The sequence below is a fragment of the Molossus molossus genome, unplaced genomic scaffold (genome assembly GCF_014108415.1).
Source record: "Molossus molossus isolate mMolMol1 unplaced genomic scaffold, mMolMol1.p scaffold_m16_p_3, whole genome shotgun sequence".
NCBI classification, from domain to species: Eukaryota; Metazoa; Chordata; class Mammalia; order Chiroptera; family Molossidae; genus Molossus; species Molossus molossus.
Genome location: NW_023425366.1, coordinates 74,924,292 through 74,996,380, shown reverse-complemented (window position 1 = coordinate 74,996,380; position 72,089 = coordinate 74,924,292).

The window sequence follows — 72,089 nt, the reverse complement described above, 5'->3', positions numbered from 1 at the left end:
TTAGAAACTTCTGTGATCATAGACTATTTATTATATTTATAAAATAATAAATTATACAATCAAATTCAAAGATTGATGCTATAAATCACAAACCACCCATAATCTCTTATGTGATATTAAGTATTTTGGTCAGGGCAGATATAACATTAACAGTTGGAATGACTTATAGAACCTCTGAAACAGACCTGAATTTACCTGCTGAAGAAGGCATCTGTCTCTTCTAGAGGATAAGCAGTAATCTTACAATAAAGCACTGATATATCTCTCACTGATATTTAAAATAAGGCAAAATACATAATTAAAGGAGAAAGAAATTAAAGATGCTCATCAAAGAGAGCAGAAACAAATATTTTGGTCTAGTTGATTTGTATCTGTTTGTGTGTGTGTGTGTGTGTGTTTGTGTGTTTCTTAATAATTTCTGCATTCTGCTTGCAAGCTCAGAGAGTCAGATACTGCTTTAGTAGTTTGCTGGGTTGGCCAGTACAAAAGTAATTTACAGTGGGCCAGTTTAATAAAAACAAATTGGTATAAGGCATTTGCACAATGCAAAGTGTGAAAATCAATGAGTTTGGGGAAAAAAATTCTGATTTTAATCTATTAGATATTATCTGCCCATTCATACCATTTACTGTATAGCCTCTGAAATAGCCCAGAAGAAATTCTTTTTAACTTGGCCATAAAACAAAACAAAACAAAATAAAACCAGTGTGATAAAGGACATATGTTTTAAAGTAAATATAACAAGCACAGTTTAAATATACAGTTTATAAACTATCACAACATAAATGCTGGTAAAGTCTCAACCTAGGTCAATTATGTTTAATACTGCCAACATACGAGATGCTGGCTATCTTGTATACCAATCAGATTTCCCCACCAGTCTCTATTTAAAGGAAATTGCTGTCTTGCTGGTCTTGTTGTGGTAATCATTTCCTTGATATTCTTTCCACTTTTCCTACCTAAGTACATATACCTCAATACTATGGAATAATTTGTGAACTCTGAAAAAGTGGAATCACACAGCATGTATAATTTTGGTTTAGCACCTTTCATTCAAATTTACCTTTTTGACATGTATCTATTTTTAACATATAGCTTCACAATTTCCTTTGGTATATGGCATTTCATTATAAGAATATAGACAATATTAATGCTGACTATTTGTTTTTCCATTGCTTTGGTAATATAAATCATGCCACTATAATAGTAGTTTACTACTTATTCTACTCCTTGCCAACACTGGGTATTGTCAAACTTTTCAAGCCTTCTTAATAGATATGAAGGTATATTTTATTTTTATATTAATTATTATTTCCCCACTAAGAAATATATTTATTTGTACATTTGTACATTATACTGTAATGTTATCTGACTTTGTTATGGCATCATGAGTACTTCAAACATTAAAGATAACATTTTGTCAGATCTCTTTGTTGTAAATATCTTCTCTCATTTGGCAAGTTGAATTTTCAGTCAATTTTTCAAATTTGGTGGTTAATAGAATTTCTTAATTGGAATGTTTTCAAATTTCTCCTCCTTTTTCAACGGACTTGTGCTTTTTATAGACTGTTTAATAGCTCTTTTATTCCAAGTTCATGAACATAATCTATCTATTAAACTCTAGAAGTTTGATAGCTTTATATTTTAAATTTAGTTATATATTTTACTTGGGATTGGATTTTTGTGTATGACCTAGAGTAGTGTTTGAGACACATTTTTTTTCTCACATGGATAGATTCACTACCATTTATTTAAAAAACAATCTAGAACTCCACATTCACCTTAAATCAAGGACCAATACATGCAGAGGCATACTTTGTGATCTCTAATCCATTGCATCGCTCTATCTCTGGGTCAATGTCACACCCCCTTAATTATTGTAAATATAATAACCTACACTGTTTGGTTAAAAAGAGGCTCTTTTTCCTTGCTTCTATTTTTCAAGCATATTATTTGTTCTTTTTTAGTTTATATACTTCAAGTATTATTAGTTCTTTGATAGTTTACATAATTTTTAAGGATCAGGTTGTCAATTTGCACACATACATATACAGAGAGATGAGCTGGGGTTTAATTATATTTTAATGAATCTATGTTAAATTTATAATGATAACCATCTCTATATTCCTGACTCTTCTAATACATGCAAATGTTATCCATGTTTACTTAATTGGTTCTTTTTTATTTTTCTGCAATAATAGTTTAGATGATGTTTAAAGCAATATTCAGTTTTTGATATATTTATACCTAAGTGATTGATATTTTTCCATTTGTAAACTGTAATTTTTAACAATTTTATTTTCAAAAATTTTCACTGCTGAAAACAGAATGAAATATTTTATAGTTTTTTTGTAATTTATGTTAATTAAAGAGCACATATTTAAAGTGTAAAACTTGAGCCCAGCCAGTGTGGCTCAGTAGAATAAGCATCATTCCATGGACTGAGAGGTCCCAGTTCGATTCCCAGTCAGGGCACAAGTCCAGGTTATGGGCTCGATCCCCATTAGGGGGCGTGCAGGAGGCAGCTGATTCCACATTGATGTTTCTATCTCTCTCGCCCTTTCTCTCTCTCTAAAAAAAAAAAATTAATAAAAACATATTTAAAAAAATAAAATAAAGTGTATAACTTGATAGTTTTGTAGACTAAATATATTTGTCTAAAATTTATATGGAAACTTAAAAGCCATATATCTAAATGATGTATTACACACATTCAGTTTTCTCATTAAAGAGCATAGTATATTTTTATATTCTTTAGAATTATCTGCATAGGAAATAATATTTTCTGACAAGAAAGAGATTATTACCACTTTTCTAACTTGTACTTATTTTTTTTGCTTTAGTGCACTAAAGCCTCTGGAAAAATGCTGAATAAAAGATATGAGAGTTGACACTTTGGCCTTATTCTTGGTCTTTGGGTAAAAGCAGTATTTTATTATCAAGTTTGATATCAGGTGTAGATTTTTTCATAAATGCCTTCTGTCAGGATGAGGAAGTTGTCTTTATTTCTATTTTTTCCTAGTGCTTTTTTATCATTATTAGATGTTGAATTTTACTAAACCCTGTCTCTGTTGTTATTGATATAACCACAATTTTATTTTATTTTTTTTAGTTTGTTGATATTATGAATAAAATTTATTTTAAAATATCATATAAAATCCACATATACAGTATAAAATCTGCTTGGTCATTATATAATGCTTTTTTATCTATTTAAAATTTGACTTACTAATATATTTTTAGGAATTTTATATATGCTCATGGAGGATATTGGTCCATAGTTTACTTATAACTTGAATATAGTACCATAATATTATTTATAGTATTTCTTTATTATACTTTAAATACCTTTGGGCTCTCTGTTGATCTTTTTCTCTATCATTGATACTATTATTTTGTTATTTTTCATTTTTTTATAATTTTGGCAAGAGATCAATATATTGATTTTTTTCAAACAATGAGCTTTTGGTTTTATTAATTCTATTATGGTTGTGTTTTCTATTTATTTGATTTTTATTTTAAAAATTATTTTCTTTTTTCTGCTAGCATAGGGCTTAGTCTGCAATCATTTCTTATTGTAGAAGGCTTATGTCATCATTTTGGAATTGCTCTTTTTTTTCTAGTGGAAAAGCTTTAGCTTCATCCCACTACTTTGAACATGTCACATTTAAAAAAAAAAGTTATTAAAAGCATTTTGTAATTTTCCTTTTAATTCCTTTTTAGACCTATAAATGATTCAAAAATGTTGTTTAATTTTCCAATATTTTGATATTTTCTTAGTAACTTTCTTTATTAATATCTAATTTACTCCTGTTATCAGTGGATGTGCTCTGTATTATTTTAATAATTGTAAATTCATTGTGATTTGTTTTACGGGAGCAAATGTGGTCTACCTTGGAAAGTGTTTCATGTGCACTTGAACAGAGCACTCTCAGAGTAAGGAGGTGTTCTATAATTACAGTTAACTAACTTACAGTGATTGATATTATTCAAATCTTCTATATTATTACTGATTTCTATCTTATCAATTATCAAAAGAACGGTATTGCAATCCTCAACAGTCATCATGAATGTGTCTATTTCTCCTTTCAGTTCTCTCCATTTTTATGTTACATTGCTTCACATTCATTTCAAACACATTGACACATTTAGTTTTGTTGGGTTTTCTTGATGAATTGATCTCTTTATTACTTGAAATTACCCGCTTTATCTCTGGTAACGTTTTAGCCTCTCAGATCTATTTTGTTTTATCTTAATATACTAGCTGAGATTTCACTTCTTTGGTGTTAGCATGGCATATCATTTTCCATTCTCTTTCATTTAACCTGTTTGTTATATTTAAAATAAGTCTTTTGTAGACCCACTTTTCTAGTATTTCTAGAAATCTAGGCTTCCCTAAGCCTCTTGTACAGGCCCTACTGAGTTCCCACTCACACTTTGGCCTGAAACTCTTTCCAAGTAAGTGCTGCGTGGACACGGAGCTTAGTGCATTTGTTTCCTTTGCTCCTGGATCACTGCCTCATGCTTCCTATTGACCAACTAAAAGCCATATATTTTGTTTTGTCTGGCCCTTTGGCAATTAAAAGCAGGAGGCTACATATGTTTTCTGTTACTTTATCATGGCATGAAGGAGATTATAATTTATTGTTATATTTTGTCCTAGATACATTCTGAAGGCCCAGATTTTTTATCAGACTCACAAACCCGGAGTTCTTCCGCTGTACCAAGCCGTACTACATGTTTCCAGGGTGTCTGCAGTTGTAACGTACAGGGGAAGAGGTGCAGGACCAGCAACACAACCCACCGCTCTATTTCGGGCCAGTGAGGGGTGTTCTTGCTCAGGTTGACATGTGAAGTCTCTAAGTAATATGTGCAACGGCGCACTTTTCATAAGAGTCATTGTGGACATGAAACATCTCCATTCTACCCTTATAGTGTACATCAGGGTTGATAAACTACGGTCCATTGGAAAATGTGGCCTGCTGAATGTGATTTTATGGCCGGTGAGCGAAGAATGGCTTTAATGTTTTTAAATTCTTGTTTAAGGAAAAGAAGAATACATAAGACCCTATGTGGCCCGCAAATCTTTATATGTTTACTCCTACAGAAAAAAACTTTGCTGAGTCCTGGTTTACGTGATAATCTAAGTAATACAGTCAGACAAGGTATATACAAGCATTCGCCACTAGAAAACGCTATTTGTATGCCTCATCTGTCAGTATTTTTACAGAGATTTGACTGAGTTACATTCTTTATTTCCTGGGAGCATAATCCATGTCCCAAAAGCAGAAGCAATGAATAGATTACAAACTTGCTGAGGAACTGCATTCTTTATGTAAACATGATTATATTAATTTATTAATTTGAATAATTGATCTATGGGTTATTTTAAATGATTTTACAAATGCATCATATAAGTCATGAATATTTATTTCTAAATTTTGCATTTTCTTTCAATTTATCACCTTATTATACTTGTTAGAACCCCCAGTAGAGTATGGAATAAAAGTAGTAAAAGGAAATAAAAACTTATTTCCTAATTCTTTTTTTCTTGAATTAATTTCCTGAGTTAATTAATTTTCCAATCTATTGAAAGAAACAAAATTTTGTTTTGTCTCATTAATAGAAATGTAAAAATTTACGTTGAAAATGTCCTTGTTAAAATTTATTGTTTAGCGCATTTAATTTACCAGCTTTTCTTCTTTTTTTTTTTTTTTTTTCTTTTTTCATTCTCACCTGAGGACATTTTTGCATTTATCTTCAGATAGAGCAGGAGGGAGAGAGGGAGGAAAAGATAGAGAGGAAAATTGGGGTCAGAAACAAACCACAACCGGCAACTGAATCCTGGTTTCTCTGGTCCGCGGGCTGACACTCTAACCACTGAGCCCCAGCCAGGACCTTCTTACTTTTCTTAAATATGTATACATTAAAGGATACAAATGATCTTTGAAGCATGACTGTTTGCATTCTTCAAATTCTTATATGTAGTACTATTATCGCTATTGAAGTCAACTAACTTCAATACACATAACTTTTTAAAAAACTCATTAGTATTTTATACATACAGGATGATGCTTTCTATAAATAAAAATTGTCTTACTTTAGTCATTACAATTACCTTTTGATCTCTTCCTTTACCTTTCTCTCTCTCCCAATTTTTTTATGCTTTACATTCCTTAGAATCTACAGAAATATATTGAATAGAAATGATGAGAGTTGAAAACTTCACTTTGTTCTCATTTCTACATTAAGATGTGCGCTTTAGTTCTTTATTATTAATATCAGTAATTTCTGCTACACATATTATTTCAATCTTACTTCTTAATAGCTTATTATTCTTAATTATCTTTTTAAAGGACCTGTTTTCTTTCCCCCCATTGAATTTTACCGTTCTTTGCCAATATTTTTTTCATAAGTTTTCTTTCCTCTTTTCCCCCCATTCTGCTAAATCTCACTCCTCATTAGGGTGGAATTTTAGACCTTTTATTTTAATTAAAACTTAGGCTTTTTGACATAAGTTTTATATTATGAATATGCTCTCAAAGCACTGCTTTGGCTTTGTTCCACACATTTTGGTATAATGCCATAACCAAATACCGCAGACTGGGTCACTTAAACAACAGAAATTTATTTTTACGGTTCTGGAGGCTAGAAGTCCAAGATCAAGTTGCTGACAGGGTTGGTTTCTAGTGAGGCCTTTCTCCTTAACTTGCAGATGGCCACCTTCTCCGTCTGTCCCCACATGGCCTTATTTCTGTGCATGCGCAATCTTGGTGTTCTTCCTTTTTCTTTTTTAATATTTTTTCTTTATTGATTTTAGAGAGAGAAGAAGGGAGAAGGAGAGATAGAAACATCGATGAGAGAACATCGATTGGTCGCCTCCTACATGCCCCCCACTGGGGATCGGGCCCACAACCTGGGCATTGCCCTGACTGGGAATCAAATTGGCAACTTCTTGGTGCATGGATTGATGCTCAACCACTGAGCCACACTGGAGGGGAAGTTCTTCTTCTTTTTATAAGGACACCATTCTTATTGGGTCAGGACCTCACTTGTTTGACTTTATTTAACTTAAATTATCTCTTTAAAAGGCCTATTTCCAAATACAGTTACATTGGGGGTTGGGGCTGAAACATGAATTTGGGGGGGGACAAAAGTCAGTTTATAACATAAACATATAAGAATATTCTAATTGTGTTTATGTAATTGAATAGTAGCTTAACCGACATAATCTTTATATCAGGTTTAAAAAAATATTTTTTTTAATCCTCACTTGAGGATATTTTTTCATTTATCTTCTGATAGAGTGGGAAAGAGAGAGCGAGAGAGACACCAATGTGAGAGAGACACATCGATTGGTTGCCTCCAGTATGACCCCAACCAGGGCCAGAGAGAACCGCAACCAAGGTACGTGCCCTTGACTGGAATCAAACCCAAGACTCTTTGGTCGGCGGGCTGATGCTCTTATCACTGGGCCAAAACTGGCCAGGGTGGTTCTTTAAAAATTCAGGAATGGTCTCATAGCTCAGAATATAGTGATTTTCTAAACTCTTCTGATTGTGTCAAAATAAAGTGTCAACAATAGAAATGAAGTAAAAACAGAAAGTTTATTCTGTAGCTTTTGTCTACTGATTTGCCACCTCCATAAGAGTCAGGAGAGGCTCAAGTCCCCAGATGATGAGACCAATATCCAAAATGTCTTTCTTCTCTCTGATCTTGGCATGGTAGTTCTTCACGACATTGCTAGTTTTCTGATTCCTTTAAATGTCACCCTCCAGCTCTCCTAATTGTGCTTAGTGGAACAATTAGTCTGAATTACCTGGCTATCTGTTACAAAAATATTAACCCTAACTCTACCCAGTTATTCCTTCTTAGTTGGAGATGCTGATGAAAGAAGTCAAACTGATGTTAACTCTTTAATCCAATACTATTTATGAGGGAGGTAGAAATGCATAATATATTCTCAGCTTTAGTCTAAAATATGTATATTTCATTACCTGGGTAACTCTAGATCAAAGAGGAGAAATGCTCAAAATATTGGCTTTAGTATCTAAAAGTAAAACTGATTTCTAAAAATGATAATAGTCATTGTAACCTGTCAGTCAGTGTGAAAACATGTGAGATAAGCAATTATGTAAAACTTGCCCTCGTTTACCCTTGGTTTTTCTAATGTAATACAGATTTTATCTCATGCTATTTTTCTTCATGCCTGCAATATTTCTGTTCTATTGTTACAAAACAAATTATGGAACTGCAAAACATTTTATTATATTATTGGATTTTGATTTTTTTTTTTTTTAGATCAGGCATTTGCCTACAGGATGTAGGGATAACTTTTCTCAGCTGTAAGTTTGGAGCGTCAACTAGATATAATAGCCAGCTTATTGTACTCATCATCTCAAGGTATTGAAAACCTACACTGAAAAAACCTGGGCTCCCACTTGTTTCAGACGAGTTGGAGCAAAGATATATTAAAAAGTCATAGCCAATTGAAGGCTATGAAGAGCCATGGCTTTTGTGATTAGACAATGATTTTCAGAAGGCTAATCTCATGATGCGTTTATCCAAATCATTGCCTGTAAATGATACCTTAATCTTATATTTCAAGTTTTTTATCATGGATCTATTGTCTTCCCCTTGAAAGAAGAGAGAAGCATTATCCTCTAAACTCTATTACATAGTGTTGTGAATAAAAAGTATCACTAATGGCCACTGGTTCTCACCATTGCCAGGAAGAAGTTGAGTCAACCATTCCTATAGCAATGTTAATACATGTAATGTAATCTTGAAGACTAAATACTAAAAATCTTTATCTAAAAACTCTTAAAGCAACTTGATTATGCATGGAAGTATTTTGTAATTACAGCATCTTTGATAGTTTACCAGGAGTTCATATTACTAAAGTTATCTTTTACTGAATCCATCATATGGTTTATTTATGAGATTTGTTTGTGATATGTATATGCATTAGTGAATCCAAAATTTTCTCCAGGAGAAAAATATTATAGTAACACCAATGACAAATACATGTTTGTCCATTCTGCATTTTGAAACAAACAATACTTTTCTATAAATATTTTGCTACTGTTCACGAGTACTTCATTAAATCTACACCTTGTACCAGCAAGTTCTTATTAGATTTCTAAACTTTCATGGGCAAATATAACTCCTTATTAAATAGTTCAAATTACTATTAAAATGTGAATATACCTATAATATATAGCTAAGTACTTTTTGGAGACTATAACTTCAAATTTTCAATATTATACCTGTCAAAATATCAAGATACTGAAGTCAAGAGAACCTTTAGAAATATCAAAAGAACAATATAACTTCCACTTGAAGATGGTTTGCTGTGCAGCTACTGAGAAAAAACCATAATCTTAATTAAACCTCTTCTGACTGTGACTAAGTAGATCTGTAGACATGATTACCTAAAATGAAAGAATTTCAGTTTGCATTTTTAAACATTCCATAGAAGTTCGTTTTTCAAAATTTCAGGCATTTTTTGATTTCTGGCATTGTATTTATCTTATAAACGTACATACATTGAATAATTTAGTTGGCTGTAATTTGAGATAGATAGCATACTAAAGTAATTATAGAGTAATTCTTTCAGTTGATATATTTAACCAATAAGCCCAAAGTTGCCTAACCAGGGCCAGCTTCCTTCGCTGTTTATCTCTCCTAATAGTTCCTTTTATGTAGCCAGAATGAAATGAGGTAGAAAAAATATTTGAATCTATGTATTAGATAAGAGGGAGAAAGGAGTGTGAATATCTTGCCATGGAGTTTAGCCTAATAAACTTAGCGGTGAAAATGGAGGCTTTACATATTTACTCGACCTCAGTAGAGATGTCAGCTGTTGGCTGTGAAGTCACAACATGTTTCCAAAATTTATATATGATGTATTATTCCTTGAGAGTATTTGTATTACTTAAGAACCTAGAGTCGGGATATCATTAGAGGCAAGAGTTAGGTATTCCTGGCTTCCTAAATATGTTAATTATCTAATACTTCAGTTATCATACCAGTGTCTAGATTAGTGTTATTTGTGTGTGTGTATGTGTGCACACATGTGTGTGTTTTACTTTCTAAGAGGTATAACAAAGTGAAGTGAACATGAAATAGATTCTCTCTGCTTCTGATTTTTTTTTTCACAGACTGTATGCACTTCAGTTTACATCGAGACTAATATTATTTTAAATCCAGGAGAGGGAAAAGACTCAGACACAAAGTATGAAAGGAAAGGTCAAAGACATGGAATTATACAACCTCCAAATCCAAAATTCCCTGACAGGTTGAATTAAAAAAGCTGTAAGGAAAAGACCCAAACTATTATTGTTACCTCTTACAAGCATACCGAATTAAAGGTTGGTGATAAAGGGTTGATGGCAGTATTTGGCTTTGATTTTCATCTGTGCTGTTTAAATACTTTCACACTAGAAATGTATTTATGTATTTCTTCTGAGTTTAAAAATATAAAATATGAAATATAACTGTCTAGGAAAATAATGGCAATCATAACTATGAAAGGGATAACAATGTGATTAAGGCATTTTTGTGTACTTCAATTTTATATATTTTTGTATTTAATTTCTTTTTATAGCTAGAATGTGTTCATTGATGTTTGTAGTACTTAATTTTTAATACTTTTCAACTTGACATGGGCAACTCAAGTTTCTTTTCTTTCCTCTCTTCCTGGCTTTTTCTGATTGAATTGCTCACCTCTGTGTCAGACAGCCCAGTCCTACTTTGTTATCTATCTGACACATTAATACTGTCAATTGATTTCAACATGTGAGCTATGGAGTATGGGAGAAAATACTGCAACAAGCTATTAATCTGTAAAGATGAGTTTGACACATCAGCCCTCTGGAAGGTATCCATGTCATTACTTAATTCATTCATGTATTGCCTCATATTTTTGCTTCCTCAAAATTGCCAGTGAAGAAGAGCTTTATTCATTAAACAGCTCTATATTCTAATGAGGAAATGTTAGTAGGTGTTAACACATTTTAGAATGTACAATATAAAAACAGTTTGTTTATAGACATTACACAGGCCTCAAAATTTTCACAACTTTTTCAAAGATCAGATGTTTCTAACATTCAGGACATGAGTTTAGCAGAAATAAACATAGCAGTTTAATGTGCATTTATACATTGTGAGATGACACATCAAAAATGTGTAATTTTCTACTTTTCTCAGGCCCAATTAAAAATGCTCACATTTAAAAATATATCTGAGGAATTAGTATAAAGGGATGAGGAGTTCATCTTTCTTAATAGCTAGTTAAAAACAATGTATTTTTGTATTTACCCTTTGGGAAAAAACATATGGAATTTATTGAGGTAACATTGGTGAATAAACTCTATAGATTTCAGGTGTACAATTCTGTAATACATCATCTGTATATTGAATTGTGTGTTCACCAGCCCCAGTCAAATCTCATTCCATCTCCATTTATCCCCCTTTACCTTCTCTACCATCCCCCACCCTCCTTTCCTGCTGCTAATCACCATACTGTTGTCTGTGTCTATGAGTTTTTTTGTTTTTATTTTTGTTGTTGTTGTTGTTGGTTTTCTTAATTCCTTCTCCTTTTCCACCCAGATTCCCAACCCTAATCAATTTTTTGTTTTCAAAAAATTTTACTTGCTACCCCTGCTTGAAAATACCTCTGTGCAAATGAGGTAGGTAGATAGACCATTTTCTTATTCAGATCTCAGCTAGATTGTCAACTCTTCAGAGACTTCTAGTAAAGAAAATATGTAAAACATGACTCTCCAACCCAAGACACTATCTATATTATCGTCTTCTAAGTCCTTAAAATCATTATCCCCTTTGCACCTTTGTGTACTTGAGTATTTTCTGTTTCCTAACATTTAAACACCATGGTAGAAAAAATCACTCTGTTTATTACTGTATCTCCATTATCTAAAATAATACCTAATATCAAGTAGCTACCCTGCAAATATTTTTGAGTGAATACAGTTTAATTATTGAATAAATATCAGCAAATGGATAGCAGGTCCAATATTATTCTCCTGGCCCTCACCTTATCTAGATTTTATTTGATGAGAAAGAAAAAAGTAGGCTTTTTTCCAGGACCAGCAGAAGTGATTTGTACCAGGACCATCACTGAGAGTTTAATCAGCTGTGTGTTTGGCAAATGCTAGCTTCTACTATTTTTCAAGTACTGATGGTCTATGTTTTTACTGAAATTCTGCTCACCCAGCTTCCTGCCTGGTTTAGTATAATCTTTTGGGGAGTAATTTCTCCTTCAACTTTCCACACGTTGAGGAAAGATGGAAACAAGTAAGAAAATTTCAATATCTCAAGTAGCCACCATCTATGTCAAACAACAAAATTTAAGCTTCTAAACCTTAGATTCTAAAACGATTTTTCATTCTAAATATTAGTCATGACATGTGTTTCCTACCCCCTGAATGCTGAGCCAGCAAATTTTCTAAATATTTATACTTATTGAGGTACTTCCCATCAAGATTACATAGTAAATGAATACCCTTATCTAAATAACTTCAGATAAGATCGATATATACACATAAGTACACATGTAAACATTGATGTAGAAACAGATAGATGTAGACAGAATACTAATTTTTAAGAAGCATAAAAAAAAAGATAGCAGGGCTCATAAGCAATACTCATGGAGAAAGGAATAGAAGTTCAAGCATAAACATTGGCGAAGCACAGGCTTGCTGCGCCGTATTTGTGGAAGTGACAGTGGCAGCTGGAAGTTGAGTTACATAAATAGACGGAACTAGGAGTGCTGCCCATGCGATGGGAAATTAAATCCAGTCTTCCTGCTTGAAACCTGTGTCCAATCAGAGTCTGTATCAATGAGTAAAAAATTACGATTGATTTTATCGCAATGAAATTTTTTTTAGATTTTAAGATAATAGATTCACATGCAGTTGTAAGAAATAACACAGAATACCATGCATTCTTTCCCCCAATGAAATCATCTTGTAAAACACTAGTATAATATTACAACCAGAATATTGGCATTAATACAGTTAGAATACAAAATATTTTTATCTTTCCAAGGAACTCTCATGTTGCTCTATGTAGCTACCTCTGGCAACCCCTAATCTGTTCTCCAGATGTAAAATTTTGTCACTTCAACAATGTTTACAAAACACATGCAAACACACGCGATCTAATCTTTTAGGATTGACTTTTTTCACACAGTTTAGATATCTGGAGATTCATCTAATTTGTTGTGCATATCAATAACCTATTCTTTCATTGCTGAAAAGCACAGGGGTGGGCAAAAGTAGGTTTACAGTTATAATACAAATAAATGATGCAATAATGAATAAATAATAGAAGAGTAAACTATGTTTCACGTACTCACAACTTTTGCCCACCCCTGTGTACAGTGGTATGAATGTGCTAGTTTGTTTAACCATTTATTCAGCCATTAAAAGCCACCTGCATTATTTCCAGTTTTTGGACATTATAAGTAAAGTTGCTAAAAACATTTGGGTATAGGTTTTAGTGCTAACGTAATTCTTTATTTCTTTGGCAGAAATGCCCAAGAGTGCAGTTGCTGGTTTTATGGTCATTGCATGTTTAGATTTAAGGCACAAACTCTGGTCTGGCCAGTGTGGCTCGGTGGTTGAGCACTGACACATGCACCAAGAGGTCACCAGTTCAATTCCTGGTCAGGGCACATGCCTAGGTTGGGGGCCAAACCCCCAGTGGGGGGCATGCAGGAGGCAGCCAATTAATGTTCTCTCTCGTCCACATTTCTCTCTCTCTCCTTGTCTCCCAAAAATCAATAAAGAAAAACAAACAAACTCTGTGTCATAGTAGATCTATCATATTACCTTCCCAACAGCTGCTTAGAGTGATCTGATTTCCCACACTCTTGACTGCACTTGGTATTGTCACAATTATTATTTTTTTTCATTAAAAAAAATTTAGCAATTCAGATATGTGTATGCTGATACCTCATTTTGATATTAGTTTGCATTTCTCTAATGACTATGGTGTTGCAGTTTTTTTCATGTGCTTATTTGTCATCTGTACATCTTTTTCTATGAAAAGTTTCTTCATATGTTTTGTTCATTTTTTATCTGGATTTTTGTTTATAATTGAATTTTCTCCATATATTATTGACATAGTCTAGATGCTCATTTTTGTCAAATACGTAGTTTGAAATGTGTTCTTCCACTTTTTAGCTAACCCCCATCTTGTAAACAGGATTTTTAACAGAATAAAAGTTAATTTTTGGAATCAAATTTATTAGTTTTCCTTTTATGTATTTCACTTTGGTGCCAAGTCTAAGAATTTTGACATTGTCCTAGATTTCAAATATTTTTTCCTATATTTTTCTGAAAACTTTATAATCTTTATTTATTTTTTAATTAATTTATTTTGTTACAGATATTTCTCCTTTTCCCCCTATTGACACCCTCCTTCCGATCCCGCATCCCCTCACAGAATTTTTGTCTATGTTCATTGGTTACACATATATACATATAAGTTCTTTGGTTTATCTTCCTCACCCCACCCCACCCCATCTTCTGAGGTTTGTCAGTCTGTACCCTACTTATACGTCACTGGGTCCATTTTGTTCATCAGCTTATTTTGTTCATTATATTCTACAAATAAGTGAAAACTTTATAGTCTTTACATTTTAGTTCACCATCAACTTTGAGTAATATTTGTAAGGTATAAGATTTAGGTGAAGGTTCATTTCTGTCTAACCTGTGGAGGTTTAATTCCTCCAGCATCATTTTTTTAAAAGGCTATATTTCCTCTCTTGAATTGCTTTTACATAGTTAGGCATATTTTTTTTTCAGTGTATTTCGAGGTTCTTTGTTCAGTTCCATTGATCTAAATGTCTGTGCTGTCCCGCAAGACCACACAACCTTGATTATTGTGGCCATATAATAAGTTTGAATTTACATAGACAGTATGAGCTATTCTAGTTCTGTTTCCTATTCCATGTAATTTTAGAACAGTATTGTCTATGTCTATAAAAATACTTGTGATTTGGAGAGCAATCATGTTAAACCTTTATATTAATTTGGAGAAAATCGACATCTTTAATATATTAAATTTCCCAGGTATGAAAATAGTGTGCCCATTCATTTATTTAGGTCTCTGGACTTTTTTTTTTTTTTTTTTTATCAGTACTGTGTTTTTTCAACATTTAAGTCCTGTACACATTTTGTTATAATTACACCAAAGTATTGCTTTTTTTTTTTTTTTTTTTTTGAGCAACTGCAAATGACATTATATATTTAATTTTTGTGTGCATATGGTCATTGCTGTTGTTTTGAAATAATTGTTTTAATTGTATGTCATGTATCCCATGACCTGAATAAACTTGCTAATGGGTTATTAATTAGAACTTCAAGCAGTATGTTGAATAAGAGTACTGACAGGTTACATCTTTCACTGTTACTACATTGGATTACACTAATTTTCAAATATTGTACCAGTCTTGGCATTTCTAGAATAATGATGTATAAATGTTTTTATAAATTGCTGAATTTAGTTTCATAATATCATGCTAAGGACTTTTGTGCCTATGTTTATTATGGATATTAACCTCTATTATTCCTTTTTTACTGTCTTTGTCTGCTTTGAAATCAGAAAAATAATAGGTTCTTAAAATAAACAGAAAAGGTTTCCTTTTTTTTATTTTCTAAAAGGTATTATGTAGAATTGGTGTTAATTCTTTTTTAAACATTTGGTAGAATTTAGTGACATTATGTGGGCCTGATCATTTATTTGGTGTAACTTTTATATTACAAATTTAAAATTCTTAGAATTATAGATTAATCACATTATATAATTTATATTAGATATGTTGTGGTAGTTTTATATTTTTCAAGGAAGTGGTTTATTTCATCTAAATTGTCAAATATCAGTGTATAGTTTTTCATAATATTCCTTATGATATTTTTTTTTTAATTTTTTATTTATTTTTTGGTTACCGATATTTCACCTTTTTTACCCCATTGGCACCCCCCTTCCCACCCCACCCCCGCCCCGTCCCCAGTTTAGTTGTCCATGTCCATTGGTCATGCATACATGCATATAAGTTCTGTGGTTTATCTCTTCCCACCTCCCCACCCCCTCTTCTGAGGGATGTCAGTCTGTGCCCTACTTCCATGTTTCTGGGTCTACCGTATTCCTCAGACTGTTATGTTTATTATATTCCGTATCTTATGATATTTTTTAATATTTATATAGTCTAATTATATTTCCCATCTCAGACTTATATTGGTAACTTCTGTCTTTGTCAGTCTCGCTACAAGCTTATCAATTTCATTATTCTATAAAAAAAAAAAAACACAAATTTTTATTTTATTGACTTTTGTAAATCCTTGTTTCTTTAAATGTCATTGATTTTTGTTGCTATCTTTATTGTATTTTTATTGCTTTGTGCTTATTTTGCTCTTCTGTTTCTATATTCTTGATGAGGAACCTGAGATTAATATTGTGAGGCATATCTTGTCTAATGTATATTCTTTTATAAATATGAAATTAAAGCATAAAAGGAACAAATTGATGTTAGAAAAATAGATTTACATTAGATAAAACTGTATTAGAAATGAAATGTAAGTGAACAAAACCATTATACAAATAAGAACCATGGTATTGATTACTATAGACTCATAGTCTGATATCAGGTAGTGTGATGCCTCAAATATTGTTCTTCTTTCTCAAGATTGTGTGGCTATTTGGGGTCTTTTGTGGTTCAATATAAATTTTGGAATTATTTTTTCTAGTTCTGTGAATAATGCCTTTGGTATTTAATAAGGATTGCATTAAATCTATAGATTGCTTTGGGTAGCATGGACATTTTAACAGTGTTAATTCTTTCTATCCATGAACACAGTACAGTTGTCCCTCGCCACTTCATGCTTCAACTTTTGCAGCTTCACTCTATTGTGGTTTTTACAAATATATTCATTAAAAAGTTGATTGAGACAGTGAAAATATATTAATAAAATATGCCATAAGATTTGTAAAATTTAACTTAGGATATGCTTATAGTCCAATTTACATTCTCAAAAGTGTGTATTGAAAAGAAATAACCCTGTGGTCAATGATCTAATCAGAAATTAAGCACATAGTAAATTTACAAAGGTAGAATGGAGGAAATAAAGAAAATAAGAACAGATAAGAAAATGGTGCAGTAGAGAATGAATGAAAAATACAGGAAAATTAGCAAGCTAAAAGTTAGTTTTAAGAAGGACTGATACATGAATGATGGAGAGAGAGAACAAATGACCAATATCAGTGATTTATAACAACATAGTTTCATTGATGGCAAATTAGCTTCAATAGCATACAGATAACCTGTTCTTACAGAACTCTGCCAACCTTATTACATAAAATGCAATCATACTTGGGTTTTTTTGTTTGTTTTTATCCTCACCCGAGGACATTTTTCCATTTTTTGTTCAGATAGAGTGGGAGGGAGAGAGAGGAACAGAGAGAGAGAGAGAAACATTGATGTGAAAGGAACACATCGAGTGGCTGCCACCCGCACGACCCACCAGGGCCGGGGACAAACTGAAACCGAGGTACATGTCCATAGCGGGAACCGAACCCGGGTCTCTCAGGACCGCAGGCCGACGCTCTAACCGCTGAGCCAAACCGGCCAGGGCAGTACTTGGTTTTTTATTTGCCTTTTTATTTCTTTACATTGTTTTGAGATTTTGTCTAGTGTCATTTCATTTTAACACAAAAGACTTCCATTAATATTTCTTGTAAGGAAAGTCTAATGTTAACAAACTCCCTCTAACTCCCTCTGCCTTTGTTTATCTGGCAATGTCTTAATTTATCTCTCATTTTGAAATACAGTTCTGCCACATATAGAAATCTGGGCTGACAGTTCCTTTGTTTTGTTTTGTTTTTTCACTTTCATTCTTTTTTTTCTAATTCATTTATTTTTGTTACAGATGTTTCTGTTTTTTTCTATTTATCTTCAGATAGAACAAGAGGGAGAGAAAGGAGGAGGGAGAGAAACATCGATATGAGAGAGACACATTGACTGACTGCCACCCACATGACACCAACCAGGGCCAGGGACAAACCACAACTGAGGCATGTATCCTCAGCAGGAACCAAACCTGGGACTCTCCTGCCCGCAGGACAATGCTCTAACCACTGAACAAAACCGACCAGGGCACATATGTTTCTCTTTGTTTCTCCCACTGACACCCTCCTTCCAACACCGCCTCTCCCCAGCATTATCGTCTATGTCCTTGTTGACACACACATGCATAAAAGTTCTGTGGTTTATTTCTTCCTTCCCCCCGCATCTACCTCTTCTGAGGCTTGTCAGTCTGTACCCCACTTCCATGCCTCTGCTTGTTTTGTTCATTATATTATTTTGTTCCTCAGCTTGTTTTGTTCATTATATTCCACAAATAAGTGAGATCATGTGATATTTGTCTTTCTCTGATTGCCTTGTTTCACTTAGGATAATACTCTCCAGGTCCTTCCATGTCGTCTCAAAGGATAAGAGATCTTTCTTATGGCTGCATAGAATTCCACTGTGTATATGTACCACAGCTTTTTTATTCACTCATCTACTGATGGACACTTAGGCTGTTTCCAGATCTTAGAGATTATGAATAGTGCTGCTATGAATATAGGGGTACATATATTCTTTATGATTGGTGTTTCAGGCTTCTTTGGGTATATTCCCAGAAGTGGAATCATTGGATCAAAGGGCAGTTCAATTCTAATTTTTTGAGGAAACACCATATTGTTTTCCATAGTGGCTGCACCAGTCTGCATTCCCACCAGCAGTGTACTAGAGTCCCCTTTCCTCCACACCCTCTCCAGCACTTGTTTGATAATTTGTTGTTGGCAGCCATTCTGGTAGGCTTAAATATAAGCAACGAATCCATAAATTCCTAAAAGAAAATGCAGGCAACAAAATCTCAGACATCACATGCAGCAGAATTTTCACTGATACAATGCCTAAGGCAGTAGAAACAAAGGGAAATGTAAACACATGGGACTACATCAAACGAAAAAGCTTCTGCACAGCAAAAGAAACAACCATCAAAATGGAAAGGGAACCAACTATATGGGAGAGCATAATTGCCAAAGATACATCAGATAAGGGGCTAGTTTCCAAAATGCATAGAGTACTCATACAACTCAACAAAAGACAAAGAACCCAATTAAAATATGGGCAGAGGACCTAAAGAGACACCTCTCCAAACAGGACACACAAATGGCCAAGAGACATGAAAAAACGCTTAATGTCACTAATCATCAGAGAGATGTAAATTAAAACAACTATGAGGTATCACCTCACACCTACCAGAATAGCTGCCCTTTCATTCTTCCTGCATTCAAGAGTCTCTCTTTTTCTTTGACTCTCTGTTTTATGCTATGTCTTGGTGTGGATCTCTTTGGGTTTTTATTCTTCTTAGAATTTTTGAGCTACCTGGATTTGTAGATTTATATCTATCACAAAACTTAATACTTTTTGGCCATTATTTTTACAAATATTCTTTATATTTCTTTATCTCTGTCTTCTCCTGGGACTCCTACTTTGTATGTTGTCTTGATTATGCTCATGGATTCCTTAGGCTCGACTCTCTGATTACTTTCTTTTCTCTTTTCTCTTTCTGTTCCTCAGACTAGATAATTTTAATTGCCTATATTCAAGTTTTATAGTTCTTTCTTATGCCTGTTCAAATTTATAATTAAAACCTTCAGTGAAATTTTCATTTCAATTATTATTTGTTTCAGTTCCAGAAAAATCTATGTTTTCTTTTTATTATTTTTCTCTCTTTTGATAATCTCATTTTGTGCATACATTATTTCTCTGGTTTTCTTTAGTTCTTTGTCCATGGTTTTCTTTAGCTCTTTGAGAATTCTTATGACAACTGACTTAATGTGTTTTGGTAGTAAGTCCAATGTCTAAGATTCCTCAGGAATAGTTTCTGTAAAATTTGTTCTGTTTTCTTAAGAGGCCATGCTGCCCTGACTCTATGAATTTTTCAGGATTTATTATGTTATTTAAGAACTGGACATTTAATAATATAATATGATGACACTTTAAACCAGATTTTCCCCGTTCTAATTCAATACATTAGGAATGTCACTGATCACAAGGTAAATATTGAGAAAATAATTGTAGTCCTTTACCAGAAATAAATAGCTAGAAAATCACATTTAACAAATAATGACATTTATAATAGCATCAGTACATTTAAATCTATTTATAGATATAACAAATGATATAAAAGATATCCATCTCAAATCACAAAACAATATTAAGAGAATTTTTTAAAATATAAATGAATAGATGACCATGCCATTTTTTTTTAGATTCAAGGCAATCCCAATCACAACCAAGTACTTTTTGTTTACTTGCTTAAACACACACATATACACCAAACTGACTCAAACAGAAAATGGCAATATGAAGTCATATATCTTATACATAAAATAACTACGTAATTCTCAACACCTTCACAAAAAATCTAGATTAAATATTTCTGGTTTTTTTTTTTTTTCATTTTAACCTTATTAAATCAATGTTAATTATAACATTTGTGTAAGTAAGAAAGTATGATATTGTCACCACAACATCAGTGGAACAGGACAGCGTCCATAACATACCCATGCACACATGGAAACTAACTTGAATTACAATCAAATTGACACCACAGTGTAATAGAGATAGGATGGATTAAAAAAAAAAAAAAAAGGCACTTGGTGAATTTTGTTACAATACAGAAAAATGTGAACCTTGACCTCTGCATTTATACCACATTTTCCATACTACCTTCTGAAAAGAGGAAGTTTTCATTCATATTTATGAAATTACAATGGCCATGTTCCATTTGCTTGTCTGAATAGCAGAAAAAAAAGGAAAACTATTATGCTTCATTTCTTAGTATTTTTCTGCAACTATTATCCAAATGGGACTAAAAATAGTCAAAGGAACAATAAGTAGATGAACAAATAGGTCAATATTCAATCTATAGTATTAGGTTAACCTTCTCTTTGCAAAACTGAGCCCTATGCACTGAGTGCCAAAAGAATGCACATGGAAATTACCTGTTAGCACTCCAGTGACATCTTATATATGAATTAGGTTTATCAATTTATTGAACTTTCAAGACTGTTAGAATAAACTTTGTAACGCTACTTTCACTGTGCCTGTAGAAACAATGAGCTTCAAAAAGCACCAGTCCTTCTCCGCACTTATTTTTGTGGTACATATTTAGAATTAGACAGTGAACACTAAAGGAAAGGGGCATCTTGTCTCTGTACTTTCTATTGCTCAGCTTTCACTGTAGGTTCCCTTTATGGTGTGTGTGTCCCACTGTCTTCCTCATGTGAGTCCACGTGACATAAGAAAGAAAATGTGTGAGACTTCTGGTCAAAATGGCTGCGTAGACAAACGTGGTATCGCCTCCTCCCACAATCACATCAAAATTACAACTAAACTACAACATAGCCATCATTCAGAACCACCCAATATCAAGCTGAATGGAAGTCCTACAACTACAAAATTAAAGCAGCAGCCACATCGAGACTGGTAGGAGGGGCAGAGGCACAGATGTGCTGGTCCCCACCCACCTGTGGTGGATAAAAATCAGGAGGGACATTTCAGCTGGGAAGGTCCTTTCTGAGGAATGAGGGGTACCCCTCCCACACTAGGCACACAGCTCAGAAAGAAAAGTCCCCATAACTTCTGGCTGTAAAGGCAGTAGAAACTGAGGCTGAGGGAGGCTGAGGCTTCTCTAGCCCCAAGCAGTTCCTCTTAAAGGGCCCATGTATAGACTTACTCAGACTTGCTCCCTCTGAGCTTGGAGGGGAGGCAGCTTAAGGGGCGCTAGAGACAGACAGGGAACAACTGAGCTATTAGATCTCAGGACAAGGGCTGGAGAGGCAGCTTTCTCCTGGACAGAGTTGCTGGCAGAGTCTGCTGTTTCTTTGGCGAGCCCTTCCCTGGGGCAGCAGATGGCTGCCATATCTGGGACTCCAGCAATCTGGCTCACACTGTTTACCCCACCCTGGTGATTCCCTGAGACCTTGCCCCATCCAACTTTTGGGCCCACCCAACCTTTTCCAAAGGCTTTACCATAAGATTGGCCTGTCTTGGATCCTGTTTCAGAGTTCCCTAAAATCTCTCAAACAAGCAGCATCTGGTCACAATGAGCCCCATACCTCTCATTAAGTGGCCCCAGGCCTGGCATTAGAAGCAGCCAGTCTTGGTTCACAGCTTGGCTTTGCCTGGGAACCTCCAAGCCCAGCACAAGAAGCAGCCATCAGCAGATCACTTTGTGGCTTATGCCAGGTGGCCCTTGAAAGAACACAGACAGTGGCTGACCATGCTCCAGAACCAGCACACCCAGTGGACAGCTTCAAATGACATAGAAACATAACCACCCAACCACCTCCACAAATGACACACTCAGTGAGCAGACTCAGTGGATACCAGAACCCTACTGAAGTAAATCTAGCTCTGTGTGGTGCGCCCCTACACAGCTGATCCTCCAAGGGAGACAGAGGCTAGTGGTCAGTGGGCACAGTTAGTCTTTGCAGCTGATCAGCCTGAGTAATCCCTCCCATTGACATGCCAACAACAATCAAGATTCAATTACAACAGAAGGCTGTACAGTCCACACTAGGGTGCACCTCGAGGGCCCAGCTGGAGAAATCAGGGAGGCTGTGCCACTGGATCCTACAGGACACCTGCAATAAGAGACCACCCTATGAAGCCTAGGAGACATAGTAATCTACCTAATACATAGAAACTATCATAGGGAAGCAGCCAAAATGAGAAGACAAAGAAATGTGTCCCAGATGAAAGAAAAGAACAAAACTCCAGGAAAAGAATTAAGCAAAATGAAGATAAGGAATTAATCAGATGCAGAGTTCAAAACACAGGTAATAAGGTTGTTCAAGAAAGTTGGTTAGACGTTCAAGGAACTTAGTGAGGCCTTCAATGAACTTAAGGAGACCTCCAAGGAACTTAGTGAGAACGTCAACAACATAAAGAAGGACCAGTCATAAATAAAGGAAGCACTAACAGAAATAAAGAATAATTTACCGGAATCAATACTAGAAGAGGGAAAGCCAAGAAGCAAACCATCTATTTGGAATATAAGGAAGCAAAAAACACCCAATCAGAACAACAAAAAGAAAACAAATAAAACAAAAAAACAAACAAACAAACAAACAAAATGAAGATAGTGTAAGGAACCTCTGGGACTACTTCAACATTTGCATCATAGGGGTGCCAGAAGGAGAAGAGAGCTAAGAAATTGAAAGAGAACAAGAAATTGAAAACCTATTTGAAACAGTAATGACAGAAAACGTTCCTAACTTGGTGAAGGAAACAGACATACAAGTTCAGGAAGCATAGAGAGTTTCAAACAAGATGAACCCAAAGAGAACCACACCAAGACACATCATCATCAAAATGCCAAAGGTTAAAGTCAAAGAGAGAATCTTTTTTTTTTTTTTTGATTTTCAATTTTTTCAATTTTTATTCTTTTAATATTTTCATATTTTAACATTTATAATAAACCCAGAAAAATGAAATGTGTCTTCTATATTCTGATTCAATTTCCAACTGAATTACTTTTGATATCTATTACCTTTAATACAGATTTTAATTTTGATATTTGAGTGTGAATTTTTTATTTTATTTTATTAATTAATTTTTGTTACAGATGTTTCTCCTTTTTCCCCCACTGATTCCCCCCTCCCCCTTCCTCCCTGCCCAGTCCCCAGCTTTGTTGTCCATGTCCATTGTTCATGCACACATGCATATAAGTTCTGTGGTTCATCTCTCCCCCACCACCCCCTCTTCTGGGGATTGTCAGTCTGTACCCCACATCCACATCTCTGGGACTACCCCATTCCTCAGACTGTTATGTTCATTATATTGCACAAATAAGTGAGATCATATGATACTTGTCTTTCTCTGTTTGGCTTGTTTCACTTAGGATGATACTTTCCAGGTCCCTCCATGTAGTCTCAAAGGATAAGAGATCTTTCTTTCTTACAGCTGCATAGTACTTCACTGTGTATATGTACCACTACTTTTTTATCCATTTATCTACTGATGGACACTTGGGCTGTTTCCAGATCTTAGCTATTGTAAATAGTGTTGCTACAAACATGGAGGTACATGTATTTTTTCTGATTGGTGTTTCAGGCTTCTTAGGGTATATTCCTAGAAGTGGGATCACTGGGTCAAATGGAAGTTCAATTTTTAATTTTCTCAGGTAACACCAGATTGTTTCCCATAGTGGCTGCACCAGTCTGCATTCCAACCAGCAGTGTACTAGAGTCCCCTTTTCTCCACACCCTCACCAACACTTGTTTGATGATTTGTTGATGGTGGCCATTCTGACAGGTGTGAGGTGATACCTCATTGTTGTTTTAATTTGCATCTCTCTGATGATTAGTGATGTTGAGCAAAAGCAGCAAGAGAAAAGCAGTTAGTTACCTACAAGGGAGCTCCTATAAAACTGTCAGCTGATTTCTCAAAAGAAACTTTGCAGGCTAGAAAGGAGTGGAAAGAGATATTCAAGATAATGAAAAGCAACAACCCACAACGAAGACTACTCTATCCGGCAAAGTTATCATTTAGAATCAATGGACATATAGAGAGTTTCCCAGAAAAGAAAAAGCTAAAGGAGTTCATCACCACCAAACCAGGATTATATGAAATGTTGAAGGGTTTCCTTGAAGGAGAACAAAAATATGAACAATAAAATGGCAATTAATACGTGTCTATCAACAATTGAATCTATAAACAAAAGTAGTCTGCTGAACAGAAAGAGACTCATAGATACAGAGAACTTTTTGTTGCTTGCCAGATGGGTGGGGGCTGGGGGGAAGGATGAAGAAGATGAAGGAATTAAGAAGTACAAATTGGTTGTTAGACTGATGAACCTCAAAGAGAAGGGGGGAGGGAGAGCAGGATGAGATAAACCAGAGAACTCCTGTGCATATATGCATAACCAATGGACACTGACAATAGTGTGGGGAAGGCTGGAAGGGGGTGAAGTTGGGGAAGAGAGGGTCAATGGGGATAAAAGGGGGGCACATCTGTAAAATATTCAATAATAAAGATGAGTTTAAAAAAAAAAAGAAAATGTAGCTTCAGAAATAATCTACATAAAGAATAATCCATGTTGCCTAATTGCTTTCTTTTTGATGTGGGTTTAAATAGTCCTTAGATTTCTCATTTAATCTGGCTTTGAATTGTGTGAAAACAAAAACGTTCTAGCAGACTATATTTCTATTTTTCTCATGACCTAGCTTGATTAGCAACTATCACTTCTGCAAATTAAAACATATAGAAAGTTTCTAATATCTTTTAATTAATTACAACACATTTTTCTTTTTTTTTTTTTTTTTTTTTTTTAATCCTCACCTGAGGACATTTTTCCATCTTTTGTACAGATAGAGTGGGAGGGAGAGAGAGGAAGAGAGAGAGAGAGAAACATCGACGTGAAAGGGACACATCGAGTGGCTGCCACCCGCACGACCAACCAGAGCCGGGGACAAACTGCAACCGAAGTACGTGCCCTTAGCGGGAACCGAACCCGGGTCTCTCCGGACCACAGGCCGACGCTCTAACCGCTGAGCCAAACTGGCCAGGGCTACAACACATTTTTCTTTCAGGAACAGAATTTTCTATCTGTACTAATAAAAATATATTAAATATCTAATTGATCTAGCAGAAATATCTTAAAGCTCGTTAGTTTCTCCTATTGAAGCATATTAAAAATATTTTTTTTTGGTCATTGGCAAGGGGATTATTTTGGTGGAAAAGGGAAGGGAGAATAAATTCTGTAAACTTGCACTCAATCAAATGAAAAAAAAAAAAAACACTAATGAATCACTGACATATATTTTTATTTATTTGTTTATTTTTACTATATTATTATTTTTTAATCTTTACCCAAGAACATTTTTCCGTTGATTTTCAAATAGAGTGGGAGGGAGGGAGAAAGAAAGAAATATCAATGTGAGAAAGACACACGGATTGGTTGACTCCCATACCACCCCAACTGGGGCCGGCGACTGAACTGCAATGGAGGTATATCCCTTTGACCCTTTGGTCCACTGGCTGATGCTCTAACCACTGAGAAAACAGGTCAGTACAATTGATGTATATTTTTAATTTAAACAGATAATAGATTTTAGTGTCATTATTTTACTTTTAATTATAATATTGATTACTCTTTTCTTTTTATTATGCCACAATGTACATTCAGTATATTTGCCAACAAAATCAGGAAATTTAAATTCTTGAAAAAGAAAGCTCAAATTAAAGTTTTGGTGAAAAAAATATTTTCCTGGACAAAACCTTTTAATTTGAAAATAATTTTGCATAAGATCATCAGTATCATAATTTCATACTTGTTTTCATTGTTAGAGATATTTGGAATTTCATATTTGCCTATTTTAGTTGTAGGAAATGATATTGCTCTAATTTAAAAATAATAACTTAAATAATTTGCAATTTTAATTTTGTCATAGTGTTCAGTAAAACAGAAGATCACTTCATTGAATCCATTTAATTAATAACTTTCACAAGTTTTATAGTTTATGCAGTAACTCAAGGCTATGTGTGGCACTCTGTAGAAGTAGCTAGCATACCATCTGGGTCTAGTGTTGAAGGGACTTTATTACCTACTGTGTGGCAAGCTTTAAGGAATACAGTTATTATGTAATTTTACAGATATTCTATCTCCTTTGCTCTAGGTGTGCTATGAAAATTTAACAGAATGAGACTTTCAAGACACAATCAGTTTAACAAATTGCTAACGAAGAAAAGGGGGCACTTTTGCTGTTTATCAAAGTGATGTCTGATCTACCAATAGAGGCAGTTTTGCCCAAACACTATTTTTATGAATAAAAAATATGTATAAACTGTTGTATAAAAATGTTGACTAAACTGGTATCCAATCACAAAATGCTGATCACCCTGATTCGGGATTGGGGACTTGAACTGTGGTCTAATTTAAGGAGTTCAGCTAAAAAGCCTCAGAGAGAATTTCCTTTCACTTACCCAGGCAACTTTCTGCTTGTTACCCATCATTGTTCTTTCTTTTTAACTAACATTTTTAAATATAAAATAGAATATTATATCATATGTTTTTCCTTACTTTGATGAAAAAAATGTATGCATGTTTCATTTTTAAAATTAAGGCAGTTTTAAGGGTCGCTACTTATGCTTTTCTTTACCGCACCCCCCTAGGACGAGCAGTGTGCATTAGTGCTTATGGAGTTCATGATCTCAAAGTCATTTTGAGGAATTTTATAACACAGAATGCTGCCTATTAAGCTCAGTAGCTGTTCATTTTACACAATATAACTACTGATGTTTCTAAGTGCACAGACTTTACAGCATAGTTTAGAAGCATTTCGTCAAACCAGAAGGAACAGATGCATAATTATACTACCTAATTATATTTTTTATTCTTTCTGAATCTGTAGTGTCTGAAACCCTTTTAAAGTATATAATATAACTGACTTATTAGAAAAGGAGAATAAAAGAATAATACCTTCTAAAGGACTTTGCTTTTTTTTTTTTTCTTTTGTTTTTATACTGATTAGCTAAATTGTGGCTAGGAAACCTTTCAAGAATAGTCTATTAAATAAAATGAAGATTGATTTTTATATTAGGGATTTTGTAATGGCTAATGACACTTTCTTTTTTAAACACTGCCACAATAGAGAATTTTCATTTTCGGCATGTTTGATAACCAATGAACTATTAATTACATCACTGTAATGTTTGTCAAGCAGCAGTTTGCTTGTTATATACTAAATCAATAACTCGCTGACATCAACATATTTTACTTCTCACTTCAAACTATATTTTAAAAATGATTTCTTTATTTTAGTCCTTAAGATGAATAAGCTAGTGGTTGGACTTTTTTCTTTTCTTGTATGTTTAGTTAAGATCCTTTTCCTGAATTCAGCATATTGAGGAAATAATATGTCTCAGATATGTTAAGCCTCAAAATAACGAAAATCAATTATTTTCTAATTCAAAGCATTCAAGTTTGATTTAGCATTTATTTTAAATTCTTGTAGACCTTTGATATGAGACATCTGAGTTAAGCTTTCTGGAATTTACTTAAATCTTTATTTGCAATGTTAACTTTAGTACCTGGAAAATGTAATACAAGAGCCATTTGGGTAAGTATTAAAAATCAGCCATATTTTTTTTAAGTCTCTCTTCTAAATAGTGAAACATCAAGCACTTGAAGAAACTGTTTTTAGAATTCCTGAGATGTACCCCTTGGTTAGGGGTCACTGAAGGGTGTTCCTTTTCAGGTTTCTTAGAACAATTTATGGTATCAGTGATATTACATATGAGTAACTATGAAATCATCCCTTAGTGTTTTATGAGAGTGTAATGCCCCTTCACATCTGACTTCTATTTAGGCTAATCAAAGTATCTAATTTAATACACAAACAAACACATCTTGATAAAATTAGTTTTATAGCAACTGATGATCTTAAGATGAAAAGGACATCTCTGACATGATAATGCCTATGGAACCAAATCCTATGTTTTTACCAAAAATGTTAGCTTAAGATTTTCTTATAAGCTGTAAACTTCTGAGATGTAACAAATAAATTAGAAAGCAGAATTACCAAGTAACTATTGAGCGTTAACCCATACACTAATTAAATGAAAAGAGCAAGAAACCATATTTTGTAACAAAATTAATCTTTTATATATTTTCAAACCTGTGGGGAATAAATGGAAGATATAATAGAATTTGCATACATGTGAATTTATTGTGGTCCATGACATCATCATGACATTTTTGATTTTTTGTTTATTTATATTTATCTTTTAATCCTCACCCAAAGACATTTTTCCATTTATTTTTAGACAGAATGGGAGGGAGGAAGAGAGAGAAACATTGATGTGAGAGAGACATGTCGATTGGTTGCCTCCCATACGACCTTGACCAGGGACTGAGTCGCAACCAAGGTACATGCTCTTGACCGCAATTGAACCCGTGACTCTCTGTTCTGTGAGCTGATGCTCTACTGCTGAGCCAAACTGGCCAGGGCTATATTTATGATTTTTATACTTCTCTTTATTTGCTGTAATATTTTATTCAAATCAGCCTTTGAATTTTAAAATAAAATGGCTTTTAGAACTAAAATGCTTTGTAATATTAATTAGGCATCAGTTATAGGCTTTGCAGTAATAATTTTCTAATTTGAAATTAACAGAAACATAAATATTTTCTTAGTCAGAAATTTGGAATTTAAATAGATATATGTGAGTAATATATCTGCATCTTTATTTATTTGGCATATTTGATCTCAGTCAAGAGTAATTTACTGTAAAGTTCAGTAGTCAGTTAACATTTATCTGTATATCATTGAATCTAAAGTTCATCTGTTGTAAAATGTGCCACCAAGGAAGAAAAATAGCAAACTTGCCAATAAAAGTAGGATATGAGGATTTCTTACCACATTGATGATAAGGTGGATCTGCATTTCAGAGAAAATCAAATGGAGAAATATGTGTATCTTAGAATCAAGAAAATTAATGGAAAACACATTAATCAGGGGAGTTTTCTAAATTTAACAAAGAAAAAATACAGGCTTGTTATTTTTGTTTGGGAAAATAATGTTTTCATCATGCTTCTGACATATAAGGTAATGTAAAGGTCATTGGACTGTTCAAAAGTATCCTTCTTTTTAATTTTTCCTTGAATTTTTTTTATTTAAGTTCAATCTCTATTTGTTTTGTTTGTGACTTTCTCTCCCTTTCAAGATGGTCTGTACTCAATGTCTTCACCACGACTCTACAATTCTCCTATAACTCCTCCAAAATACAGAGTGATTTTAATGTATTTTTCCTTTTTCCTTCTCAGAAAATAAGTATTTTTACACTTAATCATATGTTTTTTCCAATATCTTCTGAAATCATCCACACCACTAACCTACTCCTGCTGTCTCTTCTGCTCTTAAATCCATTCATCCTTTCCTGGTCTGAATTTTGGCGCAGCATATTCATGGTTCTTCTCTCTTTACCTCTCTGATCCCTCTTGTACAGTCATCTTCACATCCCTTATATACTTATTCTACTCACTGTTGTTCTTTTCAGTTGCTTTATTTGCTTTCATCACTTCAACAACGGTCTGTACTAGAAATACCCAAATCTGCATTATATTCCCAGACCCATATGTTCTTATCATTCAAAATCTCTTTTCAGATAATACTCAGAAATCTTGTATTTAATGCAAGTAGAAAATGCATACTTTCCCTCCTTTGGAGCTCATCCAATCTTCCAAGCTGGTAACCTTGAAGCGGTGCTCAATTCATTTCTCTTCATCACCAATTACATTCTATGTAGTGGATTCTATTTCATAATTTATTAAAACCTGTTTTTGTCTAAATCCCAAATCCAACTTATTAGTGTTCCTTCTGATATCCCTTCACCTAGGCTAGATTTATATACACAAAACAAAACAACAACAAAATATCTTTAGTATTTCTTCTTCATAGAGTTCATTTTCCCTATGTAGATATCTGGTATTTATGTATTTTTCACTTCTTCCTGTTTCTCCAATGCATTCTCAAGAATTTCTTCTGATATTTTCTACATCATTAAACTTTCCCACTATCTCTTCTACTTTTAAACACATTCCTCTAATTTTTATTTCAATGTATTTTAGTGTCTTATATATTCCTAGGAAATTAAGTGTTTCTGGTGTTTGCTTTGGCTGGCTGTTGGTTTTCAAGTCTAGTTTCCTCCTGTGCTTATTTCTGGCCATTTGCTGAACATAAGATATGAAAAGTAATGTATTTATATGGCTACTATAGGAAACACACTAGTTGTTTCCATTCAAAGAGATGTGTTTTTGCTTTTGTGGAGCATCTGGTGCCTTTTCCAGGTAAGGGTCACATTAAATCAATATCGCGACTTGAAATTTTTTGAATTGCATAGGGAAGTTGCTGCCATTTGATCTTGTACATTTGAGGAAAACGTTCTCATCTTTTCTTTATCCCCTTGGATATAACCTCGACTTTAAAATGTTCTTTGTCCTAGAAGTCCATCTAAACAAGATTTAATGTCTGAAAAAGAAATGCCCTCAGGGCAAGAGTGGACCTCGTGGTTGTCTGCATGTAGGATTCTCATTTTACTGAATAGTAGGACTTGACAAATGTTTGATGTTTTTATGATTAAAAGTAAAAAAAAAAAAAAGTTTATTTATCATTGAATATTCATCAGGGGAATTATGGCAAGTAATTTAGCCCACCAGAAACAGGAAACTGCTCATAATGTACTCTGTTATGATATTGCTAGTCTTTCTAGAATGTAATTTGTTTGAGGGTAAATGCTTTGTCCTTTTTTATGCTTGCTTATCCCACTGAAACCATGTTAATGTCTGTAATACAGCAATACTTTAACTATTTTTTGAATTATTATTTTCTTCATGTAATTATAACTAGTATCCATCATAATATAGATGGAATGTTCTATCTAATATAAAAAAGGTATCTTCATAGCTCATTGACCAAACTTTGGAATCAAATACTACTTAGCTGTTGGATTTGCTATAATGTACAGATAGTACATCAATGATTTTTTTTATCTTCACCTGAGGACATTTTTGCATTCATCTTCAGACAGAACAAGAGGGAGAGAGAGAGTAAGAGAGAGAGAGAGAAACATCAATGTGAGAGAGACACATCGACTGGCTGCCACACACACAACTTCAACTGGGGCCGGGGACAAACTGCAACCAAGGTACATGCCGGTAGTGGGAACTAAACCCAGGTCTCTCTGGACCATGGGCTAACACTCTAACCGCTGAGCCAAACTGGCCAGTGCACATTAATGATTTTTTGACTTTACAATATTTTTTGACTTTACAATGTTTGATGTTAATCTCCTACTCTTGCTTCTTTGTAGTCATGCTCTTGGTGATCTCATTTACTAAGTGTGTTTCTTCGCAATTTTCATATCTCTAAAATAATAAAGAAAATACAATGCATATTTCAGATATATTTGTGTATAAACCATAGAAAATGTCAATCAACTTTATCCATTATGGAATAACCATCACATAATGAATTTCATTAAAATAAATAGGGATGATTCATCTATGTGATTGACTAATATGAGAAATTATCTAAAAAAGCAGATATTTCTATCTGCTATAGGGAGAAAAAAAGGACAATTACATTATTTAAGAACATCATTGTGCCATAACAAAAATCTGAATCTAGATCACTGTATATGTAGCAAATTTGTGATTCGAGAGATATTTAAAGGTAACATTTCCTAATTGATCATTTATTCCATTTATTTTAAAATAGCTTCCATAGAAATGATGAAGTTAAAACATGTCAGACACTGACTGTAGATTGGATTTACTTAGATGATTATTCTTCTTTACCAAATCTATTAAAATTACATTTAATATATTTCATAAAGAATACATCTAGGAAAGCATCAAGGGAGAAGTAACATACATCAGCATGATCTCAGGAATATTAAAAGAGAAGCAATTACATCTTACATTATAAGAAAGCAAGATATGCAGTAGTAGGAAACATTGCGGGAATCCTGGAAACCCTCTGGTGTCATCTGCAGAAATGAAAAGGCTAAAATTTAAATGCCAGATTAAAATGCTGTCAGAAAAACTGTGGCTTGGGTTTGCACACCTCCCCTACTTTCTCATATCCCATTCATAGCTGAGGTGTTGACCACTAGTTTGAAGCTGGACAACTAGCTCTGAAAGAAGACTACACTTGGTTAGGTGTGTCTGAGGCTTTCTGAGTAAGTACTGTTGCAATAGAATAGATCATCCTTGTTTAGATATTGCTAGTGGTAGTTGAGAGTAAAGCTGGCATAACTTCCTGATTGTTTTACTTAAGCACACAAAAGAGAAACCTGCCAGGAGATGTATCTACCCCTCAAAGGAAATAAATATTTTAGTAGCTTTATATATTAAAGAAGGGAAAATTACTTTACTTAATTAACTCTGTCTTTGATTCAAAACTATAAACAAGGCAAACTAGAAAAGCTAACACTAATAGAAAGTGCATGAATGCTATCAGAACAACTCATCTCAGAGGAAACACATAATTCAGGGAACAGAAGAGAACTTAAATTATATATTTAGTCTCCAACAAATGATGCTGGGAAAACTGGATAACTACCTGAGAAAGAATGAAATTAGGCCCTTACTAAACACCAGATACAAAAAATTAAGTCAGGATGGATCTGACTTAAATGTTTAGCTAACACTTTAAAACTAACTCCTAGGAGAAAACATAGAGGTAAATGGCCATAATGGAAATTCAGAAGAATCCTTAATTTTGAAACTTACAATTTAATTACACTGTTACTTGTTGGTAGCAATTAATCAAAATAACATATTGATTTTCAGTGGGAAAATGAAGAAAAATATGAGAAGAATAATAAAACCAGAAATTGGTATATATGTTTTCCCCAGTTCATTTGGTCTAGGTATTTGCACTAAGTGTATGCCAAAAGATACTTTTTCCAATCAGTACGCACTTTAAAGTTACAGCTAATGTTAGCTTGTAAATACAACTTCACAAAAACTCTTTATGACATTAAAATACTGCATCATGAAAGTATTTCATATTGATTTTTTTTTTTTAAATAAGGAATTAAAATCAGTTTTTACTTTCTATTTTTTCAATGCCTTTATTTACTAATCCACCAAAGACTTTGTCATTTTGTCTGGTCTTCACACTTCTCTGCCCTTTATTTTCCACTCCACCGTCCTCAGGCAGACTTTCCTGTTCCACTGGGGTGAGCATGTCTCATGTACACTTTCCTTCACAATGCACAATTTGGGCTGTGTCATGTCAGGGATGGAAAAATGCTTTAACCACATTTAAGACTTGCATCCCTACTGACATTTAATGAAATTTATTTTGATGAGTCTTTGTGTTTTTAACTTCTCACTTTGATAGATTTATAAGAATGTTTTAAATTTAATGTAATAATGTGTTCAGGTATACAATAAAGGGAATTAATTTAGAGATTATGTATTATAAAAATTATAGAGGAAATGTGCACTTTTGAAATTGTTTACTTCACTTAATAATGCTTTTTATAGTGAATATTATAATAAATACAATTTATGTTTTAGACATTTTATAAATTCACAATTGATGAAACATGGGCTTAGAAATATCTTTAAAGATCTGCAACACAAACATGCTCATTTTACAGAAGGAGAAGCAAAGTTCCAAATACATATAAGCCTTAAATCAAGGTGAATAACATGGGCAGGTCTAGAATGAGCTTTTTCTCCTAACTCCTATCATGGCCTCTTCTTGACCAACCTCAGGTCAAATATTATGCAATGTAAATTCTGAAAGTGGTTTAACTCAGCATATAAGAACTATCTCTCACTGACCAGTATATTCATTCAACTATTTTGAATGCATTCTCTGATAAAACAATACATTTTAGCTAACTACAAAAGTATACCGCTGATCTACATGATGTTGCTAGTCTTTGTTTCTTTCTATAGCTGTCTGAAGATGTTCAAAACTCCTGCTGCAATAAGGTGTCTTACAGTAACTGTTAACATTGTTTGAAGTTTAAAAGGTTTTCTATAACATGATATGGAAAATTACTGGAATTATAGTATATTTATTTCTCTTTTTCTCATGCACACACACACATACTCGGAATGGGAGACTGTGAAAAGTGTATTAAGAGAGACAGTAGAAAGATAAATACCATGATCTCATTTATATGTGGAATCTGATGAACAAAATAGAAACAGAGGCATGGATACATGGAATAGGCTGACGACTGTCAGAGGGGATAGGGGTTCTGGGGATGGATGAATGAAGGTGAAAAGATTAAGAAAAAAAAATCATATATATCACATAGATACAGACAACAGTGTACTGAAAACCAGGAAGAAAGGAGGATGGGGTAGGTGGAGGTGGCAGAGGGGAGAGGATGGGAACGGAAAGAGATTTTGCTTGGGCCCACGGGCACATGAAGCAGTGTGTAGACGTGGAGATGAAACCCGTGTAGTTTTGTGAACTAATGTCACGCCCAATAAATTCTGTAGGGAAAAAAAGAGAGAGAGAGAGAGGAGAGAGAAACTGAACTTACTGCTGATACCAAGATATTTATATATTAAAATATTTTCTCCAATCTTTTGTTTGAAGTGTGTTGATTATCCCAATTAAAGTGCCAAATGCCTAGTCAGAGATGTTATGTGTCACAAAGGATTTGGGGATCACTTTAAACATTTATGTAGCATTAAAAATTAGTCCCTTTCTAGACCTGGTTTGTGGTCAATTGGTAGTGTGACCATGACCATATAGTATTAATTTATGTCCATTTCCTTAAGTGTAATAAGAGGTTTTTATTTTTTATTTTCCTTACAAATTCATTCAACTGGCAGTTTTTTGTTTCTTTTTTAAACGATGTGGGAATGGATTCTGTGGCTGCTGTCAACCTCAGAGCGTCACGGTCAATTAATGATATCTGCCCGGCTATTATTCACTAATGAATTTAGTTAGTTTCTTGTTCACTATTCTATAAATATTCTGTTATGTTTTATATTCTAAGGCTCACTTTACCATTGCTACACCCTCCTTTAACCCTAAAGCTGACTTTATTTTTTTCTGTCAGCTTAATTGTCATAGACTCCAAGACATAAGGTCTCAAAAGACGGAAAAGTAAGTAATGAAAAATTTTTACATCATTTTGTGCCCAAATATTTTAAGTAATTTAAAAGGAATTGTGCCTCTAACAGGTTGTTTATTCCTTATTACTGACCCTGAGTTTTATAACATTCCTTTTATCTTTTTGTCTCCTTCCAAGTTTTTACTTCAATTTAAAATACTTAGAAAGTACCTTGTCTTGAAAACCACTTTGTGCTCTTGAAAGGTTTTGAAAAGCTTAATGGTTTTCTATTTTCTTAATTGCTTGAAATGCAAGAAAATTAGTAAAAGAAGTCTTTCTCATTTCCCTTTAAGATGATTCCCTTTCCATTTACAGATCTTTGCAGAATTTATGGCACTTTTCTATTTATAGAATTGTATTTATGATCATCTAACATTCAAGTGACCACTTACTTAGACAATGCCAAACTAACAGACTATAATCCAAGAATAAAACTACCCAGTTTGCTTCTGAAAAAATGTATATGCATATGTCTATATATGTGTACACATATATAGATATGTATAGATGCATACATCATATAAAATAATATATAAACACAAATGTAGTATTAAAATTATAATCATTAGTGTATTTTTTGTAGATTATTTTCACAATGCAGAGGACTTTGCATTATTCTTTCATATAGACAACACAATCAGGACTTCTGGTATAGACTCGCAACCCTAGAGACCTTTGCAAAAATTTTTCTATTACTTTGAAGGAACGGGCAGCTATTGGATGATAATTAAATTTAGGTAGAAATTGAAAGATGATATTTCAGGTTCTCAATACCAACTTAGAGCCTAAATATGATAATCAAACCATGAATTAGATTTTGTGTTAGATTGGTAGATATATTAGAGAGTATAAAATCAGGTTGACATGTTATCAGTAGCCTCTCTTCTCATCAGAAGTATTTTACTCTACATTTATCTTGCTTTTCTACCAAAGGCGACCACACTAGAGAAAACTAATATTTATATCACAATTGGCAGCATACATATGGCAAAGAAAAATGCTTCCTGAAGGTTAGCAAAAGTTTTTCGGTGAAAAAATTCCAAGTAGTACCTTTAGTTATCAGAGCGAGGTTATTTGACTGCATCTTAAATTATTTGGAACACATTAATACTAATATTTTCCTTAACAAAGATTTCTTAGTTATTTTTTGCACTTTAATACTATTCCTTTTACTGCATAAATCTCCTCAGTCTATTTCTTTCATAGACCAAAATATGTGTGACAATGTGTGAATTTTGAATTAATTTATTATTAAAGCACAGCAATGCATAAAAATCAGCATTCTTAAAACATAATCCACTTAAAAAGTATTTGCTTCAAATTAATCTGAATTCAGTAAGTACATGTATCCATAGGCAAACTGACAATTACTGTTTTAGATGATCATGTGAGGTTTCCTATGTCCCCTTGCTTCTCTGCACACTCATCTCATCATGTCTTTCTCTTGACTTAATCATAAGTTTTTTTCTTTTTAAGAATGTAGAGGAATAACCACATATTCAGTCACCTTCAGATGTTTTGTTCAACTGAAATGCCTTACTGGATGCTATACGTTTGTCCTTCAATATTCCTGAAGAATTTGTTCCAGGAACCTCTGAGGATACCAAAATCTACAGACACTCAAGTCTCTTATATAAAATGGCATATTTGCATGTAACCAATGCACCTCCTACCATACATTTTAAATCATTGCTAGATTACTTATACTATCAAAAACAATGTGCACTTAATGGGTTGATACATCTTCTGATGAGTGAAACTGCTCTCTTGGCTTTCTCTTTCAAAAACGTGTTCAAAAAGTCTGTAAGTTTTGCTTGCTAATTTTCTTAGGACACTTTTGGAAAAATTAAGAACCAACTGACATCCATCACCAAAGGTAATAAGACTTAGAGACCACCTGCTACTTACTTTGACTCATCAATGCCAACCTTTTGTCAAGTGTCTAAGCCGCAGGGAGTAATGTCCAGGTGTGCTGGCATATTTTGCCACTTTATTTCTGTGTTCGACCTGATTAACGTGCAAGTGGACTATTTTAAGATTTTTGTTTTTGCTGAATGCGTGTCTCATATTATGCTATACTGGTTGCTGTTGGAGACAATTTTTCTAAAAATGGCTCTATTGGAGAACAATTTTCAGAAATTTCTGCTTTTGCTTGGTGTTAGAGCTTTGCTTCTAAATAGTAACAGTCTCTCCTCAGCACTCCTTTTAAATTTATGTCTATTAGTATATTTACCATGTAGTATTTTAATTGTCTTTGTCATTTTAAATTCAACTTTTCAAAGATATGGTCAGGAAGGAAAATAAATGGCCTTAATGAATGAATGAAACAGAGCGCACTTACAGAATAATGTTGTTAGAAAATATATTCTTATTTCTTTTTGATATAAATTCAAATGTTGAGATAAATTTTAATACATTTAAAAATATAAGACAAGGAATTACTAGTGAGATGTCATTTAAGCTAATTGTACCTAAAAATTCAGGCTGTAAATTGAATTTTCATAAAGAAATAAAGTTAGTTAGAAAGAATGAAAATGAAATGATCATCTGAATATCCTGGCAAGTTCCCCTAAACAAAAAAATGTTATACAGGGCTTCTGTTTAGTGCAGACTGCATTGCTCTCCACTGAGAAAAAATGCCTTCTCTGTAAGCAATGTTTATGTCTATATTTCCTAAATCACATTTGTGGTTCTTGGTTTATACAACCAAGAACCACAGACCTTAATGCATTTACTATATATTCTACTAATCTAAATACTATCTAACCTTAATAGGAGAGAATTGAATGATCAAATACTTTAAAGGTAATTTGCATACTATAATGAAGTATTTTTGAAAAAAAATAAGTAAAATATAATTGCATATGTAGTTTCCAGGAAATTATTTTTGGACCAAAGGTAATATGTTTTATTTATTTTTTTGTTTGATTATAACTAAAATGTGATTCTGCAAATTTTGTTTGGAAAAACAAATAGAAAACGGTCTTTTATAAGTAGGTGATTTCAAAGAGAGGCAAATTGTGGAATAGACTGTTAATAAAAGTTAATTTAAAAAAACTTTCCAAGGCCTTCTCTTCCTCCTTCCTCCTATCACCTCAGCTCATGTGAAAACAAAAAAAAATAATAATAGTCTAGTCTTCATACATTAAATGTCAGATATTGTTTGAGATGTAGATACATCTCCACTCACATAACTGACAATAAAGCTCAAAATTATTTCTATTATTTTAGATAAAATAGATTGTGCTAAGCCTGATATATAACAGGGTTCTCATGGCACCTGTATAAGAACACAAACAGCAATCAAGATGAATCTTTCCATATTGCCTGGGTCAAATAAATACAAAAAAACTACATGTTTTATTTAGATGATTAATTTCACCTGTTTTGTGCTCTTTCTCTCAAGTATAATTTCCAAGGAGAAATCTTATTCTTCACATAATAAATTTAAGACATGGAATAATTAAAAATATATTCTGCATGACAAGCAAGAGAAAATGCAAACCAATTCACATTTCTCACACTAGAAATATTGCATGGATGATAAAGATCTTCACTTTAAAAGTTTTAGTTTTAAGATTTAATTCCAGTTCTTGAAACAGTTGAAATTCTTAAGAAATAGGTACAGAATAGCCCTTGCCAGTGTGGTTCAGTTGGTTGTGTCATCCTGTACAGCAGATTATTGTTTCTTTCTCCCCCTCTCCTTCTTCTTACCTCTCTCTCTAGAAATCAATGAAAAAATATTTTAAAATATGTTTTTAAAGAACAGATAAGGAAAAAGGAGTAAAATGTTAAGAAAATAGCTAACAAATGATTTTTGTACACAATTCCTTAATTCAACACTAAACATATACAAGTAAGTCTTTGGGGAGATCCTATTCTTCTTTCTCTAGTCCTTTATCATAAAGAATTTAATATACAGAAGTGGACAAAAGTACATTTACAGTTGTTCATGTGGAAAATAATACAGTACTTAATAAATAATATTACAAGAGTAAACCCTGTTTTGCGTACTCATAACTATAAACCTACTTTAGCCCACCCCTGTATGTATCAGCACAATATTCTGGGCCAGTTAAAATGTACACACAATTTATTTCCAATCAAACAGTGTTGTGGTTATTGCAATTAAAATGTATTTTGCTTTTGTAAGAAACCAATAGGCATAATGACTATATCTGAATATTTTTAGAGTAAATTGTTTTTTGGGTCTTATATACTTCTAAACACAATAGACAGGTTGTCAGTACAAATGTCTGCCCTTCTGAAGGTTCAAACTTTTTAATCAGAAAACATTTTTATCTGAAAAGATTACATTTAAAGTAATAGAAAATTATTTTATAGCCCCCAAATAGATGTTTTTTTAATACATACATTGTGATTAAAGAATATATCAAATAGCTCAATTAAAACAATTAGTGACTTAATCAATAAATTCACAAATCAAGTAAAGTACTTAGCAATATCATCATCCTGTCGAATTCATTTATTTAAATATTTGATTAGTGTTTAACACAATTTATGTTTTTCAGCAATATTGGAATTATGTGCTTAATAGTCCTGGACTAGAGCCTTGGGCAAAGTACACTATATTAATATCTTGGTGCCCTTCTTGGAGATGAATTTAAGGTATTGTGCCTCCACTTCAAATTGGAAGCTTAAGGAAAGTTAATGAGGGACTTAGACATATTAAGAGAAGAACAAATAAAAGTCACCCTGTAAATACAAGTTATCCCCCTGGTGATCTCTGGGTTAATTTCTGGTCTACTTGCACCTATTGTATAATTAGAATATATTTGTAGGATACAGGAATGTATTGACACACAAATTCAATCTCATTTAAAGCAATTTAAAATTACTATTAAAATGTTTCTCTAAATAAGTTAGTAATAACAATTTTACTTTATAGAGATAATATTCTATATAATATTAGAGATCATGTGACTCACCCACATCTCCCTGATTATCTTGGTGATTCTTTCTGATTACCCCATTTTGGCATTTCCCAATAAAATATGACTAATTTCTTACTCTTTTGTCCTCAGTTCCTTGGATAGTTTATATATATACTGGGATCAAACAAATATATATTAAGTAAACATTTTTTAATAGGCACATTTAAGACTTAGCAGACCAGGATGTTGTGGCTGTATGAAAGATAAGTATCATAATCTTTCAATAATAGAAGATTTGGGAGTATTGATATTTTAGTATTAAACCATAATTCATTCTTATTTCTATGAACTTCAAGAGATAATTTTATTCACTTTCAAATGATCAATGCCTTCATTTGGGGGAAAACAAACAAACATAATAAAACAACAAACAACAAAAGAAAAAATAATATGTATTATAAAGTTATACCCCTGAAACTTATATGTTACCAATGTTACCCCAATACATTTATTAAAAAAACAAAACACACAAAAACAAAACAAAAAAACATTATCTACAGTTTTTCATTGGGTTACAAATAAATGATCTCATCTGGGTAAAAAAATAAATAAATAAAGGAGGCATGATAGAGACTCAAAGAATGTTTTCTCAGAACCCAGAGCTAATAAACATGTAAGTTGTTTAAAATAAAAGTGATTATTTTAACTTTTGATGTCAAAATATACATTGAGAATAGGTTTGATTGCAGATTAAAGATGTACCAAAAATTCAAGGATAAGTGTTAAATATGTTAAAATGTTAAAAAAAGAACACTAATAAATAATTAGAAGCCACCAGCTAGGAGTAGTTTTCAATTACATTTTGCATTGGCCTCTTAGGTAAGAATTTCTATTGTAAATCAGGAAACTTGTGCAATTGCTCCAAGTATTTATAGTAAACATGTTTTTACTTTCTCTCTTATTTTGAATTTTTCATTAAAAAAATAACATAATTATTGTTTAAATGTTAAATAATACTGAGTAATTTAATTTTTAAAAATCAAGTTTTTTTTCTCCTCTCCTCCACATGTTCTTCTATATTCATCCTTAGAATCACCATTTTGATATTTTATTTAAATTTTCTCTGGGATTTACACTTCTTCATATTATAAAATAACATTCAAGTTTACTGCTCTCTTCTGATTCGTTAATTTTAGATATTATATATTGACTCCCCATTTTGGAATGTTAGGATATGAAACTGGTGGACTAAATTATTATTAAATGTAATACTCTTGAAAATATTTACATATGAGTATATTTGTTTATTTTGTTTTACTTGAAATCTTATATTTTGAAATAATTATAGACTGACAGCAAGTTGTAAAGACAGTATTACAGAGAGATCTCATGTACTATTTTCCCATTAGTTACATGTTATATATGTAGAGTGCAATATCGGAATCAGAAAAGTGAAAAGCAATAGAATGTGTGTGTGTACTTTTACATCTTTTATCACAGTGTATAGCTTTCTGTAATAATCATTACAATCAAAATAAAGAACTCTTCCATCATCATGGAGATCCCCTTATCATATTACACTAACCCTCTACCATTTTAACTCCTGGCAATTACTAATCTTTCATATGATTATGTCATTCTGAGAATGTTAAATAAATGAAAATAAATATTATGTGAACTTTTGAGGTTGGCTCCCCCCACCACACCCTCAATCTAGCAAATGCCTTTGAAATTCATCCAAGCTGCTGTATCAATAGTTCATCCTCTTTATTGTTCATTGATGTTTGATGATACGGATGCACCATTTTTTGTAAAACCATTAGCCTTTTCAGGGATATTTTGGTTGTTTCCATTTGCACTATTACAAATCAAACTCGCATAGCTTTTAATGTGAACATCAGCATTCCCTTCTTTAGTCCAGAGTACAGTATCTGGCATTGACAATAAGTGCTCTTTTAGTTTTTAAAAATATTGCCAAACTGTTTTCCAAAGAAGGTGTACCATTTTACATATTCAACACAATCTATGAAAGACCCTATTTCTCTACATCATTGCCAACACTTCGTATTGTCATTATTTCTTATTTCAACTGTTTCTGTAAGTGTATAATGATAGTTCATCATAATCTTAATTTGTGTTTCTCTAATGGCTAGTGATGTCAAGTCTATTTTCATATATATTATTTTATACTAGTATATTCTCTTCTGTGAAATGTCTATCTGTTTTGACCAATTCTAATAGTTTTTTTTTAAATTTTAATTACTCAGGTTTGAGTTATATATTATATGATTTAGGTATGAATCGTTTGTCAGACATTTAGTTTGAAAATATATTATCCCAGTCTGCAGCGTGTATATTGGTATATTTAATGGCATATTTTAGAAAGCAAAAGTTTATTTATTATGATGGAGTCTAATTTAATAATTGTCATTTTCTGGATTGTGCTTTTGGTGTCATGTCTAAGAATTATTTACCATGCCCTAGTTCCAGAAGATTATTGCTTATATTATCTTATAAAATATTTATAGTTTTATATTTAAATGTTTTCCATTTTCAGCTAATTTTTGAACCAAGCTGTGAGGTTTACATTGAGGTTTGTATTCTTGCCCATGGATATTCAATTGCACCAGCACCTTTTATTAAAAAACTATCCTTTCTCCATTGAGTTGTTTTTATACCTTTGTCAAAAAATAGTTGGGCATACATGTATGGGTTTAATTCTGAATCCTCTAATCTGTTCAGTTGTTCTATGTGTCTGTATGTTCATTAATCCCACACACTCTTGATTAGTGTATCTACATCTTATATCTTAAAATTAAGAAGATTGATCCCTGTCACTTTATTCTTTTTCAGAACTGTTTTGCCTAATCTTGGACTTCTGACTTTCCATATAAATTTTAGAGTTGTCTCTTCAAGTTATACAAAAATTATCTTTTTGAGATTTCCACAAGAAATGCCATAAGTCTATATTTTAATTTGGAAAGAAATGACATCATTACTATGTCAAATCTTCTATATGGTGAATATGGTATGTCTGCCATTTATTTCAGACTTCTTTGATTTCTTTCACCAGTGTTTTGTAGTTTTCAGCATTTAGTGTTTTGTTAAATTTGCCCCTAAGTATTTCATTTTTTAATGGTTATACATATTATTGTATTTTTAATTTTGAAGTGTTCATTTTAGTATATAGAAATGTGATTTGTATCGTTGGTGAGAACAGATTGCCATAGTCCCAATCTCCTAGGCAAAGCATTTAGTCTTTAATTACTAATTGTAAAAGTTGTACATATTTTATAGATTTTAGTTATCAAATTGAAGATTTTTTCAGTTCTAATATTTTGACAGTTTTTATTATAAATTGGTGTTGAATTTATGAAATGATTCTATCAACAGTATGATCACATGCTATTTGTTTTTAGACTTTTAATATAATGAGAAACATTTATTTTCAACGATTAAACCAACTTTAAATCCTGTAATGTACTTTAGGTGGTCATGGAACACGATTCTATAGATATTGCTAGAGTTTCTTTGTTATTGTTTTTAAGAATTTTTGTGTCTGCATTCCTGAGAGGCATTGGTCTGTAGTTATTTTGTTGTTTGTTTTTGTACTGTCTCTGCTATTTTAGGCAACGGTAATACTGGCTTCATAAAATGAATTGGAAAGTATTCTCTGTGTTCTGGAAAAAATAGAGTAAAATTGGTAGTAATTATTTCTTAAGTGTTTGGTAGAATACCCCTAGAAAATATCTTGGCTTGGAGATTTGTTTTTCATTAACTATATTGAGAGTATTATTATCATAGTTGTCATCTAAGTATGAAATTTCTTTTTTTTTTTTAATTTTTTTTCTTTATTGATGTTAAAGAGAGAGGAAGGGAGAGGGAGAGAGAGATAGAAACATCAATGAGAGAGAACATCAACTGGCTGCCTCCTGCATGCCCCCCACTGGAGATTGGGTCCACAACCTGGACATGTGCCCTAACCGAGAATCGAACCGGCAACCTCCTGGCACACAGGTTGATGCTCAACCACTGAGCCACACGGGCCGGGCAGTATGAGATTTCTTTAAAGCTTCTTTAAAATGTTTTCATCCAAACATTTCTATACTTATATGAAGTTGAAGTTCAGAATAAACTACCACAAAAAAACAAAACAAAACAAAACAAAAAAACCAGGAAACTTCTGAGGTAGGTGAGATTTTTCATCAGTAGGGGAAATGGTTATCAGTCTATAATGACTTTATTCCAATCTCTATCATCCAGCATAAATATTGCCTCTAATAGGAATCTATACCTGTAACTTTTTTTTTAACAAATAGACTGTATTTTTTTTTAGCACTCTTAGGTTCACAGAAAAATTGGGCATAACATACAGAGAATTTGCATATATTCCCCTCATACACACACAATTTGCTGTATTACCAATATCTTGCATTAGTGTGGAGTATTTGTTATAATTTAAGAAAACATTTTATGCATTATTTTAACTTAAGTTTATAGTTTACTTTCGGGGTCTCTCTTTGTATTGTTTAGAAGTATGGGTTTTGACAAATGTAAAGTGTTATTTATCTATTATTATAGCACCACATGGAATAATTTTCATACCCTAAATATCCCCCGTGCTACTTGTAGTCCTCCCTCTTTCCCTGAGTCTCTGGCAACCACTGATCTTGCATTAATTATTTTAGTAATTTAATTTGTACCCAAACTCTGTACAGTTATTATTATTACAATTATCCTCATTTAACAAGTGAGGAAACTTGCTGAAGTTCATGCCACTGATAAGAGTCAAGACTTAAAACAAGCAGGAAGTCTGACTACTGAATCCAAACTATTCATCATTATGTTATACTGCATTATTAACCACATGAATTAATGTTCCAAGAGCCAAAGAATTTTCAAATAATATATTGCTAAAATAGTTTATCCTTTGGTTTTAATAATGCCAGGTCAAGAAAAATGAAGTAGTAGAATTTGGTACTTACTAGCAAAAATAAGAGAATTAAAAATCCTTTTCAGTTTTACTAGATACATCTCTTACAGCCCAGAGTCACAAACTCACTAAAAATCTAAGACCTAAGAACAGATTACAGAATGTTTTTCTTCCCCCATACCTTGCCACCACTCATATTTATAGCTGTAGTGTCAAAGGCTTAGATTTCCTATTGTGTTCTTGTTTTTATATTCAATATTATCTTTGGGTTTCTTTTTAAATATTCTAAGCACTTACAGATCTTTTAGCTGTAATCCAGTAATTTTATACAGGAGTCTGACTGATACATTTGGAAGGTCCATTAAATACAGAGTCTAGATCATTTTGAGCACTCAAAAATACTAGCTATTATTATTAATGGTCATTTTTGCAGAAAAATAATTTCCTTACAGAGCATATACATATGTTTGGAAAGCACTTTAGATACTAAACACTTCTCAAGAATGAAAAAAAAAAATTATGAGTCATTTCTACATACTATGTATCTACATAGCCTTATTTGTTTAAAATTTAAAAGGTTTGTAATATAGGAAATGCTTTAAGACCTACTTTTGGAATAATAGAAGCTCTAAAGAAATTATTCTTCTCTGACCTTAGATTTTTCAGAACTACTTACAAACAAACATAGTTGTTGAAGAAAAGAGAATTGTATTTTAAAGGTCAAAATATTGTCACTCTAGATCTTTATCTTTTTTTTTTTTTTAATGTAAGAGTGAGTCTCTATACCATGCTGACAGTACAGTAAATGTGCAGCCATATTGGTATCATCACAGTTCTGAGTGATTGATAACACCCTTTTCTTACTATGGGTGCCTATGTGTCTGAATTACTTTTTAACATAATTGAATTGTTTGAATCTCTGAAGTCACAAAGGTTAATATTTGACTGTGCTAAATCATCTGAAATTAAGTGTTACAAAAAATAAACTGACATTTATTAAAGCACAGGTTAAATTATTTTTAAAATCAGACAATTTTTTCTCAGATATCTTACATCAATATTTTCAATACAAGTTTGAAGAAACACTGTTTCATCTCAAATTTATGGAGATGCCTTTATGACCATAGCATTTTTATGCCTTATTTCCATGTAATACTGAAGTACTTTTCTACCATTTTACCCATTTTCACTCTCATGTTCTTTTGGATATACTGGAAAAAAGAATATAAAGATCTGATTTTTATCCATCTTGGGTTCTCTTTAGTCTGACTTACTTTAATATGTATATATATGTATATGTATAATATGTATACATACATTTACATATATATACACACATATATATACACATACATACAGTACAAAATAAATATAGTCTATATTCTCTTCATATTTTTCTTTATCTCTTCAGCTTGGTTTCAGATCAATGCTATAATCTTATGTTATGCACACTAAGCTGTTCCAAACTCACCAGTAACTAAATTATTTACATCTCAAAGAAATATATGAATGATGTAGTTAATAACCAAAGGCCAGAATATACCTGATATTCAATTCTACTGACTGTCGACTCTTGTCTAAGATTTTTTAAAGATATAAGAGGGAGATTATTAAACATCACACACAGTCTTACACAATATACATATATGCAAAAACTCCAGAAGAGTTTAGGAACTCATTTTTTATTTGATTTATTTAGTGACATGGAAAATACAACCTTTTACTTTCACGATCCCATGTTAGCAAACATTTTTTTTTAAATTTATAAGACAAACAAGGGCCTGCATCAGAGATCCCACCTTGAATTTCTTTCTTAACTACAAATAAAAACAAAAATATCCATCACATAATAGAGTCAATAAAGTAAACATAGTATTGGCATCAACAATACAGAATATTAAGCAATATTGATTTGTTGCTTCTGCTTGAGATGTGGTTTCCAAAGTCATTACCAAGACCCATGCCAAGAAGTTTTATTTCTACATTTCCTTCTAGGAATTTTATGATTTCAGGTCTTACATTTAAGTCCTTGATCCATTTGGAGGTAACTTTTATGAGTAGTGTAAGGTAGGGGAAATATTTCATTCTTTTTCATGTGAATATCTAGTTTTCCCAGCACCATTTATTGAAGAGATTGTCTTTTTCTCCATAGAGTATTCTAAGCTCCCTTGTCAAGTGTTGGTTTACTGTACATCCTTGGGTTTATTTCCTGGCTGTTCTATTAGTTTGTCTGTTTGTTTTTGTTTTTAATGCTAGTATTGTGCTGTTTTAATTACTATTGCTTTATATATAGCTAGAAATCTGGAAGTGTGATGCCTCCTACTTTATTTATTCTTTCTTATTAGAATTTATTTGGTTACTCAGAATATTGTTTGGATCCATATGCATTTTAGAAGTATTTTTTCTCTTTCTGTAAAAAATATCATTGGAATCATTATAGGGATTGCATTGAATATGTAGATGGCTTTTGGTATTATTGAAATTTTAACAATAATAATAATTCTAATTTATGATCACAAGGCACCTTTTTATTTACCCGTGTCTTCTTTGATTTCTTTCATCAGTGTAGAGATCTTATTGTTTTCAGAATAAATATCTTTCACCTTCTCGGTTAAATTTATTCCTATGTATTTTATTGTTATTGATAATGTACATGGGATTGATTTTTAAATTTCTTTTTCAGAAAATTTACTGTGAGTGTATAAAAATACTACTGATTTTTATATGTTTATTTTGCATCCTGCAACTTTGCTGAATCTGTTGATTAGTTCTAATAGTTTTTTGGTTGAGTGCTTAAGATTTTCTATAAATAAAATTATGACATCTGCAAATAGAGACAATTTTACTTCTTCCTTTCCAATTTAGATGCCTTTTATTTTTATTTCTTGTCTGATTTCCCAAACTAGGACTTCCAGTACTATACTCAGTGAGAGTGGTGGGAGTGGGCACTCTTGTCTTGTTCTTGAACTTAGAGGGAAAGCTATTAACCTTTCACCATTGTGTGTGATGTTAGCAGTAACCATGTTGCATATGGCTGTTATTATGTTGACATATGTTCTTTCTATGCCTAATTTGTTAAGTGTTTTTATCATAAACAAATAATGAATTTTGCCAAATGGCTTTTCTGCATTTACTAAGATATACCACTATTGAGATGTGGATGTTGTATAGTCCTTGCATTTCAAGGCTAAATCTCACTGATCATGGTGAATGATTTTTTAAATGTGCTGTTAATTTAGTTTTCCAATATTTTATTTAAAATTTTGAATCTATATTCATCAGGGATATTGGCCTGTAGTTTTCTTTTCTAGTAGTGTCCATATCTGGCTTTAGTATCAGGGTACTGCTGGCCTTGTAAAATGAGTTTAGAAATGTTCAATCCACTTTGTTGTTTGTTTTGAAAGATTTGAGAAAGAGTGCTCTTAATTCTTTAAACATTTGGTAAAATTCACTGGTGGCCTTTGCCTAATGACAAGGTCTTGTTTTTTTTTTAATCTTCACCCTAGGATATGGTTATTGATTTTTAGAGAGGAAGGAAAAAAGGGTTGCCTCCTACATGCACCCCCACCAGGGATCAAACATGCAACTGGGTTTATGCCCTGACTGGAATATTGAACCTGCAACCCTCTAGTACACTGGACCATGATCCAACCCATCAAGGCACATCAGCCAGGACTGGAAGATTTTTTATTACAGCTTTAATTTTAATAGAATTTCTAAACTTTACATTTTAATTCTATCCCTCATATTTTGGTTATTGCTTTTATAGTTTACATATTTTTATATCATGTAACTAAAATCAGATTATTATAATTATGGTTATTTTAAACTAAATTTATTTTTAATCTTTAAACTAGTTATAAATTAACTATGCACAATTATTACCAAATAACAGAATTTGACTTTGACTTTATATGTGATCAATAAATTTTATGCTACTCTTTATGTTTTTATGAAGTTAATTATTATTTTACTTCACTTAGAAGACTCCCTTTAGAACTTTTTAAAAGGCAGGTCTGTGTTAATGAATTTCCCCAACTTTTGTTTTTTCAGGAAAGTCTTTATTCCTCCTTTATCTCTGAATGACAGTTTTCCAGGGTATAGAATTCTTGGTTGACAGCTTTTTCTTTCAATATTTTGAATATGTTATACCAGTCTCTCCTGGCTTGAAAAGTTTCTGTTAAGAAATCTTCCTGTAGTCCTATGGGGGTTCTCTTCTATGTAACTTCTCTCTTTTCTCTGGCTGCTTTTTAAATGATTTTCTAATATCTTTTTTGATTCTTGAGAATTTATTCGTAATGTGTTATTGTAGCCTTATTTGGATTCAAACTTTTGAGGATTTTGCGGGGGGAGGTGGTGCTCAAGGATCTCGGTGTTCATTTCTTTCCCCCAAGGTTCAGGAAATTTTCAACATTTATTGCTTTAAATATACTTTCTATCCCTTTCTCTTCATCTTCTCTTTCTGGAATTCCCATAATGGAAATGTTGTTTTTTACATTGTGCCTCATAAGTCTTACAGGCTTTCTTCACTCTTTTTTCTATTTGCTCTTCTGACTAAATAATTTCTAATGTCCTATTTTAGGTAGCTTATTCTTTCTTCTATATGATTAGGCCTGTTTTTTAAATTCTATGATTTTTAGTGCAGTTGTTATGTTTTTTAACTCTAAAATTGTTGGGATATTTTTAATGGTTTCTTTGCTTTTTGAACTTCTCATTTTGTTCATACATTGTTTTTCTTTTTCTTTCCTTTTGGTTATATGTCTATGTTATTGTAGTTTACTAAACTTCTTTAAGAGGACTCTTCTGAATTCTTTGTCTGACGGTTCACAGATCTCTATTTCTTTAGAATCAGTTATTAGAGATTTAGTAGTTCCTATTGTTGTTGTTTCTGTGGTTCTTGATTCCTTGCGTTAGTATCTGTGTGTCTGAGTAATCTGTTTCCTCTTCCAGACTTTGCAGGTTTGCATTGGCAAAAGCAGGTTTTTAACATTCAGCTCAGTTTGGATTTCTGGGTGTGTCTGCTGATAATGTTTAAATGTCAGCTCTCCAAGAAAATAACCATCAGATAAGCCTAGAAATCCACAATGAATTTCTATAAGCATTCTTTTGGTATTTATCTATTCAAACCTATTAATTTTTTTTTTCTGAATCATGAGCAAATGTCTCAGTCAAAAATGTTGTCTAAAATATCCAGAATGACCATCTGCTTGTGAGTACCTTCTGAATATTAATCATATTTTCAGAATTTAATATGAAGTGTTGATATTAGGCTGATCTTTCTATTGGTTTTTAAATTCACAAACAAATAGTAAGCATATTTCTAAATATCTGAATTAACATGTTAAAATCAAACAAAACACTAAACTTTTTTGTTATATTTTGTTTGTTATAATTTAGACTTATAATTTTTATTGTTCAACAAATTTATTTTCTAAAATCACACTTCAATAAACTAGAGCTTTGAATAATTTGCCTAACCCAAATCATTTTTCAAACTTGAATTAGTTTTACCAGTTTTGCATTCTATTCTCACAATGATAGTGCGTTGTTTTTCTTTCCTAAAATATGACAATAAGATGCAGAAAGTGTCATGCTATCAAATGTGAAGTAGATGTGTTCCCCTTGAGAAAAAACTTTCCACAACAGGTCAAACAAATGTCTGAAAGACATTGAAATTTATGAACTCTTCATACATTTACATGACAATGAGCAACAATATAAATTCATGTATCCTTATTATGTAAATTGAGAATAAGCAGCAAGATATCACTGAAATTTTGTCTCAAAAATGGCATTTAAAACCTAAGGGGCTTTTTTCTTGCTATTACTTTTTGAAAATAAAATAACTGTTAAAACGATGAGGACACTAACACTGGATTCAAAAGGAAATTAATGCATGCAGAAACAAAAACAGAATTGTGTTCTGTGAAGCATTTATATCTAATCAGTTTCTTGATAATGAATTTATAAATTTTAAGGATGAGACTATGATTGTGTAGAAGAAAGGAAATGGGTTGAAAGTTCTAAACTAAATTTGATACTGTCTGAGTACTTTAAAAATTATTTTGCTTCACCTTTCTTCTGTTATAAACAAAGGAATCAAATATTATTTGTTAGGTCCTTTGAAAAGATTCTCTTATCTTTAGCAGTCTTGGCTGTGTATCAGAATACCTGTAGTGATTTATTTATTTATTTATTTACTTTTATTAGTCTTTATTTTATGCTGAATTTACTTCCGGGACATAAGTTTTTGTTTCTTCAGTTTCTTCTGGGATACCTTTTTCTTCTGTGCAACCTCCTTTTCTGGTTTAGGAACAATCTGCCCTTTCTCAGTGAGGAGCATCTCAATGTGGCAGGGAGAGCTCATGTATGGTTAATCCGCCCATGAGCTCTGTAAGTTCTACCCAGCATCTTGGGAGCTTTGTTTACCTGGATGTGCTCAATAACCAAAGAATCTACATCTAAACCCTTACATTCAGCATTGCTCTCTGCATTTTTTAAGCATGTGCAGCAAAAACTCAGCACTCTTTTTGGGCCACTGACACTGTGTCCAGCCCCACTGTTTTGCCTAGGCACTCCTACCAACTTCACCATTGTAACGACGAAAAGGAACACATTGCTTCTGTAAAGTGACATCCTTCAGAAACTTGGTGGCTTTTCAAATATGCATACCTTTGATGGCCTGGGCAGTTTCCCCAGTGTTCCTAAAGTGAACATGAAGATTTAAACCTCTTGACTTGCATGATTTTGTGGGGTTTTCTGGGTCAAGTGAATAGCGAACCATTTTCAGAGGTCACCTCTGACCACTTTTGAGGAAAGCCCTGTAGAGATTTTTAAAATACAGATGTAGATCCCTCTCCCTAAAATAGGATACGTTGGTGATGGGATATGAACAGTCTATTTCTAATTCTTAAATTATAAATAGCAAGTCCTTAAATAACATGACTTTGTTCAATACCATTTCATCATAGCACTGATAAGATACCAAAGGACCTTAACTCTTCTTTATATCAACTAACCTATGGTGAAATTATTTTCATTATATGTCATTTCACTTAAAGTCACAGAACCTATTGATGACATTAAGTAAAGACTGTGTGTATGTGCATGTGTGTATCTCACATGGAGAGAGCTATCTATTTGTCTGTTGTAAAAGTGTCATTTAAGCAATTTTGCCATTTGTAACTGTCAGGTGGTTACACAAATGAATACATATAATCCAACTCATCAAAATGTAATAATAATGGATGCATTTCATAGAATAAATTATATTTAATAATTCAATGAAAGAAAACAACACAAATTTTCTTTTTTTCAATATTAAATTATTTAAAGGTAAATTGGAAACAATATCATGTCTGTGAGGCATAATAATGAAACAAATATTCCTGAACTTGCCACTCAACATGAAACAGTACTAAATGCATTTAAACATAGTGAATGAAGTATTCCTTTATAAATCACTCAGGACATGAAAACTGAGACTACAGAGAATTACTATATTATACATACTAGAATTGCAAAAATAAATACAAAATTTGATCATTCAAGTGTTATTTATGAATTAAGAGAGCCAGACACAATTGCTATAGGAAGTTAATCTGTAACAACCTGTTTGAAATACAATTTGGCATTATTTTATGTGGTGGAACATGCAGAAATTCTATGGATCATTAATCCAACCTTCAGGTGTACATACCAGTGACATGTACAATGATGTACATGAAATATCACTGTAAGAGCACAACACTAGAACTGATATCAATCAAAATATCTATTCAGCAGAAAATGGATAATTATAATTTGGCATATTTATATACCCAAAAAATGTAATTCAAGAATGAAAATAAACTACAACTGAATTAACACAATGAATGAAATATAGAGGCAAAAGGTGGATTGAAAAAGTGTTGCAACAGTTAATACAATATGATATGACTTTCATAAATCTCAATAGCAGACATCTGTACTTTGAGAAATGAAGATCTTGTGAAAATTAAAGTTAAGCTTAGTGCGTAGCTAGAGTTTAAATCTACGGTTGTAGAATTAACAAGTGATGTAAAAAAAAATCCACAATTTCTTACCATTATATTTTCCTTTTAAAATGTAATCTTGAAATTTTGTTTTTTAATTTTGAACTGACATTTCAGAAAGTCATTGGTGTTATAAAATCAACACATGGATTTTGCTTAATGATTATCTGAGAACAGGAAGAAGAGTAGCAATCAATGTAATGTTTTTTTCTTTTTTAATTTATCTTTATTGTTCCAAGTATTACACATGTCCCTCCTTTATTCCCCTATCGACTCCCTCCACCTCACTCCTGCCGCCACCCTAGGCATTCACCACACTATTGTCTGTGCCTGTGTTTAATGCATATATGCATATAAATTATTTGATTAATTTTTTCCACTCCCTCTTCCCTTTGAGATTCGTCAGTCTGTTCCACACTTCCATATAGTGTAAACTTTGAAGAAAACCATTCTACATTCTTAAATATCTGAAAGTAAGTGGATCTTTTCCAAAGAAATAAATATTGCAATCAAAGCCATGATCCATCATAATCTCTTTAGATATAAAGATCCTACCCCATCTTATTCTTATCGTCCAGCCCATGTGGCTCAGTGGTTGAGCATTGACCCATGCACCAAATGGTTGCCGGTTCGATTCCCAGTCATGGCATATGCCCAGGTTGTGGGCCAAATCCCCAGTGGGGGGCGTGCAGGAGGCAGCCAATCTATGTTCTCTCTCATTGATGTTTCTATCTCTCTCTACCTCTCTAACATCAATAAAGAAAAAAAATAATAATTCTGGATTATCTCAGAGTCAGGATACAGGGTGGGCCAGGAAGGTGGCAGAAAAAGTTGTTTATCCAGGAAATGAATATGCTCTGATGTACAAGGTGCTACTCTTTATGCTTGAAAGCAAATTTGCTAAATCTCAATGAGTTAAAGAATTGTGTAGCATTTAGTAAAATAAAAAAATCTAACCTTCACAATGTCTTTACTCATAAAAAATGGACTATGAAAGATTCCTCACAGGTTCTTTTGTTATTAGCATTGTTCACTTTACTGTGCTACCAGATAGCACTCTAATAGAGTCATGAGCTCCTAAAAGAGTAAATGAACTCTGCTATGTACACCTTACTATCATATCTAGCTTAATTGTATTTAATTTAAAAAACACAAAATAATACATGGTCCATTTCATTCTTTAAAAATAACTGTATGACAAAAAGAGTGAAGAATATTATCATTTCATACATATAATATGCCTTATTTTATAATTCATACTTTTAATATGCTTAGAATATGGCTTTAGGCTTTGTTAAAACTCTTTTTTTAATTTTCAATAACTAATGACATTTGATGTGCATTTGTGTCAAACACAGAAAGACTCATTTCATTTTTCTTGTAAAATATTGTGTTAGCAATGCTGAATTATGGTAATTATCCCGGACAATGTTCTTAAGATTTTCTCATAACTGCACATACAAACAAACTAAGGATGACATACTTTCTGTCTATCCTCTAGGAAACAGGTATTTTTCTGACATATAAAACAATTCTAACTCAATAAAATCCCTCCAGAATGAAGCGATTATTACTGCTATTACCATCATGAAGTGGTATTGAAACTCCTTATGAGGAAGCTAAATATACCAACTTAAGAGTACTTATCTACATGATTACTGAGATTGACTGTTCGTGGGCCAATTGCCAGGGAAATATTTGTGAAGCCAAATGGTAAATCTGAATCATAACCTAAAAGAGGAAGATGACTTGTTATCCAGTCATCCATGGGGTTGTGTGACTGCACTACTATTTTATGGGGGCCTTTAAATGTTCTGACAGACCATTCCCCATTTCCTAAGTAAATGCTTAATCAATTCCTAGTAAATAAAATACTTAACTATTATAACCAATGGCATAGATAGTTTAAGCTATCTTTAACATATTTTCTTTGTGAAAGAAAAATCTAGGAGTAAGTTTTGAGGAAAAGCAAGAGCTATCACCAAATATAGAGAAAGAGTCTTAAAGTATAAGTAGAATTTTAACTAAGGCCTTATAGATGATGGGTCATATATACATATATGAAGTTTGATTGCATATTGCAATGTATTATCTGATATGCAATGGTCCTTGACCATTATAATATTTTATTTAATTCGTTTGAAAAAAATAATTATTCCTTTATAACTGACAGCTATTGCAACACGGGGTTAATGAGCAATAATTTAGAATCACAATTATGTTATCTGAAAAAATATCAGAATAGTTATCAGATATCCAATACCTCATGTTATTTTCTATCCTAAAAATTTAAATAAATTCACCAAAAGCTTTTGCAAATATGCCCATCCTGTGGTTCAAACTATAGACATACACAAGTACTCTTCTCCTATATATAATTTATTCTAAACAAAGGAGTTATTATATCTTCCATCTGTTTTGACTACTTCTCCTCTTTTTGGGGGCATGTGAACAATGGTTTAGTGAATAAGTGAATAATGGACTTATTTAGAACTCTAGACAGTGCTGTAAAAATTCATTGTCAAGTGAAAATATACACAAATTATGTTTCAGCAATATTCATTGGAGACCAAAGTTGCAATAGATGCTCTCTTTCTTTGTATTTGACACTCTTATTATTTCTGAACAGATGAATTCATGTTTTTACAGTAAATTTTCTTCAAGAAGTTACCAGAAGTAGATCAAAGAAAAGGAGGAAAAAAATGTACCTTTTTTTTAAAGGGTCAATAAGGCATAACTACATTGTATGAATTAGAAATTAGAGTACTTTGATTAACTGGAGTCTAAATGAATGTGTTTATATATATTTAAATTTTAGAAAATTAATTTTTAATCATAATAAAAAATTAAAGATACTGTATTAGTTGCTCATGCCTGCTGTATCAGAAACTGGGCAGCTTGGAAAAAGGAAAACAATTTTTCCCATAGTTCTGTGGGCAGGAAGTCAGAAATCAGGGTGCCTTCAAGGCCATGCTAATTCTAGAATGTGAGGAAAGATTCCATTCTTTACCTCTTCAGCTGACAGTGCCGGTCACATTCGTTGCTTGTTGGTGCATCAATCCAGTCTCTGCCTCTGTCTTCACACGGCCTTTTTCTTTACTGTCTGTGTCTTTTACTCTTCTGTGAGTTAAAAGAATAGTAATTTAAATTAGAATTAAGGACTATGCAGGAATATATAATATCAAGATCTTTAAATTATATTTGCAAAGACCCTTTTTGCAAATAAAGTAATATGAATAGGTTTTTGGCCTTAGGAAGTGGAAACATCTTTTGTAACTTAACCTATTGTGGATAGTATCTGTTAAAACTTAAATATAGGAACTGCACCTAGTAGACTCTAAGTTTAGGAGTCTAGTGTTGGAAGAAGTTACAGTAAAAAGAATAAGAAGAAAAGGCCATTTCTTACATTGTGTCAATACTCCATTGGGTCCATCTTCATTCCTCTTCCCGCTAAATTATTGTTTCTTATTTTCAAACCTTTCTGTATCTACACTTCTGACTGACAAGCCACTGCATTTACTGCTGCCCATAATTATGGCATATCTTTATCTCACACCATTTGTTCCTGTATACAAAGGAGAGTATTGAATATACCACTTGAGGCTTTGCCTACTAGGGAATTTCCCTTTAACAAAGATTATTTAGGACTACACTTGAATAGTTCTGTAGTACTAAAGATGTCCCTTTTCAGCTTTTACCAATACACGTTAATTTATTCATGAATCAATACTAAGCTTTTCTGTATTCTATTAATTGGTCATTCAGAACCTCCCATGAAGCTATGGCCACAGTTAAGGGAGAAACGTCTGTGGATCCTTTTCTTAAAGTTTAAATTCCAGGGACAGAAAGAGCTAAAAGATTTGTCAAGTTTGTGCATAATTATGAAGAAGTATGAGCTAGAATATCTGGTGAAACAAAATGCAATTTTTTAAAAACAGCAAATTTATGCCTTTTGATGACATAAATAATTAACATTTTGGCAGTGGTTCTTTTGATTTTCTGTCCTTAAAATGATGCAAAAGATGAAGAGAAGGAGTCATGGCGAGCAGTTTGTAATTGAAAAGTCTTGACCGGGAATCAGATGGTGGACTGTATAGGATAGAGGTAATTTGCAGCAGGACTTGAAAATCTCTATTCTTATTTCTAAGGATATATGGATGTATGGATTTAACTCTTGGCTCTGATGAGGGTACTGGAATTGATGATGTGCTGCTCCAAGTACAAAATTCCCCTGTTAACCCCTAAGGTCAATTTTACTGATAGTTTCATCTGGCATAATTGAGTAGACATTCTGTCTTGACTACATAATTAGAGGGCAAAAAGAGCCTGCTGGGAATAACAGTCTTGAGTAGATTACTAGAAGACCCTTGCCATTTAATCTTTTTTATAGTTAATAATTTTTGTGACCTGTTGAAGAAATCTTTTGCCAACGCAAGATTATGAAGATATTCTTCTGTTTTCAGATTGTATTGTCTTACTTTTTAAATGTATTTCTACACTTCATCTGGAAATGATTTGTGTGTAGTATGAAATAAAGGCAAAGTTTCTCATGGGGACATTAAATTTTCCCAGGATTCTTTATTATAAAGCCTGTCATTTCTGCAAAGCACTGTAGAGTCACCATTTAATAAATCTGAGACGAGAGATTATCTGTGGAACTGTCTCGGCACTCTTTATTGTGTTCCATTAGCCTGTTATATTCTTCTCACATATTATGTTAATTAATAGAACGTCATAATAGATAAATATACAGTGTAAGTTTCCAGCTCTTTTCAAAGTCAAGATTGTCTAGATTTTTTTCTATATTATTGCATTGACAAATATAAATATTTTATTTAGATATAACTGACATACGTGTGACATATTAGATTCAGGTACAATATAATGACTTGATATTTGTATATGTTGTGAAATGATCACTACCATAAGTCTAGTAACATTCATTACCATGCAGAGTTACAATTTTTTTCTTGCAATGAGAGATCTTGTTTCTTAGAATATACAATACAGTATTATCATCTATAGTCACTATGCTGTGCATTGCATCCCACGACTTATTATTATTATTTTTTAACTAAAAGATTTTACCTTTGATCACCATTGCTTGTTTCACTTACCACTACCCACCACCTTTGGCATCTACCATTCTGTTCTCTAAACCTATGAGTTCTGTTTTTGTTTTGTAGATTTCACATATAAGTGAATTCGTATGGTATTTGTCGTTCTGTCTAATGTTATTTTACTTAGTATAATACTCCAATGTTCATTTATGCTGTCACATATGGCAATATTTCTTATTTATGGCTAAATAATATTCCAGTGTATATATAGATACAATAATTTCTTTTTTTTTCTTTTTTCAGGAGAGAGAGAGAAAAACGTTAATTGGCTGCCTCCTGTCCACCCCATACTGGGGATAGAGCTCACAATCCAGGCAGGTGCCCTTACCAGGAATTTTACTGGAACCTCTTGATCCATGGGATGATGCTCAGTCAACTGAGCCACATCAGCTGGGCCACAATTTCTTTATCCATTCATCCATCGATGGACACTTGATTGCTTTCATGTCTTGGCTATCGTAAATAATGCTGCAATGAACATGAGGGTGGAGATATTTTTTCAAGTTAGTGTTTTCTTTTTCTTTCTTTTTTTGATAAAACCCAGAAGTGAATTGCTCGATTGTACAATATTTCTATTTTTAATTTTTTGACAGATCTCATACTGGTTTCCATAGTGGCTGCACCAATTTATCTTCTCACCAACAGTGCACAAGGTATGCTTTTTTCCATGCTTGCCAACATTTTTTTAATCTCTTGTCTATTTTATAATAGCCATTCTAACAAGTATGAGGGTATATTCCATTGTGGTTTTGATTAACATTTTCCTGATGATTAGTGATGCTGAACATCTTTTCATGAATCTGTTGGTCATCTTCTCTGGAAAAATGTCTGTTCAGTTTCTCTACCCATTTTTAAATCAGATTATGGGTTTTTTTTTGAGCTATTGATAAGTATATAATAATAATTTTGTATCATACAACTTGACTGGATTTGTTAATTAGTTCTAATAGTTTTTTGTGGAGTTTTTAAGGTTTTCTACATATGATATCACATCATGTGCTAATAGTGACAGTTTAACTCTTTCTTTACTTACTTTTATTGAATACTTTTATTTATTTTTCTTTTCTAATTGCTCTTGCTAGGATTTCCAATACTTTGTCAAATAAAAGTGGAAAGATTGGGTATCCTTGTATTGTTCTTGATATTAGAAGAAAACTTTTCAGATTTTCATGGTTGAGTTAATTTGGGCGTATATATATGGTCTTATTTATGTTGAGGTACATTCATTTTGTACCCAATCTGTTCATATTTTTTTATCATAAATAAATGTTTAGTTTTGTCAAAGGCTTTTTTGCATCTATTGAGATGTTCATATAATTTTTATTTTTTTTATTTTTAATGTGGTTTATCATATTGACTTTCAGATGTTGAACATCCTTGCATCATTGGAATAAGTCACACAGATTGGGTGTATAATAATTTTAATGTATTTTTTAATTCAGTTTGCTAATATTTGAGAAAATTTACTTTTCTGTACATCCAAGATTTGCCCTGTGATTTTCTTCTCCGGTCATGTTCTTGTCTGATTTTGGTATCAGTGTAAAGGTGGAATTATAAAACAAGTTAGGAAGTGGTGTCTTTTCTTTTTTCCTACTATTTTTTTGGAAGAGTTTGGTCATTCAGTAGCCTATTGTTTAAAATCCACATATTTGTGAAATTTCTAGTTTTTGTTTTGTAATTGATATTTGATTTCATATAATTGTGGTTAGAAAAAAAAACTTACTTTGGTTTTGCTCTTCTTAAATTTATTAAGACTGGTGCCTAACATATGATCTATCCTGGAGAATGTTCCTTTGCACTTCATAGAGTATATATTCTATTGCTTTTGAATGGAATATTCTATATATGTATATCTGTTAACCATCTGTTATACCAGTGTTTCATTATTGATTTTCTGTATAGATAATCTATCAATTTATATCAGTGAGAAATTCTGGCTCCCTACTACTATTGTATAGCTATCTGTTTCTCTCATTAGCTCTGTTAATATATACTTTATATTTAGGTGTTCCTATATTGAGTGCATAAATATTTACAAATGTTACATCATTTTGTTTGATTGAACCCTTTATCATTATGCAAAGACCTTCTTTGTCTCTAATTATATTATTTATCTTACTGTTAATTTTTTCCTGTTATATAAATTTAGCTTATCCAGCTTTCTTTTAGTTTCTATTTCATGGAATACCTATTTCCATTCAACCACTTTCAATCTGTGTCTTTACATCGGAAGTGAGCCTCTTATAGACAGTATATTGATATATCTTATTTTTCATTCATTTAGCCTCTTTGTCTTTTGATTGCATAATTTATTCTATTTATATTTAAAGTAATTATTGATAGATATATAATGCTTATCATTTTAATTGTTTGTCTTAGTGTTTTATAATTCCATTGTTCTTTTCTTCTTCTCTTGCCCTCTTCCTTTTTGATATAATGTTCAGTATTGGTCTGCTTATACACTTTTTCTTTATATTCTGTATGTATGCTATAGGAATTTTCTATGTGAACACCATGAAGCTTACATAAAACAACTTATATTTATAACAGACTATTTTAGATAATAGCAGTTTAAGTTTCAATGCATTCTAAATCTCTACATTTTAGCATTACCATATATATTTAAAAATTAACTTGTCAAATTATTTCTCATAAAAAACATGTTATTTTGATTATAATGTAATGATGCTATAAAAAATTAATGTCATAATAATTGGTTTCTCAATTCATTATTACTCTGCTTCCCACCATTTATCTAGTTTTCTTTTTAATCTCAACAATGTTGTACAGTTATACTATAGTTATATTTTTGCTTGGTATTTGATTTCTTTCATGATATTAAATGGTATCATTTTTATGTTACATATCCAATTTTTGTAGGTATATAGAAATACAAATATATTTAGATTAATAGCTAGTTAGGTAAATATAGATATGTGTGTCTATAACTTTTTATACAGAGGCTTGCTATATATGAGCTTAGTCTAGATTTCTCAGATATTTTTTAAATTTACAAAATAAGGAATTAGAAGCCCCACTAAGAAAGATATATTATTGGCAGTACTGAGCCTGGGGGTAGAAAATAAATGATTAGTAGAAATTCTAAGAAATAATCAGGGTCTGTACATGCTTGCATTATACTAGGATTATTACAGGTTTATCGGAAAATTGAAGTTTTATTTAAAAATGTGCATGGAGGAGTGCATCGTCAAGAATGTAATTTAGGACTCTTTTGTTTACAAATTATATCAACCGAAATCCAACTGAGCAAATAAATAAGTAAAGCAATCTGTGGTTCTCATAACAGTACTAGAGCTGTGTGCAGGCATGAAATTTATGTATTCAAAGATTACATGAGAAATATGTCACTTAGCACTAATTTCTTCAATATTGGCTTCATTTTTAAGGAGGCTACTCTTGGCAAAGAGATGATTACTGATTCTACTTGTGGCAAACTTAGATGAAAAAGAGTACTTGATTCACAATAGTTTCAACCCAAATGTTTGGACTGATTCTTTCTGGTTTGTCTTAAATCGTATAATCAACTTTAAATCATTCACTAGGACCATCCAAAGGTGTAGTCTCCCATCTACAATTACAGAGACTTAGATTGGGGATAATCACGTCTCTCAAGAAAATTAAAAGAAAATTCATGTTAAAAATAATAAATGCATACTGCATATTGTACTGATTTAAGTTAATTTGTCTGTAAAATGTAAAAATTTAAAAATCACCATGGCTTGGGGTCCTTACCATTGCATAAGTAAAAGAAAATTTTTGGTGTAACTTTGCTTCAATGGGAACTATTAAAATAGCTATCCAAAGGTAACAATATTCCAAAAATATATACATGAGACAACCCAGTGGGATCTAACATGAGACAAGTGGATAGGAGAGAAATTCTGACCATGTAACTTCACGGAGAAAACAATTTAATGTTAAATAAAGGGATAAAACCAATCTTAGGAATAGAAATTAAGATAGTGTGTTCAACAGGAATAAAAATTTTTTAGATGTCACTGACTAATAACCAAGCAAATAAATACTAGTTTAATCTATTCTGTTAAAATTGAACATTATAAAACCCAGGAAAGATTGTGTTGGCAATTAGGTGCTTTGGAAAGAAAATGGATGATAACACATTCAAATTATAATATATCACGGTTTCTGAATATTTACCAGGAGAAGATTAGAGCTTTACTTAAACTTATAGCTACCACTAAAGTTGAATAAAGAAAATATAAGGAACATGAATGTAAAACCTCTATCATTTTTTTTCTTTCAGAATGGGCCAAAAACCAAGGTCACTTTGTATAAATGGATTTCCTGGAATAAAGAAAATTGGCAATTTTCCTTAATACTCTCGTTTTTTGAAATCCCATTTTATTAGAATAATGATAGGCAGTAAAACATGCCTTCTCTCATCCCCCATTTGTTAATGAATTAGAATGCACAAAACCCTAATAATAATGGACATAAAAGGCACAGAAGCGTCATTAACATCTTTCTTGCCAGGCAGTCATTTTAATTTTTACAAAACCAGCATTCTTGTTAAAATGATATAACATTAAAATTAATTTTATTGTATTATTTGAAAAGAAGTATGATGACAATTTTGAAGAAGGTAAGAATGGGTGGTGCAGGATGTTGTTTAGAATTTGGCCTAAACTATAAGAATTCCCTCTAAAAATAAAGCTATAAAATGCAATTAACTAAATATTTTTGGTGTAGAAAAATTATAATTTTTAGGTTATAAGTATTTAATTTCCAAGGATCTTTATTCCTGAAACTTTGAATAGTTAGAATCATTGGAAAAAGAAAGAGCAAGAATCTAAATCTAAAATGTAGGTTAAGCTCTAAAACATTGGAGAAAGTGCTGAAATTGGATGATGTGCAAACATGTTCTTGGTAATAATAGCATACAGGTTGATCATCCAAGGCTTCATCCTCCCATGGATAATTAAGCATGTGCCCTCTCTAAACAGTTTATCTTAAGTATACATAATAATGTCACTCATTGAAATGTTCCACTAATGTCTTCTTTTTATTTCATAGCTCGGTTATTTTTCTCCGCAGGTGAACTAATATATGATTGTTATTAGCTTACATTTTGAATCCTGTCCAATAGTAATTCAGATTCTTTCTATGCCATTTCCAGCATTGAGCTAACTCCATATGCTTAAGACTTAAAAATACTCTCCCGCACTTTGCTTCTTTTATGTTACACATTTTGTAACTTTGCCAAATGCAGTTTTAGTTGCTTAGATCTTACCTGACAGCTTTTATTTATGTATAGTTAGATTAGAAAATATTTTTCATTCCCAATGTCTTTAGTTCATGTATATTATGAAACAAATTTGCAGACATTTTATTCAATCATTTGAATTTTATGTGAGCTTGGTTTAACCTGCTGATATCTATGATTGAAGAAAAAAAAATGGCAAGCACATAGGGTACTGGGATCACAGAATCTAATCCATTAGGTAGAAAAAGGAAGGAAGATGAGCACTGACAAGCAAGAAAGAAGGCCCAAGATACACTGCACTGAGCTCTGTCTTGTCCTTGACATGTCTCTAATTGATAGATTTAAGGCTTATATGTATGCCACTATGTTATTAATTTTAAAAATTCTAATAACTTGTTTTATAATTAAAATATCTTTAGGTTTTAAGAGATGTTGATATAACTTTCTGGGGAATATATTGCCTTATACAAAATTCAGGAAATATTGAGTTATAACCTACATTTGGGGACTGATTTTCATGGATTAAAATTTTTTTTTTCTTTATTTATTTTTAGAGAGAGAAGAAGGGAGAGGGAGAGAGATAGACACATCGATGAGAGAAAACATCAATTGGCCGCCTCCTGCATGCCCCCCACTGGGGATTGGGCCCACAACCTGGGCATGTGCCCTGACTGGGAATCAAACCAGCGACTTCTTGGTGCATGGGTCTATGCTCAACCACTGAGCCATAACGGTCAGGCTTCATGGAGTTTATTAACAATGATACTGAGATAAGGGAGACATATAATACTCTCTACCTGTACCAAGGTATTTTACATAATTCTATTTAGACTCATAAGACTAATTATATCACCTTAGATTTCCTTCATTTATCAGTTTATTTAAAAATAAATGATGGCTTTGGATAGATAACATGGTGTCCATTCTGTCCACTTGTAGCCCCAAAACTACTGGGAGATCGATGACCCCTAACTGAAGGTGTGGAACTAATGGGTGAAATAGCAATTCTGTCACTTGTGACACTGACTCTTGCTGGAACTTAGGCCTACTCAGTAAGCAGAGGATATGTCTTGGAACACATACCAGTTCAGAGATGTCATGGGATACATTCCTTTTGGTAGGACTAGAAAAGAACTTTGCCAGATGCCTCTGACAAATAATAGTTTTCTTAAACTCTTACTCTAGACACATGCAATGGTTATAATGTATGTTTCTATATGTATCCCAACATAGTATCTCCTTTATTGGAAAGATGTTCTAAAATGAAGTATAAGTGAAAAATAAAAGTTATAAACTTCTATACTATCCATCCAGTTTTGATTCCTATATGTATCTTAATCTTTCACTTGCTAAATAAATGCAATCACAAACTGTTACCTTTCCCTTGAATCCATGTGTCATCTTTTGGAATTAGCTGATGTTTCAACTGAAAATAAAATAGTAGAGCATATTTGAATAGTGAGTAATCAATTTTTGGAACTTTGCTGCAGATTTCAATTATAAAATTGGAATGCATTGCCAATGCTCTTAGTAGTACTAGTAGAATGAATGCAAGTCACATGTCACATTCAGACAAAACTTCCTTTTCTTCTAGAAATTGTCCCAACAAAGCTTTCCAAATAGTGAGAATTAAACGTATATAAAAGTTGCTTACATGGTTGTAGTCGAGGTTTTGTGTCTTTTCTTTGTTGTTGTTGTTGTTGTTTTTCCAGACTGAAATAAACCAAAGAAAATGTTTTACATATAAAGCATCCTAACAGTTAGTTGTACTCTGAGTACATTACAAATGCATTTTAAAATAAGTGTAACTCCATTTTAACTTTTTTTTAATTTTTATTCCTCACCTGAAGATATTTTTCTATTTATTATCAGATAGAGTGGGAGGGAGGGGGAGAAAGAAAGACAGAGAGAAATATTGATGTGATAGAATCACATCAACTGGTTTTCTCCCAACTGACCCTACCCAAGGCGGGGGACCAAACTCCCAGGGACAAACTGCAACCGAAGTACATGCCCTTGACCAGAATCGAACCTGCGACTCATTGGTCCACGGGCCGATGCTCTAATCGCTGAGAAAACTGGCCAGGGCTCAATCTTAACTTTTTAGATCAAGAAAAGCTCAGGTATGTCTTTAAATATAAGGTTATATAAAGATAAGGGTTCATAGAAATGATAATTAAAATGAGTTAAAAATAGTTTCAATAAGGCAGTTAATAATTTTCTTAGCTTTGCTCATCTGACATTTGGTATTGTTAACAGAATAAAATGGATTTCTTCAAAACAAAATACATTTTAATTAAAAATCATTAGACAAATCAGATAGAAAATATATCAATTTGATCTGACACTGTCTCATAGCTTTTCATTTGAAGTTTATAGAGGAAATTACAGACCTGTGATAGAAGCATATCACATATTAGAGCCATGTATTTGAAATATCCTCAAAAACAGAAAAGTCACTCTTTTCACTTTTATAATTGACACCAGCTCAATAGCGTTGTCTTCTCCTTAGTGTACCTGTCACCCCAACAGTCAGTGGGCAATGCCATGCTTGTTAATCATTCTGGGAAGTGTTGTAACATTTATGGGAATGATAGTGCAGTGTCATTCCCAATTGATTGAATCTGTGACATGTTTCTGAAAGTTACTTCATGGGACACTGTTATACAAAAATGAAGAAAAATTACAGCAGGAAAGTAGAAAGAAAGCTCACTGTACTGAGTATCAGGGATTATTTGAAATATGATGAAGCATGTCACTTAATCAATTTCTGCCTCAATACAATCTCTTTTATCTGTATCAATAATATTAAGGTATATCAGCTGCTCTGAAGGAGCAGTTATGTTCTAAAAAATATATCTTACGGTGTCAAAGAAATATGAACTGCTATCCTGAAGCCCAAAACCTGTGTTTTAAGGCTTTATGAACATTGTTATATCCACACACTACATGCATCCATGCACATAGGATGTATGTGTACACGTACACAGACACACATATTCACAAGAGTAACTTTGTAACAGTTTTGAAAAACTCACTGCTTTACTAAATATTCTGATCTAAATGGTGAAAACTGCCTGGTTATTTTGTTAATTTAGACTTTAAGCATCTATCTAATACTTGTTTGCTCTAAATGATTTGGGTGTGAGTAATTTTTTAAAAGTTGTCTGTAAGTTATTTTTAAAAATGTTAAAATGAATTTGGGAAAGTCAAGTGCTCAGATGACTTCATTATATTCACTATTTCACAAGCTTCATAGATAATTTAATGAAAATACACATAAAATCAGTTTTTAAAGTTTTTGGATAGATCATTTATAGAGCATTTATTTTAAATAGTTTTATGCAATATAGCTTTTTAAATATTTTCACTGCCAGATGTTATGTTTATATAGTGTGAATTTATTAGTCCTAATATATTTTTCTGAAAGTGGTAATTTGTACAGAAAAAAAGTTACAATCTTTTTTGGCTTGAAATTTATACCAGAGTGTCTGTACCGAGTCTTTTCAGCTCTCCATTGCTTTAAGCAGTTCCTAGGCTTTGGAAAGTGTCTCCTAGCATTTTTGCTAAATTAAACTGAATAATTTGTTTATGTATATGGTTAACTTCAACAAAAGATTTGAGGCATGCTCCTAATAACATCAAAACTTTGACCCTGGCCGGTTTGGCTCCGTGGTTGGAACATCGGCCTGCAGCAGCAACAACAACAACAACAGACTTTGCTCTTGTTTCTTTAACAGTTTTTACCACACTACTTTAAATTCTGAGGATACCAGTCCCAATAAGATGATTTAGTTAGAACTGTTCATTTGCTTCCCTGAAGTGGTCAATTGGACTTGCTTCAATATGATTGATATTTCTAGCATCAGCAGAAATCTAATTCTACCTTGCTATTTTCTAATAACTAGATTCGAATCCTCAGGTTATTTTGCATATCCCAACATCTGATTTGTATGCCTTCTCTTTCTCAATCCACTAACCCTTTCAGTGCTCCCCTGGAACACCTGGACTGTCATCATGGTATGTCACACCTTATACCCTCAAAATTTTCTCTGAATCTTCCCTTCACCTTTTCCCTCTAATTTGACCTTGGCTCTCTTCTGAGGTCCATGCAGATGGCTACTCTTTCCCCTTTAGAAGTTTATGTTATCAGTCTGTATGTACCCTTATCATCTATCCTTGTTCAGTCGTTCTGGTCAGTTCTCCTTGTTCAGAGATAATTTTACTATCTACCTTTCCTACTGACATCTACTTTATCACTGTTCTGGTGAACATTCTTCAAAACTACCATTTGAATAATCCATCCAGCATCCTTATCATTTGGTTCCTTGTCTTCACTTTTATTGATTTTATTTTCTCCATCATATGTTCCTAAGATGATACCCTAAAACTTGTCATGATAATAAATGCACCACATCCGAAATCTCAAATTCAATTACCCTTCCCTTAGAGTACTACCTGCAATATTTAAAACTTATTCTTTCTAGACTGAAGTTAATTAATAATCCTATTCTCCTAGGTGACTATTTCACAGGTTATTTTTAATCTCCACAAACTTCCAAAACCCACATTTTTCTTAACTAATTACCTTCCCATGGCAATGCTGTGCAGCCAACAATCACTAGGGGTATATGATATTTTTGTAATAGCACAGTGATCTTCATTTTGTCTGTACTTAGACAAGCTTAGATGGTCTTTGTTTCCTTTTGTGTTTTATTTTCACTTCATCCCAGTCCCGTAGTGACATTGTGTTCCCCCCTCCCAAAAATCTTTTAAAAGTTTTGAGTAATTATAAATAACTCTATATCTGAAAAGAATAGATTTACTATGAAAACCTGACATTTAAAAAAGTTGGCTACCCAGGGTGGATATTTTTGGTAAATCTACCACAATATAGAGTTTAGCCAATTTTGAAATAACACCCACATATTGTAGTAATCTCAATTTTAAATATTCACATAATATAAATTTTTATGTTTTCAAGGAATAATGCATTTTATATTAAATTGACCTTACTAAATAGGTATGTGTACACTCTATGTTAAGTTCTGAGGTTACAGTTGCATAACTAATACAACCCAATACTATATGTTGAAGGGAATGAGAGTGAAATATTACTTTCAAGTAATAATTGATTTTATTTTGAACTGCTTACATTATCCCACACCCAATACTAATTATCTTTTTTTTTTTTTTTTTTTTTTTTACTTTTGATTTTTAAAAGAATATTTTATTGTTGATATGATCCAGAGGATTTTATAAATATGCTTTGTATGTTATACTAATGTTTTTTATTTATTTATTTATTTATTTATTTTTTTTTATGAATTTTTTATTTATTTTTTGTTACAGATATTTTACCTTTTTACCCCATTGGCACCCCCCACCCTACCCCCCCTCCACCCTGTCCCCGGCTTGTTGTCCATGTCCATTGGTCATGCATACCTGCATATAAGTTCTGTGGTTTATCTCTTCCCACCCCCCCACCCCCCATCCCCTCTTCTGAGGGATGTCAGTCTGTGCCCTACTTCCATGTGTCTGGGTCTACTGTATTCCTCAGACTGTTATGTTCATTATATTCCGTATATAAGTGAGATCATGTGGTATTTGTCTTTTTCTGCTTGGCTTCTTTCACTTAGGATGATACTTTCCAGGTCCCTCCATGTCGTCTCAAAGGATAAGAGATCTTTCTTTCTTACCGCTGCATAGTACTCCATTGTGTATATGTACCACAGCTTTCTTATCCATTCATCTACTGGTGGACACTTGGGCTGTTTCCAGATCTTAGCTATTGTAAATAGTGTTGCTATGAACATGCGGGTACATATATTCTTCCTGATTGGTGTTTCAGGCTTCTTAGGATATATTCCCAGCAGTGGGATCACTGGGTCAAATGGAAGTTCAATTTTTAATTTTTTGAGGTAGCACCATATTGTTTTCCATAGCGGCTGCACCAGTCTGCATTCCCACCAGCAGTGTATTAGAGTCCCCTTTTCTCCACACCCTCGCCAACACTTCTTGTTTGATGATTTGTTGATGGCGGCCATTCTGACAGGTGTGAGGTGATACCTCATTGTTGTTTTAATTTGCATCTCTCTGATGATTAGTGATGTTGAGCATTTCTTCATATGTCTCTTGGCCATTTGTATGTCCTGTTTGGAGAGGTGTCTATTCAGCTCCTCTGCCCATTTTTAATTGGGTTCTTTGTCTTCCTTTTGTGGAGTTGTATGAGCACTCTATATATATTGGAAATTAACCCCTTATCTGATACATCATTGGCAATGATGTTCTCCCATACAGTGGGTTGCCTTTTCATTTTGATGATTGTTTCTTTTGCTGTGCAGAAGCTTTTTAGTTTGATGTAGTCCCATGTGTTCATTTTCTCCTTTATTTCTGTTGCCTTAGGTGATGTATCAGTGAAAATTCTGCTCCGTATGATGTCCGAAATTTTGTTGCCTACATTTTCTTCTAGAATTTTTATGGATTCACGGGTCACATTTAAGTCTTTTATCCATTTTGAGTTTATTTTTGTGTATGGTGTAAGTTGATGGTCTAGTTTCATTTTTTTGCATGTAGCTGTCCAATTTTCCCAACACCATTTATTAAAGAGGCTGTCTTTACTCCACTGTATGCTCTTGCCACCTTTGTCAAATATTAATTGAGCGTATTGCCTTGGGTCCATTTCTGGGTTTTCAGTTCTGTTCCACTGGTCTATATGCCTGTTCTTGTGCCAGTACCAGGCTGTTTTGGTTACAGTCGCTTTGTAGTATAACCTGATATCTGGTATTGTGATCCCACCTACTTTGTTCTTCTTTTTCAAGATTGCTGTGGCTATTCGGGGTCTTTTTTGGTTCCATATGAACTTTTGAAGTATTTGTTCTAGTTCCATGAAATATGTCGTTGGTATTTTGATGGGGATTGCATTGAATCTATAGATTGCTTTGGGTAGTATGGACATTTTAATGATGTTAATTCTTCCAATCCATGAACAGGGTATGTGCTTCCACTTTTTTATATCTTCCTCTATTTCTTTTTTCAATGACCTGTAGTTTTCTGCAAATAGGTCCTTTACTTCTTTGGTTAAGTTTATTCCTAGGTATCGTAATTTTTTTGGCGCAATGGTAAATGGGATTGTTTTTTCAGTTTCTCTTTCTGTGAGTTCATCATTGATGTACAAGAATGCCGTCGATTTCTTGACGTTAATTTTGTATCCTGCTACTTTGCCAAATTCATTTATTAAGTCTAATAGATTTTTGATGGAGTCTTTAGGGTTTTCTATGTACAATATCATGTCATCTGCAAATAATGACAGTTTCACTTCCTCCTTTCCAATTTGGATCCCTTTTATTTTTTCTTCATGTCTGATTGCTGTGGCCAAGACTTCCAGTACAATGTTAAATAAGAGTGGCGAAAGTGGACATCCCTGTCTTGTTCCTGTTCTTAATGGAAATGTTTTTAGTTTCTGTCCATTGAGTATGATGTTGGCTGTAGGTCTTTCATATATGGCCCTTATTATGTCGAGATATGATCCCTCTATTCCTACATTGCTGAGCGTTTTTATCAGAAATGGATGCTGGATTTTGTCGAATGCTTTTTCGGCATCTATTGATATGATCATGTGGTTTTTATTCTTCATTTTGTTGATGTGGTGTATCACGTTTATTGATTTGCGAATATTGTACCAGCCTTGCATCCCTGGAATGAATCCTACTTGGTCATGGTGAATAATTTTTTTGATGTACTTCTGGATCCGATTTGCTAATATTTTGTTCAGGATTTTGGCGTCTATGTTCATCAGGGATATTGGCCTGTAGTTTTCTTTCTTCGTAGTGTCTTTTTCTGGTTTTGGAATTAGAATTATGCTGGCCTCATAGAACGTGTTTGGAAGTCTTCCTTCTTCTTGAATTTTTTGAAATAGTTTGAGGAGAATGGGTGTTAGTTCTTTTTGGAATGTTCGGTAAAACTCCCCCGTGAAACCATCTGGGCCTGGGCTTTTGTTTGCTGGGAGAGTCTTGATTACCTCTTCAATTTCCTTGGTTGTTATTGGTCTGTTCAAGTTTTCTATCTCTTCTGGGAATAGTTTTGGGAGACTGTGTGTTTCTAGAAATTTGTCCATTTCACTG